Source organism: Puntigrus tetrazona, chromosome 15 (genome assembly GCF_018831695.1).
Source record: "Puntigrus tetrazona isolate hp1 chromosome 15, ASM1883169v1, whole genome shotgun sequence".
NCBI lineage: Eukaryota > Metazoa > Chordata > Actinopteri > Cypriniformes > Cyprinidae > Puntigrus > Puntigrus tetrazona.
Genome location: NC_056713.1, coordinates 11141200 through 11203437, shown reverse-complemented (window position 1 = coordinate 11203437; position 62238 = coordinate 11141200). Strand labels below are relative to the sequence as shown.

The 62238-nt window shown below is 38.3% G+C and overlaps 4 protein-coding genes and 1 pseudogene across 11 annotated transcripts; 4 read left to right on the top strand and 1 right to left on the bottom strand.

The window, feature by feature from the left end:
• The first annotated feature begins 11388 nt into the window (after nt 1-11388).
• Nucleotides 11389-16019, top strand: si:ch211-213d14.1 (uncharacterized protein C11orf53 homolog). The gene is made up of 4 exons (XM_043258500.1): nt 11389-11549; nt 12216-12316; nt 15515-15554; nt 15652-16019. The coding sequence occupies exons 1-4, from the start codon at nt 11540-11542 to the stop codon at nt 16017-16019; spliced, it is 519 nt and encodes a 172-aa protein (XP_043114435.1). The 5' UTR covers nt 11389-11539.
• A 135-nt stretch (nt 16020-16154) lies between these two features.
• Nucleotides 16155-18288, top strand: LOC122358618 (uncharacterized protein C11orf53 homolog). The gene is made up of 2 exons (XM_043258499.1): nt 16155-16164; nt 16900-18288. Exons 1-2 carry the CDS (start codon nt 16155-16157, stop codon nt 17289-17291), a joined length of 402 nt encoding a protein of 133 aa, XP_043114434.1. The 3' UTR covers nt 17292-18288.
• Nucleotides 18289-18337: 49 nt separating this feature from the next.
• Nucleotides 18338-24102, top strand: LOC122359110. Of its 3 annotated transcripts, none has more exons than XM_043259281.1 (5): nt 18338-20084; nt 22242-22336; nt 22590-22638; nt 23189-23412; nt 23532-24102. In XM_043259281.1, exons 1-5 carry the CDS (start codon nt 20078-20080, stop codon nt 23856-23858), a joined length of 702 nt encoding a protein of 233 aa, XP_043115216.1. In that variant the 5' UTR covers nt 18338-20077; the 3' UTR covers nt 23859-24102. The 3 variants fall into 3 exon arrangements, with proteins under 3 accessions (XP_043115216.1, XP_043115214.1, XP_043115213.1); XM_043259279.1 differs by having other exon boundaries at nt 22239-22336; XM_043259278.1 differs by lacking the exon at nt 18338-20084 and having other exon boundaries at nt 21494-22336.
• Nucleotides 24103-31234: 7132 nt separating this feature from the next.
• On the bottom strand, nt 31235-41354 carry LOC122359111 (POU domain class 2-associating factor 1-like). Of its 6 annotated transcripts, none has more exons than XM_043259287.1 (5): nt 40030-40078; nt 36331-36446; nt 33696-33735; nt 33351-33622; nt 31235-33265 (listed from the first exon to the last, which is right to left on the bottom strand). In XM_043259287.1, exons 1-5 carry the CDS (start codon nt 40037-40039, stop codon nt 32945-32947), a joined length of 759 nt encoding a protein of 252 aa, XP_043115222.1. In that variant the 5' UTR covers nt 40040-40078; the 3' UTR covers nt 31235-32944. The 6 variants fall into 6 exon arrangements, with proteins under 6 accessions (XP_043115222.1, XP_043115218.1, XP_043115221.1 ...); XM_043259283.1 differs by lacking the exon at nt 40030-40078 and adding an exon at nt 41234-41354 and having other exon boundaries at nt 31236-33265; nt 36311-36446; XM_043259286.1 differs by having other exon boundaries at nt 31236-33265; nt 36311-36446; nt 40030-40117.
• Nucleotides 41355-53112: 11758 nt separating this feature from the next.
• On the top strand, nt 53113-58710 carry LOC122359115 (annotated as a pseudogene).
• Nucleotides 58711-62238: the final 3528 nt, after the last annotated feature.

Below are 62238 nucleotides of genomic sequence, written 5' to 3'. Positions count from 1 at the left end.
GGCCTGGCAGAACAGTTTCACATCTCCGTCGAGCCCGGCCAGTGGAAACGGTCCCGGATCCTCTTGATAGTGTTGGCGGCCCGAGGTGTCCGGCCAGTGGGTGGGCGTGGCGAGTTCCAAGATGGTGTCCACTTTCCCTCGGGGCACCACCAGGAGCCGTTCTCCTCCCCCTCCGCTGGGCGACATAATAGAGTAGGCCGTTCTCCACAATGAAATGGGGAAGAGGATGGGGGCGGGCCGCGTCTCTTCTCCATCCATGAAATGTACCTGGTTCCAGCAATTCTTGAGGCGGTCATCCTCCCACTGAGCCCGGCCGAACGAGCCCCCTCCGACTACCTGTTGGAACACATCAAAGAATACATTAGTAGTATTCGGAGGGACTCACCATCTCTTCCGCTGTCCGATGCTAGGAGAGCGGCAGGGCGGCGGTTTCTCTCTCCTCTCGCCTCTTCCGGCGAGGGCTTTGAGGGCTGACAGGCTGTGTCGCGGTGTAGCGCCTCCTCGGAAACCCGGCCAGTCCCGCCCGAGGATGATTGGTACCGGCAGGTCTTATGCGAGGCCCACCTCCAGGGGCCAGCTTCCTCCTGTCGTCGTCCACGGTGATGAGGCGGGTGGAGACTTTCCTGGTGTCCCCGTGGGCGCGCAGGTCAGTGGCAGCCGTTTCGCGGTTCCGTGCGCGGGGTAGGAGGCGGGACTGAACCAGGCTGATGGTACTGCCAGAGTCAAGGAGGGCTCTGAACTTCCGTCCATTCAGGCCGATGGGGATTTCGGTGCGGCGTGGGAAGCTCCCGGTGGAGACTGCAGCCTGCCAGCCACGCTCTAGAGGAGTTGGAAGCCTCTTCGGTTGGCATCGGCTCATCTCTCACGGTCGGGACGCCGCCCTCTCCATCGGTCGCCGGGTGCCCTCCGGCGCGCCGTCGCTCCTGGGACACCCTCCGGGAAAAGATGGCGCCCGCTCCCGGCCTCTCGGACGCTGTGCGGCTTCCGCCAGCTCGACCGCCTCAACCAACTCCATGACGTTCTTGGGGTTTCTCATACCGACCGCCTGGCGATAATTCCGGGGAGAGCCCGCAGGAGCCGGTCTATCACCACCCTTTCCACAATGATGGCGGGGGTTGGTGTCCCATCCAGGAGCCAGTGTTGCGCTAGCCGAGTAAGTTCGGGCGGCCTGGGTCCTTGCCGGCTGGCGAGACTGGAAGACCCACTCTTGGAAGGCTTGGGCTGCGCAGACCGGTGATAGACCGACCCTGCCCAAGATTTCCCTCTTTTTAGGTCGTCATACATTCGCCAGGTCGGCCGGCATGCTGAAATAGGCGCGCTGGGGCTCTCCTGACAGCAGGCGGGCCAACGCGCGTGCCCAATCCCTCCGGTCCCATCCTTCCGTGGTTGCGGCGCTCTCGAACATCTCGAGATATATTTCAGGGTCATCGCTGGCGGCCATTTTGGGTAGCAGCTGTGGCTTGCATCCGGGGATCAGGCACGACGGGCGTGGTTGAGTGGCGGCGCGGAGAGCAGCGAGCTCCTGCTCGGTCTCGTTCTGGCGGGTAGCCAAATGCTCGACGATCTGTTGCTGGCGAATGGAAACCTCTGAGAGGCGTTGGAGAATTCCTCCATCTTCGCCGGGAAGCGGCGCTGCCTGGGAAAACAAAGAGAGAAGTTGATGTTGTGGGAACCTTTAATAGAGGCGGCGATAGCGCTCTTCCTTTTCTCTTTGTTTCCTCCGTTCTCTTGCGCTTAAAAACTGCCCGCATTCTCCACCACTTGTGGCGAGGCAGAGGAAGCACAAGAGAAACAGGTGCAGTGAAAACCCCCGGAGGGTGTATTTATTAGACAATACACAGAAGGTGAGCGGTGAGTCCGTGCGAGGAGTGCGGCGGTGAGTCCGGGGTGGTGTAGCGGTGAATCCGGTGAGTGCAGCGGTGAGTCGTCTCCGGTGTTTCCGTGCTTAGTAACGTGAGGGAGTCCACTGTGAGGTAGTAGGGAAGTAGCTCAGGCAGGCCCGTCACGTTGTAGCTTCTGGGAGACAAAGAAAGAGACAACAGGTTAGCTTGCGTTTCCGGAGTCTCGTGGCTCACTGAAGCCGTCGCCTGGCCGGGCTTATCTGGCCCGCGGCTGATGAGCTCCAGGTGTGGCGAATCCGTCGTTGAGTGGCTGGTGTAGGTGTTCGTGTTTGTTCCCCAGGGCAACGCTGATCGATCCTCGGACGCCTTTCGTCACAATATATATATATAATGTGTATATATATATGTAAATCTTTTCTAAATTCTGTATGTGTGTGTATTTAAATGTACACAATATATATATATATATATATATATATATATATATATATATATATATATATATATATATATATATATACAGTATACACAAATCATTTTATTTTGAATGTGATTAATTGCAGTTTATATATAATGACCAAATCAACCAGATCTGGGCTGAATGAAAGAAAATAATAGAGAAGTTCACACTAAACTTTTTTTGTTTTTTAAATAAAGCATTTTATTCTACCCTCAGAAAATTCAAGTATGATGTTAATTGTGGAAAGATTGCATCATCTTAAGTTCACGAGGGAGGCGGTGAGGATAGCTCACCATCCCTTCAGCGCAGCCAGCGCCGGCAGGCACACCGATTCTGATGATAGGTGAGCTAGGGCGCTGAGACTCCCATTTTAACTCTAATCCTAAGAACAGGGAGTATGGAAAAGTCAGTTGTATCAAAGCGCTTCTCCACATGCCCCAGCAAGATTGTGTCACAAGTTTAAAATGTCAAAGTAGTGAGCTAATGCATATTCCTGGTTATAAAATATACCGTCACTAATCTCTACCCTGTGACCCAAAGTTAGCAATGTGCTTTTAACAGATTATAATGCGACATTTGTATAAAACCTGTTTATATATGTGCAAGTGACGTAATATTTAAAGATACCAAAGTTATCCTTCTGGCTCTGTGGACAGATTAGTGTTTTGGAGGACAGATAGTTTGAGTAATTACTAACCTTGTAGCAAAAGCTACAAGGGCTCAATCAAATTAATACATTTTCGAGCTGTTGTTATCTGTTCGCGTGGCTTTCTCATTAACCGACATTTAATGATTTACAACACCACACACGTGTCTTAAGAGAGAGTGTCAAAGTTGCTTTGAAAATTCTGCATTTCCGAACACAAGAATAAGACTTAGCTCCACAAAAATCCTATTAAATAATTATTTTCGCCAGACTTCTGGAAAAAATCCCGATGATGATTTTGGCTTAACTCTGTCTTTTATGATCTCACAATAAAAATGACTTATAAGCTTAGCTCTCGCCAGCGTCGAAAAAGTTATTCGTTTATTAAATCCCATTAATGAGAATAATTCTTTTTAAAGCCCTTACACTCTTTCACACAAAATGCCACATGTGTTTAAAGATAATATTCCATATACCGTGCTTGCACCATCATTCCAGTCGTGTCCCTTCATTATATTTATAAAAAAGTATTTGGGCTTGCATTACGGTAAACTAAAGTGATTAACGTGGTTATTTTCATTAGCTAGAACGAACTGTGATATTCTTTGCTGCCAGAATTTGACAAAATAACCCGAGAGAGGAGAGAAAGGTCAGACCTTGATCATGTTTTAATTCTTGCTATTGTCTTGGCATTTATTTTCCCTTGAGTAGTTACAGGTTTGGTGTGTTAGTTTGTTGATACACACAGTTTTTTTCTTTTACCCCTTGACATTTAGACAACTGTGTTCTATTTGAACAATTAATACCACAAGGTAACCCCAGGCTTAGTTCCACTCTTTGACTGAGCACAAAACATTCAGATAACTTGGTCAGTCTTCATCATTATGCAACATTACAAACAGACAATCATAGCGCAGACATTAAACTTGCTTTTAATCAGTTGTGACCTATTTAGTGGAGGATTGGAGTGTTCTACAAGCTGCTTGGTGCCATATGAACAATACACTAAAACAGCGGCTTTAATTAGAAATAAGATGCTTTTAATCCACCAGTTTAATGTTTATTGTTTTATTTTAATTTGCTGTTGAACATTCATGTTTTAATAATATATTGAAATGAAGTTCAAATATATTGGATATGGATATGATTTGATGTGCTTATAATAAAAGCAGCATGCCCAGGATATTTATATATATATATATATATATATATATATATATATATATATATATATATATATATATATATATATACTTGTGTATTATTGTGATGCTTATATTGGCTGTTTGAACTATTAATTTGACGGCACCCATTCCCAGATTACAGTCCTGATGCTTCTGTTTCAGGTGAAAAAGTCAAACCAAGCAAGTTTAATATATAAATGTTTGCACACGGGAATATTACACAACATACAATAGTTTCCAGTATGCAAATGCAAAGATTAAGGAAATTAAATTTCCTTAAATTTCAGACTGGTTTAAGGTTCAGACTAGGTTCATAGATTTGATCATCAAGTACAAACACAAGTCTAGCCCCCGTGATAAATGCACACAGAATTCACAGAAACAGAAATGCAGTGATCCAACATAGCACCAACATATTTTCCGCACTTTAAAGCGGATTTATTCCACTGCAGTGATGAGAAGCAATGGAAAACCCAATATGACACAATACCAGTGAGACACCTGTGACATTTTCCAGTAGCCATTATTTAATCCAACACGTGCGGCACACATGCAGCACATCATCTCCTGAAGACTGTGAACAATTGCATATAATTCATTGGAGTAATGTGTAAGGAACACCATGAGCCTCACATCCATCATGTTGCAGATACAGCGTATGCCTTTAAACAGACTCCTGCTGGTTCGATCAAAACAAAAAGAGAAGGAAAAATGTAATAATAGATATATTTGATGGGTGATAGGTTTAGAACGAGAGAGAAATTAATATTATAGACAGGTCTGGCCATATTAGTGGACTAAATCATACAGCTGATGTTCATTAAATGAATAGTTCACCCAAAAAATGAAAATTAGCCGAACGATTATTCACTCTCAGGCCATCCAAAATCTAGCTGAGATTGTTTTTTTCATCAGAAAATATTCGGGGAAATTTAGCATGACATCAGAATGTCCAAACAGCTGAAAATATTACAATAACCCACAAGCAAGCTATAAGACTCCATAAATGAACATCTTTTGAAGATAAAAGCTGTGCATCTGTAATAAACAAATCCATTGATGTGCTTTAATGCTGTAAATCAATTAAATGCATCCATAATGACATTTTATTTACATGCGTGTATATTTATTGTGTATTTTTAGATACATGATTCATGTATAATATAAAGCCTATGAATATAAATATAAATGTATATAATATATGCATAAATCATTCGACAGCACCAGTTTTAACTTCACCTTTTGCTTGATGTGTGCATATTTCTCTCCTGATTTTTTTTTTTCTGCAAGTTGAAAGTTCAAGAAGATTCAGCATGCATTTTGATCTCATATGCTTCGAACAACTTGTTTTGGAAAAGTCAAATATTTTATATGGTTTTATTTTTTTTGCTTTCTTTTTTAGTATCCACTGCCCTCTCACAGGCCTGGCCTTTATGAGCTGAATTCTTTTCAAATAAATACTAGCCCTATGGCCACACTGAAAAGCACTTTTTATTAGGCATAACCCATTTATTATGATGGCGGCCTGAATCATTTTATTTCAAGCAACTGAGTCCCGCTGGCACACACTAGGAAAGCGTTATTTGTCCAATCACTATACTGCTGAAATCAGTGCACTGGAAATGTAACTATATAATTACATAATTGTATTTATTATAGTAATTATTATTTTATACATGTAATTTCATTTATGTGTTTGTTTTAATAAAGAAATGGAAAAACTATTTACAAGCAAAAGTTATTTTTTTTTATGCATGCTGTAAAACTTTACGTCCCTTTAAAGCAGGATGGACCGTGCCACAGGAAACAAGTTTCCTTTTTCTTGGAAAAGCAAATATTCTTTCCCCTGTAGTGTGGAGATTTCACAAACTAGGCCTGATAAATGGTCAGAATAACAGCCCATCTCGGTCAGGTCATGCACTACGCTTGTTCAGAAAGAGGCTGCACCTTAAATCCCTTACCTCCTTAATTTATAGTAGGCAAAAACAGTATGTGACATATATGAAATATGTATTGCGCTGAGAAGGTTTTCTGTTCGTTCTCACAGGCACGAACTGATTGGCCGCTGTCTTTATCGATTATCTCCAATTGATCGAAGCGTTCGGCACGGTCGTTTGAGTGACGTCACTTTCCAATTCAGACACGCCCCCTAATATTGCCCCGCCCCTTCACTTTGATTGACGTAATTGAAGTAGACATCCGAAATTCAAATACAAAAGGAAATGGGATTCAGTTTTAAGTTTAAGCAAATGTGGCAATTAATATTGCTATTTAAATATGTCAGGCTCTTGTTTTTTCATTTGAAATGTTGGCAAAAACGAAAATGCAAACGTAATGCAAGATGTGCATTATATTATTGTACTCTCAATTGTAAGTCGCTTTGGATAAAAGCGTCTGCAAAATGACTAAATGTAATGTAAATGTAAATGTGCAATTGCATTTGGATTATGTCTTGTGCGTCCACATAATGAAAATAGTCCTGAAAATAACTCCAAAGGCCTCTTCAACAGAAAGAATCAGTCTCCTCAGTGACTCTCTCTTTATCTCTATTGTTGTACCGCTTCATGAGTGAGTCATTTAACCACTCGATTCGTTCAAAACACCGATTCAGTCATGAACGAAGCATTCGGAGACGCTGTCGTTTCCTTTATTAAAATTAAATCTGGGTTTCCTACAAATAAGGAATGCAGTTGTTAAACTAAAGCAACCACACATTAACATGGTTTTGCTGTGCTAGCCATTTAGCTTCATTTAGCCATTTAGATAACGCTAGGCTAATACTAATCGAACGCACGCGTACGGAGCGCGAGATCTCGGTGGGGCCCGGATGTCCCACCTCCGTAATGTTAGTCCCGTCCGAAATGGCGCATGAAAACAGCACAAGTAACACGTAGTTTATAAAACTTATCCCGTCCTTACATGGCATTTGTTTCCTGAAAAGGCGAAGTAAGATATATCCTGCTGTTTTTGTTTACCTGTTCTGCGCAGCGTTGTTCTGAACAACAACACTCCCGTTTTTGTAATATATGCGCGCGTTTTTAATTACATTTCGTTATTGGAAATACCGAGTCACCGTAGAGAACTAATAACCAGTTAGTCGGTGCCTATATAGTGCGTGAAAATAGGCTATATGTGTGTAGGCCTGCAATATAGTCTACAGCGCCAATATAATAATGTAAGATCCAAACGCAGCCTGAAGTCTGTATTAGACCGCGTGGTCCTTTACGCAGAGTGCTGGAAAATTCCTTTGAGTGAGCCAAGAGAATGTTCCTGTGATAAGACAGGCCACTGCTCAGGGTGACAGAGCAAATACATGATTCAAGATCGTGTCCCTGCGATCTGCTGAGATCAAACAACCCGAGTTACAAGATTAACCACACGTTTATCACACACCCGTAATGAGACGAGACCGTTTAGAATGATATCTGAAGGACTGTAATATACTGGAAATTTAGGTTTGCCATCACAGAAATACATTGCATTTTAAAATGCATTCAGATAAATTATTTTAAATGGGAATTGTTTTATGTAAAGCTCAAAAGGTTTTCAACTCATCATCCTCAGTTTGTTTAATGAAGATTTACAGATGGAGAACGTATCCAGTTGATTTCAAAAGATGACTTGTAGGCTGTATAAGGAGGTGAACCGTCTTTGGGGAGATCAAGTGCTTTTCCAGAGAAAATGAGAACAGGATGTTCCCTGATAGGCAAAAAATAGAGAGCAAAAAAGTGAGATTGCTTGAGAGTTCATTAATTAAACTATCATCTGGTGTTCCCAAAAGAACAAGGATGTTTAATTTCCTAGATTGGCAAACCTGTCTCCATCTTAAAGGGATAGTTCACCCAAAAATGTAAATCCAGTCATCATTTAGTGGCTCTCAGGTTAATCCAAACCTGCATGAGTATCTTTCTTCTGTCGGAAAGAAATGCACAGGAAGGATTGCGGGAGCTGATTGAGATGCACCTTATGAATTATGAACTATCTGTTAGAATCACATACTGTTTGCACTCATTAGGCTTGTTTTTAATATTGTTGGGAATTTTACATTATTTAACTTAATTAAAATGTAATGGTGTAACTATTTCCATTACTTTTTTTTAAATGATTACCTTTTATTATTATTATTATTATTATTTTTAATAAATGCCTTATTATTATCATTTTCAACTTCTATTTTTTAAAAACATTTTAACCATGCAGGGCTAAACTTAAAACAGCACTCACTAAAGGCTGGTTTTTGCCACAATTGTCGCTTGAATTAAGATCAAATAAAATCTGATTTAGCACATCTTTTCTTACTTTGAAATTGTGCTTAGGTTAAATACATTTAAAATCATGACAAGTTGTATTTTTATAGCTTTGATACTACTTTTGTAATCAAATCTTTGCATAGCTATATGACGGGATACCTAACAACGCTTTGGAAAATAAGTAAAATCTTAAAAAATAAAGCATGCAATTGTAATTATTTTTAATTAAGTAAAGCCGTTACTAGACATAACTAGACCCAACACTGGTGTTAAATTCAGTATGGCATCTAATTTGATTCAAATCTATTCTGCAAAACTAAAATGACAAAAAAATAAGATATTTCAAATTAAAAATGAAGATATTTAGCACTGAATTAATATTTTGCACCCAGTAGAGTATCTTAAAATGCTGAAACGTGTGGTTTATATGTTCTAAATAAGAGAGTAAATAAAATAAAAATCTAAATAAATCTTAATGATTAGGGTTTGTGTTAGGGTTACTTGCATGTATTTATCCATCCTTTATTTATTGTTTAAGTATTAAATACATATTACAGGTGTACAAAGTTCACCTTAAAATAAAGTGTTTCTAATATTTGTTATTTAAATAAAGATTTTCTTTTTACAGTAGGCTACCATTGTCATCAAGCATGAGCCTATGAACTATCAAGCATAGTTTGTATCTTGGTCCACTAGAGGTCAGTATTGAACACAGAATCAAGCGAGGCTCGTAGTATTTCCATACTGCTGCAGACACCGACAGGTGTATTGTTTTTAAAGGTATGACAACACCTGTTGAATTGTGATTTTTTTTTTTTTTAAATCTCTTTGAAACGAAGACCTGATGGGTGTATTCAGTCGCCTGTTGTTATTTTATATTAGCAATAAATAAAAAAAAAGAGCACTGATAATACAAATAAAAGAGCACTGTAGCTAGTGGAATATAAAGATGGAGATTTGTTTGCATAATCATAATTCCTTGCAGTTAGTTTGTGTTTTAAAACAATGACCAGACTGCATTTGCTTACGGATTCTTTTGACAGTTTGTCAATATTTCTGGTTATATTACATAGTATCAGTATTTTATATAGCAAACATAATGATAATAAATGATAATAATGGGTAGTTCAGGAGACCACGTTTCCTTATTGCAGCAAAGTTGTTTGGTTTTTATTGGTAATAGTCTATTCCTGGATGTTCTTTCAACTTTCATTATTTAGAAGACGCGCTGACCGCCAGCATCCATCCAAAAGTAAATGACCCATGGCCTTACTGGAAAGTCTCTCACAGTCAGATTTGCATTTTTCTATATTTAACAGCAAGTCAGAAACAAAAGCCATGCGTTGTTAGTCAAAACCACCTTACATTGTTATTTTTAAAAGCTGTGCATAACCTACAATCCGTCCACAATCATGCATGTTAATTATTGTGAGTGAAATCAGACGCTGATACCTCTCCGCCATGAAGCGGTTTCATGAAATCTACTCTGTAATTAATTAGAAGAAGCTGAGTGATTTCTGAAAGCACATTTTGTTTGCTAAACACATACTTGCCCTGAGCAGTTACAGCAGTGTTTTGTTGTTGGGTGTTTTCATGCGGTTGGCTCACATGCGAGGCTTAACACAATTGATGTCACAAAGACTGGTAACTTAACCTAACCTATACCCATCTTTGTGCCAAGTTATTAGCAGTGTGGAATACTGTTTATACACGGGGCGCCAGATACACGGAGCGACACAGAAGAGAAATAACGCCTCAGTGTTTGTTTTTATGACTGCTCACCCTTTACGGCTTACTTATGTCGAACATACATCGAACCAAAAACTATCACAACAGCTTTAGTTTTGACAAAACACTCCATGTTTCGGTAGTGACGCTGGTGGTTTGGTGGCAGCCACATCGCATTACAACGTTTGAACTTGCATTCTAAAACACTATTAGAAAAAATGGCATAACTGCACTTGAATTTAATTTATTTTCCCTAAATATGGCTGTTTCTGTAGCGGCAATTGTGTAGGATATACATAAAAAAAAAACCTACGTTATGGAAAAACTCTCAGAAAAGTGAGAAAAATTATGTTCGGTAGTGACGTTTTTTAAATTTACGCACATCTATCTATCTATCTATCTATCTATCCATCTATACACACTCTATCTATCTACCTATCTATCTATTTATCTATCTATATCTATCTATCTATCTATCTATCTATCTATCTATCCATCTATACACACTCTATCTATCTACCTATCTATCTATTTATCTATATCTATCTATCTACCTATCTATCTATCTATCTACCTATCTATCTATTTATCTATATCTATCTATCTATTATCTATCTATCTATCTATCTATCTATCTATCTATCTATCTATCTATCTATCTATCTATCTATCTATCGATCGATCGTCTTATATATAGTCTTTGTATTTTGCACATTGTATTTTCAGTCAACCTAATATTTTTAGGACATTTCCATTTTCTGTTTCTAGTAAGACTATATTACTGGCAGAGGTGATATCCATATCAAAACAGGAAGGAGTGCTCATAAGTCACTTAGAGAAAGGACAAAAACGCTAATCTTTGTTTTGGCACTCGCACCGTCCAAACCGCCCTATAGATGAAAAGTCACTAAAATAACTTACACCCAAACTCCAGGGCATTTGATCTGACTGTAAGGCTTCACCGGCGAGAGCCGAGGTTTCAGGTCTTCATTTCTGCTCCACAATTTTCCATCAAGTCGTTCATTGTTGTTTGACTCATTTAATGTAATGCAAGCACAACGTCAGTATAAGTCGAATGGTTAATAATACCATGCTACAATAAAACCCTGAAATGACCAGCAAAGGTTAGTCTTGACATCACCAACGACGATGGCGTGTCATTCGTGCTCGCTCCTCGCTAATCTGGAAGGTTGATGCAAATGCTTGAAAAACGTCCTGGCAATTATTTGCATGCAAACAAATGTGCGAGGGTCATTTCAAAAGCTGACTTCTGATCAGCGTCTATGGTATAGTTCGCTAAAGCGGAGCTGGATTTCGTGTCTTTGGTATAATGGTCAAATTCAGCTGGAGTTTGGGAGCAGACAAAGTTGTTTCACTGGGATAGATAGCCGAGTAGATTTCCTGCTCTCAACATCTGACGTATCTGCATCATGGAAACAGGTAAGGTGTCATTTATACGTATATAAAAGCTCGGTTTTACTAACTCCGTTTAAGATTGATCTTCTTGCAATGACTGAACTCCATGTACTATGTAACTCCTATGTTATCCAGTCTGATTGCTTAATTAAAAGACATTCGTAGCTTGAGCTCTTTAATAATACTATCTCAGACAGCTTCCAGTGTTTCATCTCACGAACATGGGTCTTTTACATAACGCTACAATGATTTTTGCATGCAATTTCCTATCACCGACATTTTAAATTGCAAATACACTGTTCTGCTGACCCAGGATTTTTGCTTCCCAGGAATTGTCTTTTTGTGTTTTCCGGGAATAAACTTCAACGTCAGTGCCGAGCGATAACCTCGCCGCCCTCCTCCGGCTTACGAGGTCGCGCAGGCGTATAAACACCGAATAATACTCGTCCCCTCGTGATGTTTCAACTGGACGGAGTTAGTGTTCGTAAACTGACCGATTTGCATTGACCAAAACCAAAGATAATTTCCATGCCAGTTATAGATGCACGCCATAAAACTGACAGGAGATACCGCACCTGCTCGAAAAACGAAGAAACGATTGCGCACTTGTTATTAAGCCTGACGCTGAGTGACGGGTGTCCTGTGCCGTTTTCCCATGTTTCTGACGCGTTTATGTTTTTTTTTTTTCAGAGTGCTCGAAGAGAGTGTACCAGGGAGTCAGGGTGAAGCACACGGTGAAAGATCTGCTGGCAGAAAAGAGGTCACGGCAGACGAGCGGGCCACGTTACGCTGTAAGTCCGCGGCTTCATCTCACCTGGTCAATACCCTCAACCGAAACACACCCCACCCTGCCATTCACAATGCTCCCTTTCACTCCATTCACGCTGCCACTCTGCTTTTCTTTCATATATGCAAACAGACAGTTTAAAACAGTTGGCATATTCTGCGCCCCGCCACTTTATTTGCTCATTGGCTTATCTTTTTTATTCTAATGATGAAGCTCTGGCCCGTGATGCATGCCCTCGGAGTCTAGTCTTTTTCTCACACAGGGCAAAGCCCGTTAGTGAATACCTGCACACAAGCGGCAGACAATAGCAGCGGCGCTGATGCTCATGAGCTCCTGGGGTTTGGGAGTCAATCATCCTTTTGCTGCTGTAGTATGCCTATGCAAAGTCAAACACTCGCACACCTGCTCCACTGTATTGTTCCTCCTGTAGACCACAGACAAGTCGCCTGTTGTCACTCTAGACGAGCACAAATCAGACTTGCAGACATCTGGCTGCACAAGAGAACGCTTTTCTCCATGTCAATGGCACGCCGAGCTGGCTTTTGTTTGAATAAGTAGAGTAATGGCTTCTGTCTCGCCACTGTACAAACTAATAGCATTGCATGGTTTCAAACAATGGATTGGATCTTGTGTTGTAAATTGTACACAAAATGTGTGTTAAATTGTAAGATATAATACATAAACAGCATTAGTAACGCAAAAAGAAAATGAACCTTTCTAAAGAGTCAAAATAATTAGATATATGATATATTATATATATATATAAAGTAGTTAATTTCTAATATGTACTTCTTAATTTATCATTAAATGTATTTATTTATTAATTGTTTTATTTATTACACATAAAAACTTTTGTAGTAGTGTGTGTGTGTGTGTGTGTATATATATATATATATATATATATATATATATATATATATATATATATATATATATATATATATATATATATATATATATACTAGAAATATTTAATATTATATTTTAATTGCAATAATATTATATAATTTTTTATACATTTATAAAATGTAATATAAAAAGTTTATATTACTCTAATTTTAAATTAAAAAGAAAATACACTAAATATTCTTAACACACACACATGCATATGCATTTCATAATTTAATTCTTTACTTAAATAAATCTATAATATTATCTAGAAACATCAAGCAATGAAAATCTGTATAATTCTCTAATATTACAGTTTCATGACCATTGCGACTTTCCATGATGTGTGATGTATTGTTGATACTTTGAGCAGTGAATGGTAATTAATCTTTTGTATGTAATGCAATAGGTAAAAAGTAACTATGTTTTGGAAGCATAATGAAATGACATGCATGTAGGTGTCAATCATTGTGATCCCACGGGGACACGACTGAGACCAAACACATACTACAATGGCAGAGCAGGAGGAGGGTTGCACAGGAGAATCGGAGCATGTCGAGGCCACACAGAACAAAAATAGCTTTATAATGAGCTTACATCTGTATCTATGGCCTTTTATTTGGGGTAGAAGAGCCATCTGCAGACTTCACCAAACGTTGTCCACAGAAGTCATGTCCAAACACAGGACCAAAACAATACAGACACTTGACAGGGGCTCCAGGCGAACAATAGTGAAATACTACTCTTATATAATCTTTGGTCAAAGAAAACTGTTTAAATAAAAGTTGCATGAATAAGAGAATAACAAACATTGAGAGCTGATGTTACAAAATTTTATTCAATTTTTTTTTACATGTTGTTTTAAATATTGTGCTATTAGTCAATGTAATTTTTGTATAAATGAGACACAATTGACAATTTGAGTTTTAATATTTATATATGTGTGTGTGTGTATATATATATATATATATATATATATATATATATATATATATATATATATTTTATATAAGTATATATGTAATATAAGTATATATGTAAATATAAGTAATACATTTTTTTAATGGTTTTAGATTTAGTTCATCCTAATAATCCTGAATAGGCTTTCATGGCATAACATTACATTTTATTTTACATATCGCTTTAAGTATTGTGTTTTGAGTAGATATTTTAGTAGAATTGAAACACCATTATAAGTTTTTGTTAATATTTTTAAATTAGTTTTCATTTTAATTTCAAGTTTAGTCATTTTTCTGCTTCTGTAGTTTTTTTACAATATGTCAGCATAGTTCTTTATAAATACGTATTATTATAAATCATAGAGTACATAACGTTTATGCAATATGTATATAATGTACAATTACTTTTTTAACATAAAAAATATATTTTCAATGAGTTAAATATTATTTCATTTCGAGTAGTGAAAATGTTTTTATGGTTTTAGTATTAGTTAATTACACCAAACCCTGATTGTAAGCTTTCCACGGCCTGACGCCTGACTAAATGAACTTGCATCACCTGATCAGTGGCTAACAGTACACAAAAATAAAACAAAAAGAAGCCCAAATCGTATCAGCCGTTTCAAAAGATTCCAAAAAAGCAAAAAACTATGATTAACGAACCAGAACAGGGAAAAAACCCCAAAACAAACTGGGAGCCACGCAATCTACATTTATTTCAAGAAGCATGACACAAGCACAGAGTACACGTGGACATAATGGCCACGCATTACATCAAAAGCAGGGTCCTGTTAGTGGCTGCCAGCGTCGATCTTACACCCCTGTACAGTAGAGTTATTTCTCTCCTCACCTTGGTTTATCTTGAGGCTGGATCAGGTGCAGAGTCACAGCCTTGGAGCTCTTCAACAGCCTGATTTCCATGCCATGCCTTCAAAGAGGCACTGAGGCGTAGGCTGTTCACATAGGGAAGTCTTGGGACGAGCAAATGACATTCAAATGCTAGCCTCAAAATTTGCTTGCCCTCCAGCCAGCGCTGCCTTGATATCAGCTCTTTTATGCTTGTAATATGCAAACGAACGAGAGCCCGTGTCTGTCTATCGCCTCGCCAAAATATACAACGACAAAATATGAGAGAAATCTACGGGTCCCACTGGCGTCTCGCTAGCAGAACTGAAAGGCGAGAAAGTGTTTCGTCGTTTGAAACGCTTGCTGGAGGGACGCTCTTTAAGTTTCGGGGCCGTTTAATAGATGCATGCAAACATGCTCGTCGTGTGCCATTAAGACCGGACTGCATTAGTCAAAGTAAATGATCAGAGAAAACTAATGGGAAACTGATGATATCAACCTTTTTCTAGGGTGTCTCGTCTCCTCCGAGTCCGTTTGTTCAAATGACTGGTGAGTCTCCAACACTTCACGTGTGTATGTTTAAGTCTGAAATGTGCAATGATGTTTCTAGATGGCATCTCGGTCACGATCGCTGTGGTCTCTTCAGGTTCTCACATGCTTCCGAGTTACTACGGCATGAGGAGGCCTTTCATTTCGGACACGGAGTTTTGTTCCTCGACTAAACCGTTTTCGGCTGACGTCTACCCCTCGGCGCTAACGGGAAAGTCTCTGTCGTGCGAAAGCGGATGCGTGTCTGGATACTCCTCGCTCATCGACAGCTACTACCCGGAGACTTTTGGAGACTACCGAAGCACTCCTTTCTCCGGCGGAGGGAGCACAATATTCTCGCCCTCTGCGTTGTCTTCTTTGCTCCCTTCTTACTCCGGTGACCCTTCACATTATTTGCTGGTAAGATGTGGCACACGAGGTGGCACGGAAAAAACAAACAAACACGTCAGCGCTGTTGAAGTGTAGCCAAAATCTTACACTCTGTATGACTTTGTCTGCATGTTTGTCCTCCTTAGGGATGGAACATTTTAGCATTTGAGCCATTTTTAAGCTTATGAAGGGAGTATTTAGTTTCTGCTGTAGTGTTGACTTTATTTGCATATGGGACAAAGTTCAAATGAATCAATAAATAAGTTTGCAGGCGGTTGCATTCAAGTACTAAACAGTAATTAATTTTATTAAATATTTTAATATTGTATTCTATTTTCTGTGTTTACATAATTGCATTTTTTATTAATTGATTATTTATTAATTAAAATGTCATAATTAATAACAAATTAATACAAATATTTAAAAACATGTAGTAGTAATTAAATTAGTAGTATATAAATTATAATATTAATCTTAAAGATATATTCTAGGCACTTATTATATTTTAAATATTTATTTATTTATTACAACTGAAATAAGGTTGCAAATTATACTATGTATAAATAAAAGCATTATACTTTTTAGGAAAAAAATTATATATATTGGCTAGTTTAACATTTGAGCATATGTTTAATTTTATGTTTAAATTAATCGGTTAATAAATGAAGAATTTTACAGGCAGTTTGATCTAAATACACATTTAGAAAATGAAAACGTTAAAAATAATAATGTAATTATTTGAAAAAGTTACAAACAGAGATTAGATTTAAATAGAGAAAATGTTTATGTTCTACAAAATAATCATTCAATTATTTAAATGAATGTAAACATTATACCTATATAATATTTATATTTATATAGTATTTATAAATATATAATAAGTTTAAAAATATACATTTAAATCTAATATACATAAAATAGTACTGAAAAGATATTTTTGTGTATTTAGAATATTTTCTTTTTTTGTTCTCCTCAGAGGACTCCTGGGAGGCCCGCCAGCGACGGGTGGAGGCGTTGTGTGGAGACGTCCTGGCTCCCATGCCCCTGTCCGCACCCAGCGCCCTGGTCAACCCCGACACCGTCAGCCCGACCCAGTTCCGCTCGTCGTCCCGGGGCTCGAGCATGACGTCCTCGCAGTCGTACTCCCTCCATTCACTGGATGAAGTCAATTATCACTCCTCATTTCAACCCGCCTCTGGCAGCTTTGCCTCCCCTTCGTTTATGACTGAGCCTGCGACCAAACTGGTGCCAGGGCTACCCTCGGAAGACGCCGAAAGCGCCCCTTCGGCCCTGAGCGACAGCCTGGTATGGGGCAAGGAGGACACTAGTAGCACTTGGTCACAGTATGAGGTCCGAAGGGCATTCTGAGACTGAATTAAAAGGAAACGAAGGCTGGCCTGGCAGCCTAGCAGATCAACATCTCTTTAATACGTAACAATTAGCACTACAATCTTTTTTTGCTTAGCGGAGCTAAGACTTAACATTGAGGAACAAATTATATCTTCAATTTAACGTTTTGACTGTATCGTTTATCATTACCGCATCTTCTCTTTCCACCGTTACAGCTTATATTGGGATGATAATCAGTATAAGGAGTCTGTATATCAGATTTTGTTTTTTTTATTTCTGTGACACGCAAGTGACAGTGAGTCTATATAAATGTATATTGTCCGCAAAAATTAAGTGTTACGATATTTATAGCTGATAGCCCTATTTCTCTTCTCCTGAGTTTTACATTTCAAAAGCATGTCGTGAAAATGGTTTAAAGGTAAATGAACTAGAATTCTGTAAAAAAAACAAAAAAACAACAACAAAAAAAAAACATTTGAATGAAACCTCAAACTTTTTATTGAATAAATGTACAAAGATAAAAAAAAAAAAAAAGTTTTTCATTATTATATATTCGTATTTATTGAAATGCAATGTAGAGGATAAGGAAAAAGTACATACAAAATAATTTGAAAAAGATGTGTTTTCTTTCTTTCAGATTTTGTAGATAAAGAGATCTGACTTCTAAAGTAAGACCTTGTAAAATAAACCATATAAAATTAATAAATGACCGAATGATTTTTCTGATGCTTTATTATAATAACAAATAAAGAGTTCAGACGCAAACATTTCTAAAATTTGTTTTCTAAAATTAGGATTTTTGCTGTATTTATGTTCAGGTATTTCATTTTACAGGACCTATGCATTTCCATTAGAATAAACCTGAGCCCGATAAAAACGCTCCTCCAAGATTTCAGATGGCACTCATGGCTCATGCATCTGAACAAATCTCGCAAATATTCTTTTAGGACTAAAGCAAAGGTGTTATTCCAGGCCTGTACTGAAATGAGAGCACGAATCAGACCGCATCCGCATTATAAAAAATGTAAATAAATAATAATAGTGCACTAAAATAAAGCGCACAGGACTCATTCTGTGCTTTAATTTAAAACGGATTTCTATGGATTGCAATGGTTTTACAGTCATAGTCACTAGCAACGTCTTTTCCTAGTCTGTTTTTTTACTCAAGCACGTGAAGAGTTTGCGTACATGTGTACGCTCATCTTAAAATAAACTGCTTATAATTGAAATTCCTATATGAGCGGAGCAGCGTATAGTACGATGAATGACCTTCTCCGGTTTAGTCACCAGGGGGCGCCATTCAACCAGTCTACCTCAACCTCCCCCTCGACCCGGCTTCAAGGCTTTCTGAAGAGATTTCACTTAGATTTATCAAGTATATATTCAGAAACGTGGCTGATAAAGAGGGCCGGTAAGAAAATATCGCTTAAATAAGTCGAGGTCTGTTTTTAGCGGCGGACTGACACGACAAAACGATTTCACAGAGGAGCGAAACGCCGAAGGAGCAACTGGGCACAGTGTGAATAAAACCCAACCGAGGCGTTTGAAGACGCGTTTATTAAGAACTCGCTTAAACGTCCAATTATTCAGCAGTTCTGCGTCGATACTGTCCCGTTTTTCCCCAACCCGTGCTGCACGCCAACGCGGAGCCGTTTTTTCGGGCTCCTCTCCTGAGACAAAGAGCACCTGCGTTCACTCCGGCGTTCGCTCTTAAACGCGTTCCCGCTTAAATCCGATAAATTAACAGCAGCGTTGCGATTTCAAAGGTGTAAAGAAATGTAAACGCGCCGCTCTTAGCCAGTCCGTTTCAGCAGAAGTCAGTCAGGTGTGCGAGGCTGGGTTTGAGATCAGCACCACCCGGCATCAAACAGCACCCCGTTCACGCGTTTTTAAGGCTGAGGCGAAGATGATTCGTCGATTAATTAAAGCGTTGCATTAAAATCAAAAAACACGAGGAGAGAAGAAATGCATAGATACTATTACGAACGCCGTTCGTTGTTTGAATCTCATTCGAGCCGGCTTTTGGTTTCCAGCGATTGCCTGCTCGACCTCTCAATTAATTATTTTTTTTTAATTCTAACTATTAATTAATATTCACGCGCCTCGCATCTCTCTCCACTGCAACAACTTCACTTCAGCAGACGTCCCAATTGTTCTAACGACAAACATGGCTGCTATCATATGCCACGCCCACCAATTCAATAATTCTTAAAATACTGCAAAAAATGGGACCCACGGGACGCTATATTAATTTTTTTTGATAAGGCTACCCATTGCTGAAGACCTCCACAGTGTGCCACGGCTCGCAAAAGCCCTTTTGTGCCTTGTGTCTCACTGCAAAGTAGAAATAGTGCTTCTGAGGGAGACTCCAATCATCAACACCAAAAGGGTGATAAAATGTTAGAAATATATATTTGGTTGATGTCAAAATGCGAAATAACACGACATTCCATTAAAAGAGATGCTGTTATATGCACTGTAATAGCGAATTTCACTCAGAAATAAGTCTTTTTACGAAGCTTTTGAATATTCAAATTGAAAGTATCGCGCAATCAAATCATTGTCAAATCATTGAGTTCTTGGGGTTTTAAATAGTAGGGATGAGGGGAGAAAAACTCAAACTAAAATATCCCTAGCTATATTACTGTATAATTGTATGTCCTGAGAGTGTTTTGAGGTGACTTTGTCGAGACTTTTTGAGACTTTTGTGAATAATTCGTTCTTGCCCATATAATAGAGCAAAGAACTGACGTTGGGGTATTTCACTGTAGTTCTTCCAGAGGTTTCCTCCTTTTCAGGCCAATATGTCTGGTAAGTCGCAATTTCTTTTTTTCTTTTACGTAAAGATGCGTTCGTCTTCGGCGACCTGAAAAACATCGAGAAAAGAAAAATACACGTTAATTAAAGGCAACAAACGCACCGGCAAACGTTGCTTGGAAATAGCAGTGCATAGGAAACAGCAAAAGCAGGCACTCTTGCTGATATTTTAAAGCAGCAAACACACGAAAGGACATTTTTAAACAAACCAGTGCTTTTTTTTAATGCATACGTGTATTTTATTAAACGCGCCACGGTGCTTTTTTTATCAGTTTAATGGGAATGATCGCATTAACGTGGGTTATTGCAAGCTCGGGTTTTGCTCGTATCTTGAATTTTCAGTCGTGTTTTTTTTTTTTTTTTTTTTGCTCAGCTTTCCTCCAAGCACAACTCGACACGGGTTTATCTGAAGATTTATTTGCGTGATTTTTTTTTTTTTGCCGACCGCCGTGCCCAGCCCGAGCCCGCCGGTCCCTCTTTCGGGGCGAGCGCCAGGTCAAACGCGCTTTCTAACATTTCGACCGGATTTCAAACTTTGCTCCGGCGCGCGTATGAATATGTATCAGAATAGGTTTAGCTGTCAGTGAGCTCATCACAAACACCGCCGAAGGACGTTTTCGCTATCTTCTCAACATCAGCGCGCTTTTTTTTTTTGCCCTGTGCGCACTCGAGTGCCTCCATGAACTCAGCCATGGCGTGGCGTTGTTTTGAATCGCTTACGTTCAGCCAGAATTTTTATATATATATTAACGCGGATCGGGAAGACGTCCCACCGTGTATGTCTTCGCGGGGCTGAACGACCAATTAAAAAATTAGGAAAGAAGGACAACTATTTTCCATCTATTTTTTACGCATTTGATTTTTGGGGGAAGTTATTAGGCGCGGCTTCGCTTATGTGGGAAGAGATAGGAGGACTGCCCATTATATCGAGAAATAAGTTCGCGTCTGCAGAGGATCGCAAAACTAACCGGGACCCTAGACGTTTTTCGGGGAGATTTAAAACCAATCGACAGCGCCCCCGTAAACACGCCGGGCTTCTTCGTTGCAAACCTACACGGGCTTACTTTCGGAGCGTCTCTTTTCCGGTTAACTTTCGCTTTTCGCTCGCGCGCGGTTATAAGAGTGTTTTTACTCACGTCTGTCGCTCGCCGAGGCGTCCGCTCCCTTCTCCCCGTCCCGCGAGCGGCGTTTCACGGCGCGTTTCGCTTCGCCTCCCGCAAACCCAACTTTACGCGTCTCGCGCCTTCGCGCGCGAAGCCGTCAATAATTCGCTCGCCGGTTTCGTCGCGTTTTCAGTTCGCAGCCGCATTAAAGAAAGCCGCTCGAACTCCGAATTAAAACCTCCGTCCCGGGGCAAAGATGGCTGGAGAGCATGTTTCTCGAAATTCACTACTGTCATTGTAATGCGAAAACTAACCCGTTCGCTGCCGGATCGCCGGCGCGCGCAGACCAATGGAGTCTTGGCTGGGAACGCGGGCATGGTTTCGCAATCTAGCGTTATATTATATTTATTAGCGTTTTCCAGTGGCATATAAAAACGAATTCTGTGCACGGTCAGACGTGTAGAGGGGCAATGGCATATAAAGTGTTCTGAATATCGTATCATTTACGAGGCTCGTTCCGTTTATTTTCATTCGTTTTATTTGATTAAAAAACAAATATTTTCGTTTAATGGCAAGTGGTGTGATCATTAAGTAAAAAAACTTCATTATTGACAACCAGATAGTTTATTCAGAACAGTTTTTAAATACATTTTACACAACTGCATCGCTGCCAGCATATCATCAGCTCCCCCCAGTATACATTTTTTTTTTTTTACTGATGTGAACGTATTTGACCCGAATCCCCACAAAACGGTTTAGATAACGCATGCACGATCATCACAGAGGTTTATTCGAGTCTCGTGCGTTTCACCAGCATAAGTCACATCACTGACCCACAAGCACTGTCTTTAAATGAATACGACTTTTAAAGACTTTTAAAGACTCGATTCCAATGCGTTTGCATTTTCTTTTGGCAAAATGAAAATAAAAATCTACATAGAATGCTTTCCTGGAGATTTGCAATAAAATATTGAAAATCAGTTCCACTGCATGAACTCAAATCCTTTTTTTTTCTCTCTCTCTCTCTCTCTCTCTCTCCGTCCAGCAGACAAACCTAAGGTATACCAGGGCGTGCGTGTGAAGACCACCGTTAAGGAGTTACTGCAGAAGCACAGAGCCCTGCAGGCACAGAAAACCGCAACGGTAAACAATGGTGTTGAGCCTACGCAATAAAAGTCAGTCGCTGGCGTGCAGGTTTATGGTAGCCGAAGTAAAAACGCGGGTCTGGTCAGTGCAACTTAAAAGCACCACGCCCACACAGGCCTATCCGCGTCTGAGGCTCTCTCATAACGGCACGACCTGCCTAACGGTGCATTTCTTTTTTTTCAACTGAACGAACGCAGTGATTAACGGTTTCCTCTGCTTCTCCCTCTCTTTCCCAATGTCAATCCCCTAGAAGTCGCAAGCCGTTGCTGCCCGCGATGCCTGCTCCACGACCACGAACAGTAAGTTTAAAACACCAACAAATTAACTGCGCGGCGATAAGCGATAGCAATCTCGCCCCTTTGTCCCGCGCGGTCGTTTCGCGACGCTGTTTACAAAAGCGTCGGATTTCAGCCGCCTCGCGAGCACCTTTGTGGATACTGAAAACGTGGACTCGCGCGCGCGCGCACACACAAAAAAAAAAAAAAAAAAAAAAAAAAGCTAAGAACCTTCTGCGTAAGAGTTTTAATCAGGAAACCCGAGACAAGCACAAAAACAAAGTATACCGACTGCATGCAACTTACTATACTCCCCTTTTCATCCACACCGTCGGGCATCGGCTCTATCTTTACAAGTGTGAGAAGAACAAACAAATAAATAAAAGAACAATGGCACCTACATCTATATAGGTGCTCCTTACAGATCCGTGCATGATCTCTTTTTATAAACTACTATTCAAATGTGATTTAGCTGTTTGGCTGATGGTCTCGTGACATCATCTCAAGTCTTGCTGGCCTAATTTAAATGTTCTCCTGTGCTCAAGCCAGCATTTTCTCCTGTTTTTCCCCGCAGCCCACCTAGATGTCTTTGGAATGCAAGCTCCAGAGCCCTATTTCCAGACACGTGCCTTTACCGAAAATGTCAACATCCCGATGGAGAATGCTTACGATCATCAGCAGATGATGCACATGATGCCACCCGAGACTTTCAGCGGCGGCAATTTCGTGTGTGCCACCTCCGCGCAGTGGTCTAACGGATATCTACCTTCTAACGCGGACCTCTATGGCAGCAGCCTGGTATGTGTTTGGTGCTTTTCGTTTTTAATAAACGCCCTTTTGCCCGTTGGATGCCGAAATGTGCTTGCACTGATTCATAAAAACAGCTGTTGATGGGTGTTTTTGCGCGCTTCCCTCAGGTTTCGAGATCGCCCTCGGACTCCTTCAATCTCCCCAGCCCCGTCGACTACAACAGCTACTCTCCCCCTCAGTCCAACTCCTCGTCTTCTTCGTGCTACAGCTCCCCAACGCGGATGGATTTGAGCTCCAGTTTCTCTCCAGAAAGCTACCACTATCAGCATTGCAGCCTGCAGCACTGCTTTTGTCTGTCGCACTGGTCCAGCGCGCAGGAAGGCATGGCAACCTCGGAGTTTGCGCCCTACGGCTCATCAGACTGTTTGTACTCGTATGGCGACGACAGCTATTTCAGGAGGGATACTTCGAGTTCAGAGATGTGTTACTTGTAAAATGCATTTTGAAGCACTTTGCGCGAACATCCAGTGTCATAACTGATCCATTCGTATGATTTTGTTGTTGTTGTATTTTGGTTTTAGATAAAAGAACAAGCAGAGGTAGATGCACGATCGGGCTTAGTTTAGAAGAGTAGTTTAAGCAAAAAAAAAGTTGATTGCAGAGAGTTAAATACTGTATGTGTGAGTGTAATTTACAAATTATTCATTTATCTTTTTTACAATAAACATATTTTTCGTATTTTTACTGGTATCTTTTATTAAAAACGCCACAGATGCGTTAATAACGGGAATGATATTTCAGATTTCCAGTGTGCAGTTTCTGTTTCTTGCTCTCGACGGGGCTTTGGCTACAAATACAGCTATTGTTTTTCATATCAACATTCGACATGAGAAAACATGAAGGGGGGGGACCTAAAAATATGTTATTTATCAAAACAGCTTTTGATAGTCAGCATTGCATTTAAGTCTTAAATGCAACTACAGCTGTTAACATTTTGTCTTTGCTCCTACTCACTGAAAAATGAAATTGGTGCTTTATTTATTGTTATTATGAAGTAAAAGCAAAGCACGCGTTGGACGTTTTCAACTGCTTGAATCCCCAATCTCACAAAATTAGGCAGAACTGCAGAATTATCGATTGATTAAGAATTATTCTGTTTCTGTAAAATGCATTTCCCACCTATATGAAATCATTTTCTGTGATTTAATCTCTAAACCCGTTGCTTTTCAGTGCATGCAAAAATAAATACGGACCGAAAAAAGCACAATACTGCGAGAGCTTCAAAGTTCTCCGCGTACGCAGTGGTTAACTGGAGAGGGGCAATACAGTTATAAGCTACCTCGCGAAATGCGACACGATAACCAGTGCATATACTCAAAGTGGGCTTTAAGCTCGCGTTCGGAAATGAATTTCACAGCAGAAACGAACCGATGCCTGTTTTCCAACAAGCTGAGGCATCAGTTCTTTATTTGTGTGCCTCTTTTGACTCGGGAGCGCGGCAGACTTAATCATTTAACGGTCACGCAGCGGTGTATTTATTAACTACAGCGATGGGGAATGTTTTGCAGTCAAACAGAAGGGCGTGTAGGGTGATCCAGGATCGGCACAGACTCACACGCTTTGTGCCTGCCGCCCCGCGGCCTGGAATTCCCCCTCGGGAGCGCGGAGGACGAGGAAGTCTTCCTCTAATCCGCACACGTTGGGTTCGTGTTCCTCGAACGGCTTCTCCTCCCACTTCTGCACAACGTGGTGTCTGTTATAGCGATAACCGATTCCAGGGCGCGCTTCTCTCGCGGTGGTTTGGAAAAAGCAAACGTGGTTAATCAGAAATGGGAACCAGAGCTCCGGTTCAAACCGCTTATGATTCTGCAATTAAACGGCGATGAGGTCTAGCTTTTCTCATCGATGTGGTCTAAAGGGATGCGAAAGATCAGCGCCCCAGTAGAGGGATCCTGTGTCAGTGATTGCGCAACGCTCGCGTCCAGCCTCAACTCGCGTTTTTGCGCAATCTCTCGCCACAGCTGGTTTACTGATACCGAAATAAAGACTGAAAGCGACCTAGTAAGTTTGGCGCAGGGACGGGATGGGTTAGGCTGTGCAACTGGCACCATTTGCTCGGTTTGCATGCAAACGTTATGCACAGATGTTGTGGACGGTCCCACGTGCAAAACCAGGATTTTGTAATTATCAGTATCGAAACGACGCAAAGATTTTTTTTTTTCTCGCGGAAGTGTTAATGACATCGCTTTAATGACTCCCGCAACCTTGCGTTTAAAAAAAGAATAAAGTTAAATGTAAGAGGAACAAATTTCTAGCAACAGCACGACAATGCGAACGAAAAAGCAAAGCTGTAAAAACAGTTCAGATAGATATTCAGAATTAAATACCGCAATGCTTAGACTTATATTTATAGATTAATCTTTAATAAATATGAGTCATTCAGTTGAGAGCAGATTTGAGTGATTTTTTAATTAAGATCCATGGTGTACAGCAGCAGGTATAATGCACAGAGTTTTTTCACAGGGGTTTAATGCTGGGGATCTGTGGAGCATCACGTACACAGCATCAACTGGAGCTGTTAGAGCGCAAGGTTTGCTAAGAGTGGCCCTGGTCACCTTTTTCAAGCATGGTTTTACCTCTAAGCAAAGAAACGAAAAGGAAACTTTGCCATACATCGGGCCCTTGTGTCCGCTTGTGTCCGCTCTTTCAGTGTGTCCATCTACTTAAGAAGGTACCTCACCACTGCTGAGGTGAGCACGTGAACGCGTTTAGTACGATTCAAGACAGATTTTGGCTACATTCATCATGTTTACATTCATCGTGTTGACATTGTCACGTGAGACCACAGAAGAGTTCATAGGCAAATCACTGAGCAACCCCTGAATGAAATAACACAAAATATGTATCATTTTAAAGCAAAAAATTATATTTGAATGATATGAAAATTGCCCTTGACCAAAATGTTTCTTACGTTTCGTCACCTATTTCTCAAAATGAGAATATTCGAATGCAAATGTATTTTTTATTCCCTAAAATATTTACATTTTCATCAAATGATTCCTACCTTTTGACCCTCCTTGCTACGGCCTTGGAGTTATTGATTTATGTTTATGCATGGCGCTAATTTCTTTTACGCATTTAAAATTTCTTCAGGCAGACACGACAGATGCTGGGGGAACGTCATCAGAAAGGAATTTTTCTCCTGCTTTATTTCTGTCACGAGATGTGTCAAATAAGACAGATGCGTTCTTTTTTTTGTTGAGCAATTTTTCATCCGTTTCGATCAGCTATTTCTCGGCTGGTAAACGTCCGAATCAAATCATTTATCCATCAAATGATACCAACCCGACCCTCCTTGCCGCAGTCCTCGAGTTAGGAGTCGTTGTGTATGTCACAAAACATCAACTTCAGTGAAGCAGCAATGCCCTCGGGGCCTAAAGGGTTAAAATACCACCAAGGCACACCAATGGTGCATTAGTGGGATATACAACATGACTTGCTGAGTACAGAAAATAAGTGTTGTTTTAAGTGGCGTATTCATCACCGATCGTCACTGATAACCCTGAATCATTAGTTTAAACAAGAACATCATGGACTGCAAATGATTAATTGTGTTTTGCAGCGGACAGTCCTCATCTTGGAAGTTAATCTGAGCGTGGCCTGAGGTAGAGAAAGGCATTGTGCTCTCTTCTGACGACAGATAACATCACTATCAGACACATAGGTCTCTCGGATTGTGGGAGAGATGCCAAAGATACTTTAGCAAGGCATTAGGAGTTACAATTCAGCAGTTTCGCACCTTTACCGTATTTAAATAACATTGCAGATGTTCTTTTACAACAGGCCGGACGACTAAATTGCAATAGGACCGATGCAGCCGCCATTAGATTTATGTTTAGCTTTATTAATTTATTAAGGAGGAAGTTAGTTACGTTCATGCAGTCCGTTGGTTAATTAGTAAGAAAACGCGGATGAATAAATCTTTTCGCGATTATGTTTGATTTATTAAAGAAGGTTAATGTATAACAAAGCATTACTGAACCACGTTAGCTTGCCAGGAGTGTGTTTAATCAGAAGACAGATACCAAGAAAGCTACAAACATAAAATAGTGTACAAGTGTGTTTTTTTAAAATTGCAGTAAGTCTGATGGAGTGGTCGGGTGTTGCCTTATTATTAATGCAGTATGGAGGAAGTCAGTTATGTTCATGCGGTCTGCTGGTTAATTAGTAAGAAAATGCGGATGAATAAATCTTTTCGTGGTTATGATTGATTTATTAAAGAAGTTTAATGAAGAGCGAAGTATTACCGAACCACGGTTGTGCGTAACCCAAGTTCAACAGGAATACAGATTCAAAGACTGTTAATGAATAAACAAACGAGTAAATAAATAAAAAACCGGGTAGATTTGCAATTTATTTTTTAACAGTGAAGAACTGAGGATTGAGGGTTGCTGAGTTTCTCCGTCTGTATTCAATCACTTTAGCTGAAAAGCCAGTACATTTGCTTAAGCCTCCTGCTTTTCATATTTTCTTATTCTCCTCTTAACATATACTCCCAGGAGACTCTGTAATCCAACAATATATTGATAAAGTATGTGTTTCAGGGTGAACACTCCGTGAACTCTGACGTAGAAACCAAGCCTCACGCCGACAGCAACGCTGACAGAAGCTGACATCTGGAGCAAAACAAACGATAAGCGCTGCTCAGGAGGGAAAACATGCAAGTGTTACATTTTCATGGAAAACACTGAATCATGAGGCGAAACGACTTCTTTGCCAGAAGTGTCCTATAGCCAGGCAACTAGTTTATCTTTCATTTTATAACCGTAAAGCAGCATCGTTTGTGCTGATGATAACTTTTACCGTTCATTGAGGGTATCGAAAATCTGTTTTTAACTATCATCAGAGTCAACCGCATGCCACCGATAGACTTATGTCTTTCTTTTACACAGAAAAAATGCATTCAGCATAAATCTCTTCCAACAGACATTGGTCATTCCTGAATGACACTGTCATAAATTACTTTCTCATTATATACGGAATGAGGGTCAAGATCGGAAAGATAAGCAGATTTATGTCAACAGCAAAGAAAAGAAAACAGTAGCTATGACAAAAAAGACAACTTTATAAACTAAACATTTTGACTTGAGACTCTGGGAAACTGGAGAAGAAAGCTATTCTGTGATGCAAAGTAACCGGATGAACATACACTTCAGAGTATTTTACACTACAATGCTTTTTTTTTTTTTTTTTTTTTTTTGCAATTATCAGTCAATCTATGTGGCCTGTCACCCAGTTTTCTGTAGTACAAGAATTGGTAAAAGCCATCTCCGTTCCTAGAGAAACTGAAGACAAGTCGTGTCATGCCCCTCGCTTTCTCCTAATACATTTCTCAAGAGCTGGTGTTACATTTTTCTCATAGACCCTGTGCCAACATGGCTCGGTCTAGACCTGTTTGTGTTTATTTTCCACCTCATTCCTCTCATAAGTATGTTTGTGTTTTTTTGCCGTAGTATTTGATCCCATTCATTTAAATCAGCAGTCTAATTTATGACATTTTTAAAGGGAGAAAAATGGGCAAGGTCAATGTTGCAAGATATCATGTGATCCAACACCTGTGCTGATGACAGGGAGCGAAGAGATTCGAAGAATAATAAAGATAAAGCAGATATTACTACCTGTCCAATGAGATTTATTCCTCAATATATATATATATATATATATATATATACCTGTCAAACTATCTATTCTGCAAACTACTATATATATATATATATATATATATATATATATATATATATATATATATATATATATATATAATATTTAATAAATGCAGAAACTTTAAGAAACCTAAAATGTGGTTAAATGGCTGTGCTTTTCGACTTCAGTCTTGAAAGTTTCTCACGGCTCCTTCATTAAGAGTTTTATTTTTTTAGCATTCTTTAAAACCAGAAAGTTGGCTTTTCTGAAGTTTTCCCAAGGAAATAGTAAGAGTGTGAGATCTTTGCTCTGTGTAACTGCCATTTCATAGGAGGAGCCTGGAAATGTCTTTGCTTTTTTTTCTCAGCCTTGATTCCGTATCGCGGGATCCCTGCTGACATATGAAGATTGCGTCTGTGAATTATTAATGCATTGGCACATAAAGAGAATAACATTTACTGTTAATGTTTACAAAGATTTATCAAGTAATCTACAAAGAGATGCAGACCGTTTTATTCCTCATAACAATGAAATCATGATATATTTTTCTCCCCATGGCGGTTGTGTCAGTGCTTACAATAAACAGCACATCCAGCTTAGCGATGGGTCTTTCGGTGCGCACTGCTGCATGGCCTGTAATCCGAGCATTTTAAGCAGGTATTTAACTTTGACACGTCTCCCTGCATTCTCATTCTGCAGAGCGAAAGTGCCAAATATTGTCCCCCTCCAGCGCACACTTTCCCTGCTTCTCCTCAACAGTCACACCTTGTACTGTACCTTCGTCCATGTCTCAACATTTGTGCAGACATGCCTCTGGATCCTGTTAGGCTGATTCAGCGGCACCTTTAAGGTAAGCAGAGGCATCTTGGCAGCACGGCGCGTCCTGAGGAGTCACGCACAAAAATTTTGTGCACAAAGGTAATGTTCACTCATAAAAAAGAAAACAAAAGGGGAAAAAAAAAATGTGCAGATGTCTCGCTTTCACTCATTCTTAGTTCTCTTTACGGTTTAAAATGCCCATTCACCTCTGAGGGTCATGACCCCAAAACTATTTTATCTTGTACTTTAAACATTTGACCTATGACCGAGCTTGAGTAATTTATGTCTCACGCCAGCATTAGAAGAGTCATTATAACTATAGTAATAGCGACACCGATGTTTTGGGTTCAACTCCCGGGATGGGGAAATAAACCGATAAATTGTTAGCTTTGAGTCCGCTGCATGGCGCTTACAATAAAAGCATCTCGTGAATGCAAATGAAAATAAATGGCTTGCACAGATGCGTAAACTGAACCCGATTTAAAAGTTAGTATACTCACCTTTGTGACGTTCCGAACTGGTAAGTTTTTCTTCTTTTAGGCAGTATTTTGGCTGGTGTTTTCATACAATGAAGGTGAATGATGATTTGCAGGCTCAAAAAAAGAAGCGGCGTGGAAGTAACATAACTGTGAAATAGCATAATAATCCATACGACCTCTGAGCCATATTTCAAATCTACTGAAGTCAACTCTAGGAGCGAACTAAAACCCTTTAAACCTTCAAAACCTTTCACAGTCTCAGTCATGTGGTTTTAATATGAGCATATAAAAAGAAACAACTCCAGAGTCGGTTATGAGACGCAAGAGAATATGTGATTGAGAGACTGTGAAGCAGCCTTCCATCATTGAATTTTACTGTGTTCATACCTATTTTTGTAATGTTTATTAGCACTCCTTTAATACATTATTCTTCATTGTATTTATTCATTGACCTCCCACCCCCCCACCTGTGCTTGACAAGCATTATGTTGCGAGAAAAGTCAATTTGATGTAAATGGATTCAAATTTTTAAAACAGGGCCCTCGATTAATGGCGTAAACGTACCTGAGTGCATTTTTTAGCGAAACATGAAACTAAGAAATGAACACTAGAGGCAGTAAAACTCTCGCACGGTTCATTTGCATAATACAAATTTGCATAATACACATATCCAGCAAATCCGGGTTTGGATTTGGTAGGAATGTAATAAATACACAGCAACACCTAACAAAACGTGCACAGAGGTACATATTTTTATATGCAAGACTTTGTATTTTATTACAGTTTTCAGTTATTTTTCTTGTTTTTTTTATTTGTTTCTGTGGCGTTTGATACATTTGTGATACATTTCGCTCGCTGGTTTTGCCCGTATATTTAAATTCTTTGTTTTCTTCTGTTCATTGTCTATCTTTATGTGATAACATTTGTGTTTTGTCAGTTTAGTCACCCATGCATTACAGACGGGATCTCATTCATCGAAATGAACAAACCTTCATTCGAGTGACTTTCAATGTCATCATTTTAACAGCCAGACTCCCATAAAAATGATCTATGTAATCTTAATCAGTCTTTGGACAGATGTAATGTCCCAACTGTTTATGAATAATATACGATTAGCTTTGTTTTCTTCAAAGGTTTGCTGTGATCCTGATTTATTGTCTTTGCCTGTTGCAGGGTTTTTGCGCTGAAACATAGTTATTGTTGGCAACACAACATTTTTTTTTGGCAGCCAGTCCGTGGAACCATATGAAAGCTATTATAAAGCATCAAGTCACATTTCACAATCATTCACACCATGACAAAACAAATCGTACAAACTAGAACATTTGCAAATGCACGTTCTCTTTATTGTTGTACCCGTTTGAATAGGAGATGTGATGTACAGATGCTCTAAAGAAGCAGATTTGATGGTAGAGTGTGCGCAGAGCAGAGCATTATTTAAACATCTCATTAGGAAAGGTGTTAACTTGAGAGACAACTAAGCCTGCAGGTTAAAATGATAAAATGATAACATGATAACATCTCTAGGGGATTTCTCCAACTTTCAGAAAACTTCTGGCTTTCTAATTCTAACTGACATGAACCGTAAAGAACAGCACTCTGTAAATGTTAGCATTTTAGCCACCGTAAACAGGTTTTTTTCTTGAAGCTACACAATCGAGCTAAAATGAACGTTAATCTACTCTCTCAATAATTCAGTTAACAAAACGTCTTTGAATAATTGAGCTGAATAATGATACGATTGTCCTCAAGAGCTGCTTCACTTTGCAACATTGACACAGTTCTAGAACTCAATTGTATCAACACTAAACTGGCTCAAATTGATTCAGCTTTTTTTTTTGTTTGTTGCTCAATTTAACTTGTTTCATGATTGCTGAACTTGACAATTTATGAACTGTACCGAATCAAAACTGACCGGAGATAAATATGACACTGTTGTTGTTTTTTTAGAGCTTTAAAACATAATTTTTGATTGTATCTGACAATGATGTTTGAATCTTTGATTCTCTTGGTTCTGTTTCCTGATTAATACTGTGAAGCTGTTTTAATACAACCTCCATTGTGTAAAGCTCTATAAATAAAGATGACTTGAATTGACTGAACTTAAAAATAAAGGTTCCAAAAGAGCTGCAGAAAATCCACTGCAGAAGAACCCTTTTTAGTTCTCCGAAGATGCTTTCATTTTAGAACTTTTTTCTAGTATAAAGAACCTCCTCTAGACTGGAAAGGCTCCAAGTTCTTAATAGAACCATTAATGCCAATGAAGAACCTTTCATTTTTAGGAATGTATCCCTCCACAATCTTAAATAGAAAGTTCCTTTATTGGTATCAATGAAGAACCTTGAACATCAATGGAAACTTTGTTTTTTATAGTTGATAAAGGTTCAATAGATTTTTAAAATGGGTATTTTAGGAATTGTTCACTGAAATCTTTATTTAAAAAAAAAACTTTAACCAAAAATGGTTGTTCTATTGGAACCTTTACTTTTAAAAATGCACAGTCGTTTTTTCACTCAATGCTGTACTAAATGCTTCTGTATCTATTAAAGAAGCTGCAAAAAAGAGTTAAGACGGATATTTTAAATATCTTCTGAAAACAACGAGGAGTTGCAAATATAGGGTTCTTTTTGGCCCTCATCTTCTTCCAGCAGTTTCTCAAGGGCCAGAGTGCCCTCAGGGGCCTGGGGAGTCTCCACCTGCTGAGGCTCAGGTTCTGGAGAGATTACTGGCAAGGTCAGAGGCACTGGGAAGAGCTGGGGGCCCGTCAGGGCCGCTGGCATTGAGGGGGCTTGCACGACGGAGCCGGAGATGGTGGATAAAGGCTGAGCCCAAGGAATGTACGTCAAGGACGAGTCTGGGACCTCCACCTGAGGCAGGGATGAGCTAGAAGTGCTCATGGTCTAATAGGGAACAAGATAAGAGACAAGTTAACATCTCCAGACACTGAACATAATAGCAGTGGCTTAGTGTCAGTCTGTGGCTCACCGCAAGGTTAGTGAAGAGAGGTGTGTGTGTAAAGGTCAGCACAGGGGAAGGGCCCACCACCGTGTAACTGGGACAGATCGGCTGGACATACATGTCTGTGTGAGGACATGGGATGACAGGGTCGTGCTGTTGGTCTGGAGGAGTCCAGTGACTCAGAGGCTGTAGGGCAGTTGTGCTGGTGGTCTGGGCAATCCATCCTGTGCAGAGCCCACCTACATCCACTAATGAATCATTTAAGCAGCTCTGGTTGCCTTCTACAAAGCTGGAAGACCTTTTAGAGAGGAAAATAAGCATGAAAAATGTTTGCATTAATCAGCGACCAAAAAAAGTCCATATGATGCTTACCTGCATGTGCGTATGATGGCAGAGAGCTGGGAACCATCACCTAGAAAAAAAGTAGCCCATATAATTGAGTTTTTTGTTAAGTTGTTTAACTGCAAACTGAAATTGTATATTATTAAGTCTTATTTTCGTTTTGTTAGTTTCAAGCCAATGGCTTAGCTTTAAAAAATAAATAAATACATATAATTAAATATATAAGAGTGCTTTACAAAGATTAGTCACATCCAGAATAAGAGATTTTGTTTACATAATATGAGCGTGTGATGTATGCATTTAAGAAAAAAATGTTCTGTTCATAATATTGTTTATATATAAAATAAAATATAAATGTTTGATGTAAAGCATGATTTTTTACACTTGGTGCTTATAAAATGCATTGATTTTATGGCCCTCTTACCCCTCATATGTCTTATTAAACATTAACATTTTTATTATTTACAAGTCAAATACTGTAAGTACTCCACCCTAAGGGTTCAATAACTGGATCTAATGTTTGTTTTACAATCAGGATTGGGATCTCAGTGAGTATTGTCCAGTAAACATAGCAACAACAAACCTTAACCTTGTTTCAACAAAATCTTTCTTTTATGATGGGCACGTTTGATTAGAAGAAATACACTGAATCCAAAAAAATGACAAAATGAGCACTTATTGCTAGGCCCGTTTCTGCGTTGTAATGGACCGTTTCATTCACTGGATGCTTTAAATGAATCTACATTTAGGTCAACGACTAAATTCAGCATAAATCTGCATTTCATGGCGCATACGTATGCATTTATTCGATAAGTAGTCACCTAGCAAACAGGATAATGTGCAGTCAGTTATCTTCACGACAGTTTATTTAACAATAACAATGACCTGCTGGCTATACATTACGCTCTACACAACAGATCAAAAACAATTAAGGTGTAGCACAATGTGATTCCTCCGTAAAATGATTTACATGTCAGGGCAAGTTCTTCCACTTAAATTCCACTTAAACAGATGATAGGGACTTAAGACCTACACCTGGTAATTTGGATCAAGGCGTTTCTCGCTCTGGCCCCCAACCCAGCAAATAGCCGATCTGTTCAAAACCAGAATCTTCAAACTGAGAGAGGTGTTGATTGAAATGGCAGAGAGCACGTGGAGGGCTGGCTTACAGATAACCAAGCTAGCCCTAAAGTAACAGACGTAGATAAGAGCGGGTTTAGTTCTGGTGTGTGCTTTCACTTATTGTCATAATGCCACTTGGGAAGCAATTACTAACTCAAGTGTCATCAGCTTCCAAGGAATAGCTTAAAGAGCATCTGTAAACAGGATCAGAACGGCGTTAGAAGAGCTGTGAAGTGGCTTCGTAAGATCTCATGCTTTTTAAGAAGATTGCATTTAACAGAATTCGACTCATTTAATGTGAGAAAGAGGTTGCTGAGTGTGTGTGTTTTTGTTTTTATGTGTTGTCAAGTATAATTAGAAGGTTGGCAGGCAAGCCTCTTGGCAGATCCACAAACGGATTTGCATAGGCCCTATGCCCAACCCCTCCGGCTATGTGGGGGAATAGTTTAACTGTCACGGAAAAACACCTGGATTATATAAGACCAAAATCCCCTTGGAGTTCGGAGAGACTGCCTTTCTGCACTCTGTAAAGGCTAATAGCATTCAAGCTGACATTGATTGTGCAATTTTGCAATCCTGCAATCAATTCGAGAGTTTCCTGGGAGACTAATATTAAGCCAGTTTTCCGTATCCTGAACTGACCTCATATTATAAAAAAAAACCAAAAATCGAGAAACAACCAAGCTCGTCTTTTTTTCCACGACGAATTGTTAAACGATCCTTTCTATAAACATGTTTTACATTACAAGACGAAAACCTTGCCTATTTTCTGTATAAATATGCTTATGACTAACAGAGATCATAAATTGCTGGTTTATGATTCCAGCTAAACGGATAGCTCACAAAAAAAAATGGTGTCATTACTCGTCCTCATGATTTATGACCTTTGTTGATCTTCAGAACACAAATTTCTGACCCTACACAGAAAGCAACAGGACTGACAAGTTCAAGGCAAATGGTCCACGTGTTTTTGTTAGATTTCACCAAAAACATCTTAATTAGTTTTTCTAAAATGAACGAAAGTCTTATGGATTTAGGACGGCGTGAGGATATTCAGCCAATTATTAGTGTTAGTGAGACTTGCGTTTGTCATATTAACATTTAATGGGATCATTTACCCAAAAATGACTTTTAATTCATCATTTACTAAACCTCATGTCACTCCAAACCCGTCTTTGTCTTCTGTTGAAGGTAAAGAAGATGTATATGTTTTTGTCCGCACCAAAACTTGTTCGGCCGTTCAGCATTCTTCCACACAAGAAAGAATCTCCAACATTTTTTGGGGAGCAAACGGCTCTTTAAATGACAGCAACCAAACAATCAGCCGTCTTTAAAGCCAGAGGTCCTTTTTTTCATAAGTAATCTTTTTCAGTCCCGCATTTGGATATCACCATTGTGCATTGGCTGGATTAGAGGAATAACAAAAACAACAAGCTGGGACTTGAATGAATAGCAAATGAGATAATGTTAAAGGACAGTTTTCACAATCAAAAGCGTGTCTTATGGAGTGTGTATGCGCGCACACGTGTGCCCTAGTTCCTACTGCGGCGGGGGGTGTCGTTCTCGCAGCATTTCCTCTTTTTCTCCGCAACAGCTCCTTCACAGGGTCCTTGACTCTCACTCCCTGGTACGGCTTGGATGCGGATGCCTCTGACAGTGCTGTACAAGAAACACAGCAGATCATGCCTCATGACAAGCGCACAAAAAAATAAAAACCCTTTGAGACGTACGGATTTCTTGCTTGTGCCAAGTTAAACAAGGTGTGGCTGAAAGTGTTGAAAGTTTCAGTCACTCAGTAGATACCTCTTTTATTGGGACCTTTCGTCTTTTTTGTATTGTGTAATCTGAAGTACAAAGCTACTGTAAGAGAACAATCACTCAAACTCTTGCTTTCTTGAACAATTTCAGCCATTGGTGAATAGTGCGGACATGGTAAGCTTGAAATCAGCTTATTTGCAGATATAATTATATAAATCCCACTTCCTAATCTATTCAAATAAAGCAGCTGGTCAGATATAACTACGTTAAATGGCTGTTTTTCATTAAATATCCACTTGCATGTGCCATATGATCCGTTTCAGTTTTTTTTTGAAAACCACACTGACACTACACTGAAACTCTATTCATAAAGCTGCAAAAAAGAAAAGAAAAAGAAAGCCATTTAAAAGTTTGGGGTCAGGATAAGGATTTTAAAACATTTTGGTCCCACGCTCAATATGGCCAGAGTTACTTAATAAATAAATAAATAAAAATACAGTGAAGATGGTGATACTGTGAAATGTTACAGTTTGAATTTTGTTTTTAATATAATTTGAAATGTAAATAAAAGAAATATTGCTTTATTCAAAAAAATAATACTGACCCCAAACCTTTGAAAGAAAGTAGGTGTATTAAATATTAAATAAAAATAGACACCAGTGTGCATATAAAATATTATCAGTTGTGATGGCAATAGGGCATGTGTAAAAGTATATATTCTTTTCATCACAAATCAAAATATGTAATATATATATATTACACATAAATAAATAAATAAAAAAAAAAAAAAAAATATATATATATATATATAATATAATAATATAATAGCTAACATGAAGTAATGAGCAATATTTTTTCATAATTTTTCTTCATTTTGCACAATGTTAATTTCTTTATATACCAGTACATTTCAGGTTAAAATGACTAAGTAGTACAGAATCATTGCTAGGTCATGATTTCTAATAAAATTAAATGAAATGAACTTTATTCAAAAATTTGACCATTTTTTTCAGGATGTGCACATTCCACTTCAATAAAATTTTACGCAGTCTCAGTATAAGCCAGCGTGCACTCACGCACTTAAGAGGCAATAAAGTGATTATTCACACCCCAAAGATATATTTGCTATGTACAGGAACAGGCATGGTCTTTGAGTGCATGATAAGAGTAGCTGTGTGCATCTGCGCAGACACAGCTGGCCAACAGTGAATTCTGAAGAAAGCGCCCACAGTGCACGCTGTGTACTTAAGGAGGTGTGATTGTTTGGTGATGCACGATTGCCTAACTGTTCTCATATATCAGAACAGTAAAAAAAAAAAAGAGAAGAAAGTTTAGGGCTCAACAAAACCCCAGCAGTATTTCTGCACTCCTAGTAAATTTTTCAGTTTATAATCGTGCCACGATTTGTTACTCATTATTCAATTATTCTGTGAGTCACACGCTTGAACGCATTCCTTTAATGTGAAAATCTGATATCGCTTTAGGTGTTTGCTAAGCATTGTTTGCGTAAAAGTTTCTCATACTCTCCACACCCCGTTCTCTCACAACTGTTACTTCTTAAGGCTAAAGCCTCAATGTTTAATCGCCAAATAATGAATCAGTAATGTACCTGTTCTGTGCCATTCATCACAGATTCATGACACACATTGGTCTCTGTTAGAACAGGCCGCCAGCTAACCACCTGTAACTCTCCATAGCTTTGACAAAACAGCCATGGGCTTTTTTTTCTTGAATAAATGTCTGCTATATTGCCTGCAAACAATAAAAATTCCTTTCAGTAATGCTCTCATAGAATGGACTTGGTTTGGGATTTGCAATTTTTGTATTCATTGTCCAACATGCGCCGATGAACAGTCGGTGCAAACATATAACTGTGAGGGCAAAGTGGTGTCTACGGTTGTGCAATACAAGCGCAGCATGATTTTAAAAAGCCGAAAAAGAGGAAGCTACGCAGCTGTGAAGACTTTCTTTCAGGAGGAGGGCAATTGAAGGGTTTTGCATATCAAGATTAGGCCACTCAACAGGACGCCTGGCTTATAAATGGTATGCATGTTTTCTGGAAGAGGTCTCTCAATGGTAATAACCATCAGTCTAGCAGGACTTACTGGCAATAAACCTCTCAATAAATCTTAAGTTATGTGGAATGTGGAAGAAACTGCCACAGCATAATTCTTACCTAAGCTGCATTTTTTTTACTGCTCTTTAGCATTTATGGTACTAAGATTTCAGGAACCTTAAGGATATCTATCTATCTATCTATCTATCTATCTATCTATCTATCTATCTATCTATCTATCTATCTATCTATCTATCTATCTATCTATCTATCTATGTACAAACACAGATTGTTTTATCTATCTGAAACAAAAATTAATCTAATTAGTTATGCATTTATTTATTTAATTTTGTTCTAGTTAAGTTAATTTCAAGTCATTTTGTGAACAATTAAAACCCTCATTCAAAACCCATTTTTTCCGTTATAATCAGTAATCATTTTATTCAGTTTCGTTTCAGTTAAGTGTATTTCAATTTTTTTGACGGTTTTAGTTTCAGTTTTCAGTTAACAATAATAACCCTCATCCAAAACCTCATTTTTCAGTTATAATTAGATACAGTTTGTTTCATTTATATATATTTCTACATATTTATTATATGTGTTTTTATGGCTTTAATGAACAATAAGAACCCTCATTTAAAACTTTTTTTTTAACTTCACCATCTGTTTCAGCATGTGACCGATTCACATTCAAGCAACACATTTTTCTTTGTGAGTCCATTTGAAAAATACAATAATGAAAACAGCAGCATTATCTTTACATCAGTCAGAGAGCTTTATAATAATTGATATCATTTCATCACTAGCTCTATGTCTACCCAGCAAGCATTGGAACTTTTTTCATGAGGGGCGAAAGACAAAAAAAAAGAATTGGTAAAAAGATTGGTACGTTGTTATATCTAATTTATTACAGAATACTAAAGTAATATTTAGTTTCTGTCAAATAGCCAAAGACCGGGCCTGTGTGTTAATGTATCTGTCACCCGTCTGCTTAGCAACCGCTATCTTCCTTACCGCACTGTAAGGGAAAAAAATAGAGGCACCAGTACAACAACCAACTGCTAACTACTAAAGGAGATCATTAATATTGTCAAATCATAAAACATGCAAATCTTTGCTGCTGATGAAAAGGCAAACACTAAGCTATTAATTAATCACGCCACTTATCAGAGCAGATAACGTGGCACAGGAACAAAAATCGTTTTTTTCCCCCCCATATGTATAACGTAATAGGAGGTGAATAGGTTTTGCATATTTTTTGCTCCATCCGAAATTGAAGATAAAAATATATATGTATTTTGTTGATGCATTATGCTTTTGCTGTGCATTTTGTAAGTAAATAAGCATCTTGCGTTTGCACACGGCAACACAATTCAGGTGAAATGTGCAAATCTAAATATTGTATTGATATCCAGAAATTGTACTTACATTTTCCCATGTGCACAGTCTTATACGCTAAACTCTTATAGTATCTCGTCAAAACGCTTTTCTATTTGCTTCCTGAGATCATCTCATAATTGTACAGTGGTTGCTTGAGTGGGCTGCCTTATAAAAGCAACAGCATTGCAGATTCAAGTGATGTCACCACAAAGGGAAGCTGCGATCCACATTAATTCAGCACCACCAGTGTATAAGTTTCACTGTAACACGACTAATAAAGATACGAAGTAGGTATCAATGGCTGCTCGCATAAATGAAACAAACAGGAAGAAAATTGGAGAATTATGTTACATTTGTTTTAGTGGCACATCTGTACAATCCGTTTTTTTCTGTTGAGCAGGAACAAAATGATTGGTAAGCAATCATTTGTAGCAAAAAAAACAATCAAGTTTAAGTTAAAATTTAATTTAATTTAATTTAATTTAATTGCTAAAACACACCAATAAAATGTTTAATATCTTATTAATATTTTTATTTCATTTTATAAAAAAATTTAAATTTAATTTTACAAACAAAAAAAGTTATGTTTTGTGTATTGGAGACTATATATATATATATATATATATATATATATATATATATATATATATATATATATATATATATATATATATATATATATAATTTTGGCCCTTTTTTATACATCCCCATGTAGGCACCCATTATTTTAAAGTTTGCATAACATGTTGTTGCGTGATTAAATATGCCTTATGTGACAATCTCAGATATGATTTGTATTTACTTTATTGCAATAAATAAATATAGTTTCTTCCAGGGTGCAGTTAAAATCTGCGCTCCAAATTAGGCTGCTGAGAAGCGATGTAGCTCATGTGAAACTGTCACACCAGTCAATTTATTAGTGTTTAAAGGAAGCACCTGCACGCACTTTGAGCTTCACTGACCACTCAAGCTATGAAGCTCATCGTGTTCCTTTTCTCAGCTCGGTTCTTTCTATTATTACACGAACAATCACACATCTCAGCAACAAAAACAAGGAACAGCTTTTTATACCAACAACAAAATGCATCTGCTTGTAAAACCATAATATAATCACTTCAACGCCACACAGTTCAGAAATACAGCTGACTCATAAGGGAGTTCTCGAGGTGGCTTCAAAGTTCTCGGCTCATCAATATTTCGAACGGTCTCTGCATAAGGCGTATTAATGAGGGAAAAAGCTATAAATACTTACTTCAGCTTCGTGTGCGAAGATGGTTCTTCCTTCCAAATGAATGAGAAACTACACAGTGCCAACGGTTAATGCATGAAAGCGTTCGCTAATGCAAACTACAGTGTGGGCTCAATGCAAAGAAGCAATTTTCAATAGGCCCGAGTGAACAAGGCTTATTAAAAAAAAGCTTTGTTTCTTTCTGCAAATGTTTGAACCGTTTTCTCAAGCACTGTGGGGGGAAAAAATGTTTTTACCAGCACAAACTTGAGCCGTTGAAGTCTATCAGATGAGGAAACAAGGTCTTGACCTTTAGAAGTGTTGTCTAACCCTCTTTAATGTTAAAATCACTATTCCAGGCTTAGTTTATTTTGAAAGTTGCGGCTAAAAGGAAAGGGGAAGCGATTTAACAAGTACAGCTTTGCTCCAGGCAACACGAACATCCTAATTTACAAGTTCAGTTACTTTGGGTTTAGGGTTTAGTTGTTGAGTGTAACGGTGAAGGATGAAAGGCAGACTTATCCTCTGTAATCTTTCACCTGGAGCATAGCTGAGAGCAGTAGCAGGAAAAGGGCAGAGGGGAGGCAGGTCACTGTCATACAGAGACACCGAGCTGCTCTGTGTGCTTTATTAGGAGGGAAAATACCAGAAAACAGCCTCTGGGGTAGAGAGTTAGGGCCCGCCGTCTCAAGATGAAGTGGAAAACCATATTCATCTTTTATAGTGATGGTGAAAAATGTTGAAGATGTTGAAAATGTATGTGTAAAAAAATATATATATATAACAATACAGAAAATAGATAAAGAAAATATTGGCAGTAAATACAGCAAATAAAATGCACAAAACAATAGCAATAGCCAAAAATACATTGTATATTTGGTTAATGTCTTACTTAAAACTTAATTTTTGTTTAGTCATATGCATCGCTAATAACTTTTATACAGTTTTAAAAGCAATATTTGCACCCTCAGATTATCAGCCAAATATTGTCCTATCAAAACAAACAATGCATCAAGCTTATTTATTAATCTTTCAGATAATGTATAAATCTCTTTAGAGATTTTGTGGTCCATGGCCACACACACACACACACACACACACACACACACACACACACACACACACACACACATGCTGTCAAATAATTGATCGTAACTGATCACATTCAAAATAAACGTTTTTCTTTACATTCATGTTTGATCTGTGTTTATTTATTATGTATATGTCAAAACACACACATGTTGTATGCAGTTGCATTCATAATTAATTTTCTTATGTGCGATATTATATATAAATACATTTGATATATAAACATTTTTTTCCTAAATATATAAATGCTTTGTATTTATATGCAAAAATATATCCTCTAAACTTTTATTTTGAATGTGATTAGTCCTGATTAATCGTGTGACAATAATTATTACGTTCTATAATCTGTAATTATCACGTTATTACAGTATTGTTGAAAGTGATTATAGCAACTGAAAAGTTTGTAGTTTTTAAAAGTAATTTAAAATGTAATATATTGACTGTGAATGTAAATGTAAAGTGATCTATGCGCTGAAAATGAGGGAAAAAGAGACGATCCCTGCGTCCCATTCGGAAGGGCTCATCCCAGTGTCCTAATCCAGGGTGTCACCAAACGTTATTCTGAAGGGCCGGTGTCTTGCAGAGTTTAGCTCCAGCTTGCCTCAAAACACCTGCCTGTATACCTAGTAAGACCTTGATTAGGTGCTGGCTTAGGTGTGTTTAATTAGGGTTGGAGCTAAACTCTGCAGGACTCCGGCCCTTCAGGACCGTGTGTGGTGTCCCCTGCCCTAAATCCCTTCAAAGGGTTTGCCTTCCGGATTGAGAGCTTCGAAGGGTTGAAGACTAAATTATGATATTTGCTCAGGTGGGTGCTGAGGTCTTATCTGTTGGATTGCAATGTATATCCATTTTGTTAATTAACATTACACACAGCGCATGTCTAATTAGAGTTAAGCCAGGCGGCGTGGTAGCCACGGCTAACGTAGCCATAGGCCACGAGTATTAAAGGGTCAATCCCATAAAAGCTTTCTTCATCTTCAGGACACAATTAAAGATATTTTGGATGAAAACAGGGAGGCTTGTGACTGTCCCGTTGGCTGCCAAGTAAATGACACTGTCAAGCTCCATCTGCCATCAGTGGTTCAATCTGAATTTTACGAAGCGATGAGAATATATGACAACTTTATTCAACAATTCTGTCACCTCCAAAGAGCCATTTTGGAGAGCATCCACTGGGTACTCACGATATGTCACGGCTTACACAGAACAGTGTAAGTAGTTTGCGTCCAGAAGATATTGTCCAAACTCTTGGTTTTTTGGTTTTGTTATATTTTCTTTGCATACAAAAGGTATACTCGTGGCTTCATAACGTTGCAGTTGAACCACCGATGGCCGATGGGACTATTCTGACAAAATCGTATACTTTGCAGAACCTGATTTTGCTTAGTGCGACACGTTCCTGGATCAATATCTTTGTTGACCCTGGAACAACATTGTGATTAACCAATCAGATTTGAAGAACCAGTTTGTAGTCGTTGTGAAATTAAGGCTTACGATGGTGCTCGTCCGTCAGCGTCATTCATCTATCATTTCTTCTGATTTTAGACTAGGTTTAGGTGTAGAGATATGGTTAAGATCACATTTTCGGATTAAAACGGTAACTCAGCAAAATAATATGTGCTTAATTGTTTGGCAGTCAATGGCACAGTCTCCGTCATGAAGCTCATCCAGTTCAAAAATGCCTCCAGAGGAAGCATCATGTCATCCTTGGTTGTGATTGTTGTTGGCTCTTTTGTGTTTGTGATGATTGTGTCATGCTACAGGAGATTATTTTTAGCTTTTTACTTTCTTATTCGTGTAAAGATATCATATTGCTTCAGAAAACTTGGAATGCAACACGACCTGTGTGTAATTCTTTTATACTGCTTGTTTATTTTAAGTTTTTGCAAAAAATAGCATTAATGCACGTTTATTTGCCTGTTACGTGTTTTATATTGATCAGAAGTGGGTAGGTTTAGAGTAGGGGTTGGGGGTTTGGTGCTTCAATGAATATACATTCATATAAATATATATTTTTTTTTACAAAAGCATGCAAACCATTAAATTAATGAAAACAACGGACCCTGTATTTCACAAAATGCGCTAAAGGGGTACCTTGACCATCAAAAAGCTACAATTTGGGAGTGAGAGTGTGTTTCAGCGTACCTCTGTTTTGTATTAAGTGGTGGTTTACTGAACAAATAATAAATGCAATTATAATTCAAATTAGGGAAAAAAATCAACTACAGTTTATGCTCTGAACTATAGCCACTTTTATATTTTTCGTTTCAGCCCTTTTCATTTCTATAAGGTTACAGTTAACAACAGAGTAAAAACATTATTTATATACTATTGTAAAGTTAAACATAATAATCAACGCTCAAACTCAACAACAAAATAAAAATAAATTATATGTAATATATGTGAATTGCACTTAATTGCACTTATTAACTTATAAAATTTCTATTTGTTATTGAAATGTATTTATTTGCACAGTGGCTGTCATGACTTAGATATACATTAATAATTAAGACATCACTAACAGGTAAAGTAAAATATGAGTATATAGTCTAATAATTCACACAATGCTCTTCTATAGACTTTATTTTTTCTGGCTACTAACAAGCTTTACACACTGGTGACTTGCTGCACGACAGCGGTTTGTTTATAAACCGTTTTATTGACATCTTTTCACAGCTGAAACACTGATCGAGTAATTACATAAGTCATGAGACGCTCATTCGTGTTTATTTCATGCTAAAACTGGCAACAAACAGAAAGGGATGATCACGCTCACTCATGCTCTGCACGGCAGTTTAAACTGTCACTCCACACACCAAAAAATCCCTTATTGTTTGAATTTCCTGAAAAATTTGACACAATGTAAATATACAATAAATAAAACTGGATGTTTTATATATTGTATATATAATCCACTCAGGATTCAAAAGAAAAGAGCATTAAAGTTCACAATAAATCATGCTTTAAGTTTAATAGAACCCATTGCATTACAATAGAACGAACCTTTGAAACGCTCCAAATGAACCATTAACATATCGATTCAACCCCCTTCGAGAAAAAAAAAGACATTTGTAACACAACCATCTGCATTTTTGCGCAAGAAAAGCACGTTTTTGGTTTCACCTGCAGGCCAGAATGAAATCTTAGCGTGTGTGCCAGGCAAGGTTACAGCCTGTGTGTACATGCCACTTCTCAAAGTGCCAGAGCAGGCAAGGGCCTGCTGAACAAACAAACCCGCATGACTCCGTCAACAAACTCGACAGATACATGAAGAAACAAACACCGAACACGGCTCCTGCCTCACGTGCGTCTCCTCCCCTGTGGTGGACACGGGCAGGAGACCCAAAGCTAATCCCCACAGATTGACAAATGCATCTTCTGTGTACTGAACTCAACTGAACTCAAGTACGGGCATGACCTGTTGTGAGAAAAAAAAAAATCGTGCCATTGATTACCCGTCTCGTATTGCATATTGTTAGCATTGCAAAACAAATGGGGCATGTAGTTGCACATGCTCGAGCTGCGGTAAAAGCTACAACTAAATAGATACGTAACAAAAGCGTCCTGAAAAACTTTTTAAGGACTTAATGCACAATACAACAATAGCAAAAAGCCTTTTATGACAAGACATAATGTCAGTGGATTCATCTGCAGCCGCAAAGCCACACCGTAGCTCCGCTAGTGTCATATGAGGGCTGGATGGGAGGGACGGGTTGAGAGAGAGTGAATGAGTGAGAGCAGCTCAACAAAAGGATGAAGACAGGAGCAGAGTGCAGGGCCTGAGGCAGCCGGACTAAATTCCTGTTGTCTCAAATGAATCAGATGATAAGCTTGTTGACATATGCCAGCAATGACTCTACAGGGAAACGCCAATAAAAGGTTGTTCTGTTAAATGCAAGTACATTCCAATACAATAAAATTCATATCGAAGGTCTAATTAAATGGCAATTATGAAAAGGTGGTTTTGCTCTGAACAGGATGTCACTCGATACCTTTAGGATTATGGTTAGGCAGGTTTTTTTTTTTTTTAACCACAATTTGTTGCGACATGCCAAGGTACAACACCTCAAGCTATCGTAAAACTTGGTAATTCTGTTTATGTTTAAATGCTGATCAGACAATTTTCTTGCCTAAAAATTACTATTATCGGATTCCTTTAGTAAAAGGTTTGGAATATATATATATGTGTGTGTGTGTGTATTTTGATATATCTTTAATTAATCATTAATTGACATTTAATGAATGGATAAACATCTCAGAACTGGCAGTGGACTAATAATTCAAAAACATTGTTGAATGGAATTGTTCCATTGATGTTGCAGGTTCTCGATGGAACCATTAATGCCAATAAAGGACCTTTATTTTTTACCAGTGTGGTTGATTTGTTAAATACTGAAAGTCTTGTAAGCTCAGTAGATGTGTGAAAAATAGCTGAAGACACTGGAGCGGCTATATAAAAAAACATCCACTCACATTCAGCCAAATCTACATCAAAAGTGGAAGTGGACTGCAGCAGATTTGCCAGTTTTTGCTTTGAGATATTACTCCTACACCAAGGTGCCTACAAGTTTTTGAATATGTCCGATAAGAAAAAGGATCAGCTGTTCTTCCTATAAAATAGCCTTGGACCTCTTTATTTTAGTTTATTGTGCTGGTCAGGAACTCTAGGAACTCTGAACTGGCATGTTCATGCAAGTGAGAGGAAACCCTGAGCATCTTTCTTAATAGGGAGTGCCTCGAAAGTTTTTTTTTATGTCCTAAATAACTGCCTACCACTTGTTAAGGGTGTTAACAAGCATAGTTTTAATACTTTTTAAAAATAGTTTTATAAATAGTTTTTAAGTGCCTTACGAAAGTATTCACCCCCCCCTTTTTTTTTTTTTTTTTTTTTTTTGCTGGCTTACGCTAAACTGCCTTAAATGACTTTTTCCCCACATTGATCCACACTCGATGCACCAAAATGACAAAGCAATTGTCACAACTTTGTACATTTTTTAAAAAAAAAATAATAAGTACATTGCATAGTACTTTGTTAAAGCACCTTTACAGCCTCTAGTATTTTTGGATATGATGCTAGAAGCTTTGCACATCAGCTTGTGAGCTGTCAGCAATGATCTGCCATTCTTCACTTCACCTGTTCACCTCTCAAGCTCTGTCAGGTTGGATGGAGGCAGACACTTCTCCAGAAATATTTGATTGAGCTCAAGCTCACGCTCTGCCAGGTCACTCAAGGACATTCAGAGTCGTCGCTAAACCACTGCTTAGAGTCATTATCTATACTGTTGGAAGGTGAGCAACTCTGAACCTTCTTGAGTGGCCCGACCAGAGCCTTGGCTTGAACTCAATTAAATATTTGTAACGTATGTAAACGCATAACCCAGTCTGAGTTTGATTGCTCTGGATTAGGTTTTCTAGCTTTCATCTACTGTTGCCGCTGAACAACAGCCCCACAGCATGAGGCTGCTTCCAGAACACTTTCTTTTGGGATGGTCCCTGCAAACATGCACCTGTGGGGCCCATGCTGGTTTTTGCGGACACAGTGGGCTTGGGTCAGCCCACACCAAATCTTAACAGGTCCGGTGCAGCTTACCCAGGCGAGGCCCAATCTATGGAACTGCCCACATTAATCCAATGATGGCCCAGCATGGGCATTAATCCAATGATGGCCCAGCATGGCCATCATTGGATTAATGTGGGCAGGGACGGAAGGAGCGCTACCGCTGTCTGTTGACTATAGTTAGGAGACCTCAGGGGAAGATTGAGCAGAGTTCAAAGTAATAATTTGTAGTATTCTTATATTTGTGTACATAATAATTAATCCCTTTCAGAGTGTTAAATTAGCCTTTTTAACCTGAATTTAATGTATGTTGTATTTAATAAATCTATACCGTACATTTCTGACAATACATTCATGACTGCATCCGTTTCAAGCTCTACAGTTGATAAGCAGTGCCTGGTTTCTTTCAAACGAAATTGAGCTTCATCAGACCAGAGGATTTTTTTTTTTTTTTTTTTTTTTACTTCAGGGCTTGGTTTTTGCTCTGATAGGCAGTCAATGAATGTTTAGCAATGTGCATAGCATGATGAATGTTTCTTAGCTTCTTATTTCAACAGTGCCAGATAAGGGTATGACTTTTAATTCCAAGGGTTTTCTCCAAAAAGTGCAAAATGTCAAAATCAGCACATTCCCATCACACGCAACATTAAAAATCTCAAACTCAAAAGTTATCGAGGATAAGATTGTTATTCCAAAAAGTATGCTCAGCATTTCCTTTAAACGGACATGGCTCACCCATATGTCCTAACATACACTTACAGTTTGTGAAAAAGTATGTCCTTATTGTACAGACCTTGTGACTGCATCACTTGTTAATAATCAATGCTATTAATAGAGCAGAACATAGACCTATGCCTGCCAAAGCTGGATCTGTTTCATGTATGACCAACTGCATTTATTCTCTCTCTTGATAAGGCACAGAAATGCATCTTAGTGATGTCTCTCTATCCAGAGCATCACCTTGTCTAGATGAAGTGGATGCATTGCAGGTATGAGAGCCCCTGCTGGCCAGTTAAGAAACAATTTTAGCATATTTTATTTGTGGGAAGGGTTATTAAACCGTCTTTCAAGGTTTAGTGCATTTGGCTACATATTTATATTTTTTAATTTTAGGAAAAAACTCTTTCTCATATGTCTCTTGTTACAAAGCATTGTTGATTTTTATTTTATTTAAAGTCGAGCAATAATCATTTACTGAAACTTGACAATCCAAACAAAACGGGAGTGAGATATTCAGAAAATATTGGTCTTGTAACATTTTATGCATTACGTAGCAAAGGAAGAAAACGTGCTGACAGTTTATTCATCCCATCCACGATGTACGGCTCACTTGCTCATCAGTGGATCCTTTGCAGTGAATGGGTGCCGTCAGAACGAGAATCCAAACAGCTAATAAAAACATCACAATAATTCCCAAATAATCCACACCACTTCAGGCTATCAATTAGCATCTTGTGAGGTAAAAAGATGCACGTTTGTAAAAAAACAAATCCGTAAGGCTTTTGAACTTTTGAGTCTATAATCCATAATAATGCGTCCTCAAAATCCACCTACATATTTGTTTAGAAAGGTTTTAGACAGTTTTACTTGTAAATGGATTGTGATCTGTGTCTCTCCACTGCATAATGCAATATTATATATAGATATCTCATACTTTGGCCACTTTTTAATGATGGGTTTGTTATAGCAAACACGCAGCTTCATGATGTTATGAGCTGTTTGGAGTCTCGTTCTGACGGCACCCATTCGCTGTGTTTCTTCAAATAGCTACAAAGGAAAAACAAACATGGACGGACTGAAGGAGAGTACATTTTCTGAAGATTTCATTTTTTGTTGAACTACTCCTTTAAGCAGTCAGTTCTGAAATTCTGAAAATGATTTTTTTATCTCCTCAATCGGCGTTTTCGGTTATTAAAAAAAAAAACATTTTGAAAAGAAGACCCGTGAAAAAGGCACTCATTCATTTATGAAATTACACGGAAGTGGAAACAGACATGAAACTCGCTCCTGTGCTTATATCTTTGCACCTGTTCTAGTGACTAATGATTTGTTGTTGATTTGAAGATAAGCACTTATTTATTTGTTCATGGGAAGGAGCCGTGGGTCTGATGAACCTCTTCTGATCCCACTGTTAATGACATCTTGAAATTTCTTATTGCGTTTCATCTTCAGTCGACACAAGCTTATGGGAAGAGAAAGTGTTCATTCAAACATATCCATTTTTAAACCTCAACCAATCACCGAAATCAATAAATTATTGTTGTAAATCTTTGAATGCCGTGTAACACTGTCATCAAGCATTAACGCAAACAATGATATTAGCTAATCATTTCAGTAATACACAAACTTTAGTTTCTTTTTTTTAATGGGCACAAACAGTGACATACTTCCTCTTTTGCAAATAAACAGCAAATGGTTTCTTGCCAGGGATTTTTTAAAAGCTTATCTTAGTTAAACAACAGCTTTCAGTAAAAGGAGCGGTCCGGTTTTTCCAAAGAACTTCCAAGTTATTGCTCCAGAAACTCCTTTAACAATGATCATTTTTTTATTTCTTGGCTTTATTTCCAGGATGATGAATAATACTTACAACGAAATCGTTACTGATTTCATTGTACCAAGAGGATCACACACAATATTCAGTTTCTTGGTAATCTTGGTTCCCCTCCTAATCTTCTGGGGTAGGCCAGCATTCTGGATTTTAAAACACTTTCTCTGATAATATGGGTTGAATGAGTTCATACGTCTCTAATGACAGTTTGTCAAGTGATTGTAGTGTTTTCTAGCTTAGAGAGCAGAAAGTATGGGCTTGTGCTATGTAACAATGTATGAAACAGTGAAAGATAAGATTAATTGCAGCATCAACATCACCTTGGCGGACCTATCAGAAATGTCATAGAGTATGGATACTCATACATTGTGTTCAACCGTATTCATCAGACACTTCTAGACTTCCACAGAATTTGAAGGAAAAGACCATCTGTCCCGCATCCTTGTGGTTAGCAGGGTTTATTCCCAGAATTGCCTAGATGAGAGATTAGGTTGACTGGTACAATGATAGAAAGCAATGCACAAAAACTATTTAATGCAACACTGATTTATGGACCACCTTATGCATTAACCCTCTTATTAATAAAAATCGGTCGCAGTGATCTTTTCAGCTCTTCTAGAAAAAGCTAAATGTTTATCGGTACAGGGCAACATCGTGGTTTGGAATAGTAGCGCAAAAGTAGTCGAAAAGTATAGATTAAAAATAATAACTATCTAAATCTCTTTCTGAGGACCTCGTTTATGGCCTTTTTAATTAAGAGTAATGCGTAACTAAGTGTTATATTCCAACGTTGACGTTGATTAAGAATAAGGAAGCCCACTGGAATTTATAAAAACTTATTATATAATATTTTTAATTGCATGTCACGGATTTCTAGACCATTGGAAGCAAAATGGCAAGAAGAGAGCGAATGTGAGAGTTTGATTGTGCTGTGGCGCCACCTAGTGTTAAGACAGTGAAACGCAGCGCTTAAATGTGCAACGATTGTGACTCTTTGTGTTAATGTTGCGCGAAACCAAATAACTGCCGGATTACTGCTAAATAACTGTACGTCGTCGTGGATTCATTTACAAAACAGACGTATTTGCTGGAGAGAAAAAAAAACTATTAAAAATATTTTTATTTCCTCTGCGTGTTTCAACGATGTATCAGCTCCCTCAGATTCAGTAGCGTGAAGTCAGATAAAATGGGCTAAATATGAGGTTGTAGCGATATCACAGATTTATCGTTGAGTAGTTGTTTCGTTCTCTTCTTTTATTAGCCCATTTTAGCAGAACAACCGTCCTGTTTTACCTGAATGTCGCGCCTTTGGTACTCTCATAACCGAAAAAAACTCACTTTTTCACTTTTATTAAGTATAAACATGAATCTCACGCACAGCTTATTTGATGTTATGATGTTGACGTGGCCCATTTTAGCTGACTTCGCCCTAAGCTTTTGCCTACTGTGCTAAATATTGCTATTAAAAAAAACTATCCTTAAATTGTTCTTGATGAGAAACGAACAGAATACCAGAATGGTTTGACGCGAACTGAATGAGACAAATAAAGATAAATGTACACAGGTATTTCGCCTATCTTATATAAAGGTGAAATAACGGGTTGTAAAGACTACTTAAGGCGTTTAATCCGATTAGCCACATAGTGATTAACATCGGAATATTAGCCTTGTTAGCATATGTTGCGTGTCAGAAGAACCGTTATTACCAAATAGTTTACACACAGACGTACAGACATGCAAACGTAATGCAATTATAAATAGCACAGACTAGTAGAAATTAAATAAAACTGAAGAAAAAAAAAAAAAAAAAAAAAAAAATTATATATATATATATATATATATATATATATATATATATATATATATATATATATATATATATATATATAGTATTATATATTACACTACACAGAAGTAGAAGTAGCCTACAGAACAAAAAAATACATTAGCCTAGATATTATTACTAATAGCCTAGTATTGGGCCGCAGGAAAACAACATAATAAAAAAAAAAATACTCTCTTGTAGGCTAAGTATCTTGTTCGTATTAAGCAATGAACACAGTAGCTGCCAGATTTTTTTTTTTTTGCGGGATTTACTGATAAAGAGGAATATATTTTTACGAGAGAGTGCGTGTTTGTGTGTGATCGGTAGATGTCAGTATGATCTAATAATGGGGAGAGAGGCGACGGCGGTGAGAAATCAAAATATCACTAATAAAATAATACATAAATGAAAAACAACAACGCTGGATTTTTTTTCCCAAAAGCATCTGTATGCATTTCTCAGGTTTAGCAAGGCTTCACTTGGTTCGTTCAAACCTTTGAGAATTAATTTAGTTGTCACAGGGCTATTTATTTACCTCGAAGAACGAAAGAAATGATTGGACTGTAGTTAGACTGAACATTATATATATATATATATATATATATATATATATATATATATATATATATATATATATATATATATATATATATATATATATATGTATTAGATGGACATAAATTATATATAGATAAATGTAGCTATAAATTGTATGACCCTGCAAATAAATAAATTGTCGTACCGTAATCATTATAAAAATAAATGTGATGGACAAAACAGCTTTGCTCCACATGGGTTCACTGTTTTCGCTTGTTTAAACTCAGGTGAGTCCTAAATGTGCGGTGACTGTCCCGCCTCTTCAGATCAGGCAATGAAAACAAGCCCGCGCTTACATGACGCTTCTGTTTAATGAGGACTAGCAGGTAAGAAGCCCGTTCCTCGGCCATTTGTTATCATAACAGTAAACGCGTGGCACTCGGCTTTATAACCGGACATCAGGATGGTGAGCAGTCAGGTAAAGGCCACAAGGCGCTATAAGCCACCTAAAGACTATCTGTGTGACGGGTCACCGCTGCCAGCAGAGCCTCCTTCTAACGCAGACGGATCGAATCTACCGGTACCGGCCCAGAATGCATCAGGGGGCAATAAAGCCAAGAGCAGCTGTCAAACAGGTGGGTAGAGGATATCTTCAAAACACTGTCCAGGAGGAGATCAATCGCTCTGATATCCATAGGCTCCTTGGGGGAAACGGTTTAAGCCAGGTTTAACATGGTATTATCTGGTTTAGGGTTGTCTTTCTGCTGGGCCAAGCTAGTGCTTAACTGGTTTGTCTGATACTGATAGTCCAACAGCTAAGACCATCAGTCCGTGTTAGATATCACAATATTTAGATTTATATACAGCCTCATTAATATATTTAATAGGTAACTATATATGTACACGTATGCATGCTATACGGTTAGAATCTAATCTTATGCTGTTATTGTCATTAAAGCAAGCCTAAATCTGGAGTTATCATAATTATTACCTGTATGAGCATACATACAATCGATTGTACTTTAAATTAATTTCTGGCTAACATTTGATTTGCTGTTTGCATGCTGTTCGATCATGTTAAGGTTGGAATACGCTGCATTTAAGAACAGAACAGATCTAAAATACCCAGCCTCATAAACTTAAATGCTTTGCAAAAAAAACTGCCCATCATACAGTGGACGACCATACAGTACCAGGCTTTAAAGTTGTTCCAGTCACAATAAATTCGAACAGAAATGTGCTCGGTGTTGCGAGATGACGCCTGTCAAATAAAAACAATGTGTACTAAAATTAGCTGAAAATACCCATGTTTTAAGTCCTCTGACTGGATGGACTCATCGTCTGAGGCTTTGACCATCATATACCACAATGGTTTTCTGTGGATTCTGTTGACTCAAGTCCGCAGACTGGTCATCAACTTCTCCAGACAGTAAATATGAGGAAAAATTGGAACAAAAACCTTGTATTCCAGACTTAAGATGTTGCTGTATGCAGTTTTGTTGCTGCTGCATCATTAATAGGCCTGTGTTCCTTTAGGACCAAAAAAACACAAGTCAGCTTCTGAAAAGAAGTACCTTGGAGTCCGAGTTAGAATGCCAGTGCGGGACATGCTCAGAAATATACGGATAGCCAATGGTATTGACCCTAAAGATCTGCAGGTATGATTTTTTTCATGTCTTACAGTCTTCTACGGTCAAACTGAGGCATGCTTCTCATGGTCTTCTTCTTTATCTGTCTCTTTACAGGGAAAACATTTAAAGACATCTAAAGGTAAGGTTAACACGTAAAATATCAGCATAATAATTATAACTTTGTGTTTCTGATCAGCACTGTCTTTGGTCAAAAGGGGATAAGAAACGAGTTAACACAGGTGGAAACCGGAGACGTTTTCTGGTGAGTGACGTCTTTTTCTGCCACTGCAGAGCTATCTTCGTGGTTTGGTAACTTCGCTGGTATTACAAAGACAGGTTGTGACACATTTCTCATGTCTGCTACAGAAGAAACCTCAAACCAAAAGCCTAGAGGAGCTTGCAATTATAGTAGAAGTGCTGGAGGAGGATCTCAAGACCTGTCAGTCAAACAGATTGCCAAACAAAAGCCCTTTGGCTTCATACTCTTCTGAGTCCTGGGTTGAAGATGCATCTCCACATGGTGTCATGAACACATATGGCCAGGAGAATGAGGTACCTTTGTCTCCAAGCTACTCTGTGCCCTCCGCAACCTCCCCTGTCCATTCGGTGTCCAGCTCCTACCCATCCCCTACTTACAGCCAGGGTGCCGATGTCTTCATGGGGGATCAGAAAGACTATAGCAGTTATGAGTCCGATAAATACAGGTATGATGATCTAAATGGAATAAACTCATGCGAATACCAGGTGCCTTCTCCCCAAGAGTCATTCAGCGCCAGTCCCAACCCAGAAGTCTGGGATGTTTCTTCTCAGAAGATGAACTATACACCATGGCCACATTCTCAGCAGGGAGAGTGGAGCAGTATGACCTTCTTCTGGACTCAAATGGAAAGAGAGGAGAATATGCTAAAAAACATATCTGACCAGGAGCTTCTTGCTGTAGACAAAAACGGAAGGATGTAAGATAATTTTTCTTTACTTCAAGAACTCACTGTAGCCATTGCAGATGGTTTCTTCATGCAGATCCTAATGAGTAATCTTTCAAAGGCGGCTATAATTTAAAAAAATGAAGAAAACGCACACAGTTTCTGAAAATAATTTTCAAGTACCAAGAATTGCAAGGGTAGTTTTGCAGTGCCACCTTTATCATTTCAAACTTTTATGAAATACAGAAAGAACGAAAGTGGGTCTCCCATCGCTGTTGTCGCGCTCAATAAGCAGCTGCATTAGTTTTCCACTTCCAACTTTATGACAAACCCCATTATTAAGTTCTCAAGCAGAGCAGAATAAAAGAGATTAATGGGAACCCAGCTGAAATCTGAAGCGTTTCGGAGCCAACAAAGATGGCGCAGAGGGTCTTCAAACAAACCCTCTTGCATGAAATGACTCGAACAATGGTTATTGGTGATGGCCGCATGCACAGACCTGACAAACATCCTGAAAGACTACACCAGTGGAACTGACAGTGTTTTCAAACACAATAAAAGACGATGCAAGGGTTTACCTTTCACTGGAATAGATCTCTAGTACTCCACCCATTGAATGCAGCTGTTTACAATTAGCGATACCATGACACTGCAAAGCGAACAGATCATGCAATGGAAAGTGACTACTTTTTGCTCTCTCTCCACAGTCTTTACACAGAGTTGTTGAAGAGGGAAAGAGATCCCTTGTGTACGTTATTGCCAGAAGGATGGCGGCTCTGAAGAAACTGGATATCAAAGATTCAGAGGGAAAGGTGACAAACAATCATACATGCATATTCTCAGAGTGTCAGTCACTCGGCAAACACGCATAAATGTTGCATGGGCTGTTTTTCTTCCCAGACTCCCCTTCATCTTGCTGCACAGAAGAATCAACACTTCATGGTGGCTGATTTGGTGTCACTTGGTGCAAATATCAATGTGAAGGACCGGTATGGGAAAACATGTCTTCATCTCAGTGCAGAAAATGGATATATTCGAGTGTTGGAGGTAAAATCTTTGTGGTACTGGAGTATTAACATACAGAGCTTACTTCTGCACACTCACTCATACTTTTAAATATGTTTTCTGACAGGTCCTGAAAGGTTTGATGACAAATGGCGTGTATATTAATTTGGAGGAAAGAGATGCAAACGGTACAAAATGATTATTGCTTCTGTTCATTTTTGTGTTAAGTTGGCATGTTCAAAATCTTTCTGAGATTTGTCTGCAGTAAGGCAGTGGCTGCGTTCCTACTGCCTTAACGTGAGAAGAATCCAGCAGTGCTGGTCACAAACTTGTTTTTTTTAGGTGACTCATTTGACAATCATTTGTCATCAGAATTTGCACAACAAAGGAGAGACTTAGAAGTGATGTGGTTTAATGGTTAAAGATTCAAGTTAATAGTTGAACGCTTGTTGGCAGAGTTTTTGTGCCAGTGAATTAAGAATATGTACCACTTTGGTATATTTTGGTAACATTTTAAAATGTTGCACCAAGTATCAGTAAACAATGCTTTTGGTAAAATATTTAGTCATCTTAGATAATAGAAATACAAGTTTTGATTGCTAGTTCTTGTTAGCTCAGGTCCATTCATTTGATATGTATTAGTAAATGTTAATTTGAATGAAGACTGATTATTAAATGCTTAGAATTATTTGTATTATTAGAGAACTTAACTAATGTTAACAAATGGAGCCTTATTATGCTGCCAATATTTCTTACCAACCAGGAAAAAATAAGCCTATTGTTGTATATATACAGTGCCTTGCATGCCAATGCTTGCATGCAAGACATATGAAAACACGCTTGGAATTTGCAAAAAAAAAAGCACCTAAAGGACTGTGTGACTGTAAGAAATAAGATTCTTTGCTCTGATGAGCCTCAATTCCAAACATAATGTTTGAAAGAAACCTGTGTGCTGGTGTCAGCCTCATGCTGTAGGGTTTCTTTTTCAGCGACTGGGACTGGGGAATGCATCAGAGTAGAAGAAAGCTCAATGCACTAAAAATATAGAGATAGCCTTGTAGAAAACCCAGTCCAGAGCATTCAGGACGGTGACTCTAAGCACACAGCAAGAGCAACTCTTTGAATGTATTTGAGTGACCCAGCCACACAGTCTCGTATTGAACTCAATCAGATATTTCGGAGAGACCTGAAAATGTGTGTCTGCCCCATCCAACCTGACAGAGCTTGAGAGGTGAGCAGGTGAAGTGAAGAATGACAGATAATTGCCAAATGCTGATATGCAAAGCTTGTGGTATCAAAAAGACTTGAGGCTGTAAACGTGCTTCAGCCAAGTAGTGGGTTAAAGGGTTTGAATACTTATGCAATGTGCTTAATTCAGGGTTGTTGGTGCATGAAGTGTGTGTGTGTGTGTGTGTATATATATATATATATATATATATATATATATATATATATATATATATATATATATATATATATATATATGTGTGTGTGTGTGTATGTGTATTAATGTTTGTTCTTGTCTCTATGACACTATAAATATATGGTCATCATTTGTCAAAAAAAGCACTTCATACAGTGTTGTTGTTTTTTTCATAGTCAATGATCAGATCATTATCATCATAATCAGATACCATCTAAAATGCATTAATACAATTCTGTCTTATCAGGACACTTGTATAAAACAGCAACTGCATCTTGCAATTTAAATAATGCAGTAAGTTGCAGTGCTCGCCAAAGCGGTAAAACTGTGCTCACCCCGGCTTGATCCACGTGCTTTTACATTCAGCTTATTTTTGATCAAAGCGGTGCCTAATTAGAAGCGTATTTCAAGCGCGTGTAAAGAAGACGGATTCACGGTGTTTTCTTTGCAGGGCTCAGCGCGTTGCAGTGTGCGGCAGTCGCTCTCAACCACACGGTGCGCGAGCTGGAGCTGTGCGAGTCTGCAGGACGGGTCAGACTGCACACCCTTCTCAAGGAGCAGATGATGGAGACGCTAGAGTGCCTCCTTCAAATGGAGTGCTGTTTACACGCTCCGGTGAGAATGAGAGACACGCATGCTGCTAGCTAAAGCGATTCAAAAGAGTAGGAGTTTTTTTCATATAGGATCAGGGTGGCTGGCAGCGTGACGGAAAAGAGCATGGTGTGAACAAGCACCCTTTCAGTCAAATGAAATCAAGGTGTGAGGCGTGTTTAATCTTGATGACTAATGTTCTGCAGAGAATCGTGTTCGAAATGGTGTTAAACCCATGCCTTTAACCTGATACATAACACATTTTGCGCACGGCAGTCATTTTAAAGCCATTACTTAATCGTTTTTCTGTTTTCAGGCCAGAAACAACGTGATTTAGGAGCGGTTCGGTTGTGGCTGCTTCGGAGTTGTTTTTCTCTGTCAAGCCAGGCAGTGCTTTAACTGACGGTAAATGTTTTTGAGTGAATACAAGCTTTTACTTGCCGCTGAAGACTAAATGTACATACACGAAAGGAGGATGAGGATAGTCTTCAAGTCATGGTAAAGCTATGTATTATGCAACTGTAGATTTTGTTCAGTGTTCAGGTGAAAAGGAGGAACAAAAACACAACGGTTGCCCATTAGCTGGTTTCTGTGAAACTTCCACTGTTAGTTACATTTGAGTAGCAAAATGTTTAAAACAGAATAGAACTGTGGTAAGACCTCTGAGTCTGTCAAATACCACCATTCCTATTTGCTCCAAGAGCAAATAGTTTTGAGATTGATGTTACTGTAATGGTTATGTTTATTGCTGTACAAAACCAAAGCAAAAACGTGTCAGCAGCGGAACTGATTTTTTTTGATTTGATAATATTTTTTCCCACTCTATTTTTCTCCGAATCTGACAACATTTTGACACAAAAAGCATTTTTGTAATTTTGCTTTTGCGCTAATGCTAATGCATTTACAACAAAAATACATACACATTGCTGGTGTTATTTTCCCTTTTACAAAGCTGCCAATTAACATTTGAGATCAGTGTTTTAAGGACTTAATGGATCTATTCAGAAAGGACGCATTAAAGTGACAGTAACATATTTATCTGTCAAGCTATTCTTATAACGATTTCTACAAAAACATTAAGCCCTGAAACTGATTTCAGCATTAATAATAATAAGTCTTGTGCATATAACAATGATTTCTGAAGGTTTGCCAGGAATAATTTACTTTTTCAGACAAGAAAAAAAATTACTTTTTTCTTTTTTTTTTTAAATCATTTGCTTTTTAAAAGCGGTCTGAAACCTGAGAAGCAGTTACTGTATGATGATTTGATTTAGAAAGTATATGCTAGTGTTAGAGGTAAGATGCTTTAAAATACTCTTATTAACTTTTATACTTATGCAAGAAAAAAGGAACGGCTTCTTAATGCTGGCTGTAATTTGTAATAATGGGGATCCACTCATACAAATAATACAGAGCCACGAGCGTGACCCTGATTAAAGCTCTTCTTAATAGTGTCTTCCTCTCAGACACAACGAAACCTATTTGTTTTGTCTATCGGGGGCTGTAAGGTATTTCCAACAACATGGTATTTAGCATATTTTTGTAATAGGCAACATTAATATATCTTAGAATTCATATTTTGTGACTGTCCTCATTTCTGTTTTACATTATTAAACAAACGCGTGTAACGCTGTTGATTTTTACACGGGGACAGCGAGGGTGAAGCATATATCTCGCATACTAAATATAATAGGGGTACTGTATGTATACGATTTATCCAGGGCTTCATTTGTTTTATTGGAAGACATCATGCATAGTATGTTTTATTATTATTATTATTTTTTTTTTTCGCTTTAACGCGAATATGGTTTTAGAAACAAAATAGACATATGTTAGGGGAGCGGGTATGAATTATGAAATTTGATTGTTTATTTGTGGTGGTTGTTATAAATACATCAGGTAATATTCATAGTGTGTAAGGGTTAGGGTGAATGGGTGTAAGTTTTTTTCTTAATTGATATGGGTATCAAGTTACTGAAAAAAAATATTATTAAAAATGACAATCTTGCTAATGCATAATGCGCGTGAGTAAAGAGCGTGTGGGAAAACTGCAGATTAAGTATAGGTCATAAAATGTCAGTGATTTGTGGAAACATAACAAGGTGTTCAAGCTCTGGCTACGATTGCGATTATCCATGCATAAAAGGGTTTTTGTATTATTGGTATTGGGAGTTATTTTTGCATTACTCTGAGAAGAGGAGTTCTCATAAACTTAAATGATGAGTTTTTGGACTCCCATCATTCATATCTTGCGCAGGTCTGTGCCAGAGGCATTATGGGGCAGGTTTGTACTGATGAGATGCCAGTGCAATTATCTGCTTGCTCTGTTGTTTTCCTCTTGACCCTGTTCTCGAGAAAGAGAGAGAGAGAGAGAGAGAAAGAGTCTTTTGTTAGAGACACACTTTTTGTTGCATGTATACGCTGATGGAAAATAATAAAGCTGTTACATTTAACTACCGCTCTTTGTGTTGTATGTACTCCGTGTTTGAAAGCCTGTAATAGTAATTATTCTAAAAATGTAAAATCTTAGTATCTCCTGTATGTTTTTTTTCTTTTGTGAGATATTTCAGAAGGGTATTACGATAAAACGAGGCTGCAGGGCTGCCAGAATGACGAAACGATAGCCATGGCAGTTACTCGTAAGACTTCGAGTGCCGTTTCTTCAATCTTCAGAAGGCACACAATAGCTTTAAGACTGGTATTAATACATTACGCGCTGAGAGTCTTGACATCCGCCCTCGCTCTGTTTAGCAAATTCCTGAGAGTTCATGAGAGATGACTGATTCGGCTTCTTAAGTGACTCACTGACTCATTGATCCGGACACAGCCGGAGGAGAAAAGTTTCAGAGATTGATGACTTTTCCTCGACTCCTCATACAGAGCTGCTGTGTGAACTGTAATATATAGACCGGTGTTTGTCAATCCTCTGCTCTGCGCATTTTGTATGGCTACCTTATCTATTTCATTTAGTTTCATTAGTATTTCAACTTTAACTAAAGTAAAAAAATTCAAATTTTTCAGTTTTTAATGTTTACATATTCATCCATTTTTTTGGTTTTATTTCACTTAACAAATAATTCTTGGTAACATCATTTTAGAACAGGTTTCACTGATGTTATTTAATGCTAACTATAAACAATAATATAATATACGCTCGGCAACATATTAGGCCTATTTACATTGTTTAATAAACATGCCAAAGTCCATTTTTGCGTATCAGTCTCGTATGGCTGATTATTATTAGTTGATGTTTGCCCAGGTCAATTAACTGTTTTTAATAACGCAGTACTAAATACTGGAATTGACTTGAATGGCTGGAAAAGAGCGACTGGCACATTCGTCAGAGTTGCTCCTTTTGCATCCCACATTAGAAATAAAATTGTACCGATTTGTAAAGAGCAAACGATGACAGAATTTTCATATCTGAAACTGAAAAAAAGTGTATATATATATATATATATATATATATATATATATATATATATATATATATATATTTGTAGTGATACCATAGAACCATTTATGACAACATTTTAATAATAGAGAACCTCTTCTACCGTTTCCGTTTGACCTTTTGTGCAATGGAGAGGGTTCATGGATATTATTCTTCAGTAAAGAACCTTTATTTTTAAGAGTGAAAACTATTCCTTTAGTGATTCCAGCAGTCACAGATAAGAATCACTTTTACTGTAGGCAATAGCAGCCTTCTATTGAAAGATGTGTAGGGTGTGTCTAAACACGCATGTATTCTAACCCTGCAAACACACACACTTTGAAGCGATGCCAGTGCTGTCAGACTGTCTTTCTTATATTCCTTCAAGCATGATCAGCTGGAAGGTAAACAGAGCGCTGAGTGAAATGCCCTTTGCCCCGAGGGCCACAAGTTAACGCCTCTAAGCT

Bases quoted from the DNA above. Each gene is read 5' to 3' on its own strand.
- si:ch211-213d14.1 (XM_043258500.1), top strand. The intron at 12,317-15,514 runs GTAAGTCCGCGG...ACCTTTTTCTAG, and splicing joins CGAGCGGGCCACGTTACGCT to GGTGTCTCGTCTCCTCCGAG. The intron at 15,555-15,651 runs GTGAGTCTCCAA...TGGTCTCTTCAG, and splicing joins TCCGTTTGTTCAAATGACTG to GTTCTCACATGCTTCCGAGT.
- LOC122359110 (XM_043259278.1), top strand. From the start codon at position 22,184: ATGAACTCAAATCCTTTTTTTTTCTCTCTCTCTCTCTCTCTCTCTCTC. The intron at 22,639-23,188 runs GTAAGTTTAAAA...TTTTCCCCGCAG, and splicing joins CTGCTCCACGACCACGAACA to CCCACCTAGATGTCTTTGGA. The intron at 23,413-23,531 runs GTATGTGTTTGG...CGCTTCCCTCAG, and splicing joins ACCTCTATGGCAGCAGCCTG to GTTTCGAGATCGCCCTCGGA.
- LOC122359111 (XM_043259287.1), bottom strand. The intron at 33,736-36,330 runs GTAGGAACTAGG...CTTTTTTTCTAG, and splicing joins GAACGACACCCCCCGCCGCA to GTGATGGTTCCCAGCTCTCT. The intron at 33,623-33,695 runs GTAAGCATCATA...TCCTCTCTAAAA, and splicing joins GCCATCATACGCACATGCAG to GGTCTTCCAGCTTTGTAGAA.